This window comes from Arachis hypogaea, chromosome 4 (assembly GCF_003086295.3).
Source record: "Arachis hypogaea cultivar Tifrunner chromosome 4, arahy.Tifrunner.gnm2.J5K5, whole genome shotgun sequence".
In the NCBI taxonomy this organism is placed as follows: domain Eukaryota; kingdom Viridiplantae; phylum Streptophyta; class Magnoliopsida; order Fabales; family Fabaceae; genus Arachis; species Arachis hypogaea.
Window position 1 is genome coordinate 46926517 of NC_092039.1, and position 72089 is coordinate 46998605.

General features: G+C 39.7%; 2 non-coding genes across 2 annotated transcripts; both read left to right on the forward strand.

Annotated features, from left to right (window-relative positions):
- Window positions 1–16539: 16539 nt before the first annotated feature.
- On the forward strand, window positions 16540–16643 carry LOC112799357 (small nucleolar RNA R71). Its single transcript, XR_003200933.1, has one exon. It is a non-coding gene; the product is annotated as a small nucleolar RNA R71 (small nucleolar RNA).
- A 37104-nt stretch (window positions 16644–53747) lies between these two features.
- Window positions 53748–53851, forward strand: LOC112799419 (small nucleolar RNA R71). Its single transcript, XR_003201001.1, has one exon. It is a non-coding gene; the product is annotated as a small nucleolar RNA R71 (small nucleolar RNA).
- The last annotated feature ends 18238 nt before the right edge of the window (window positions 53852–72089 follow it).

Genomic DNA, 72089 nt, shown 5'->3' on the forward strand with positions numbered 1-72089 from the left:
TCTTGAATGCCGCCATCAATTCTAGCTTATACCACAAAGATTCTGGTTAAGAAATCCAAGAGATATCCACCCAATCTAAGGTAGAACGGAGGTGGTTGTCAGGCACACGTTCATAGGTGAGAATGATGATGAGTGTCATGGATCATCACATTCATCAAGTTGAGGAACAAGTGATATCTTAGAACAAGAATAAGCTGAATTGAATAGAAGAACAATAGTAATTGCGTTAATACTCGAGGTACAGCAGAGCTCCACACCTTAATCTATGGTGTGTAGAAACTCCACCGTTGAAAATACATAAGAACAAGGTCTAGGCATGGCCGAGAGGCCAGCCTCCTAAAGAGGGTTCAATCATAAAAACATGATCAAAAGATGTAAATACAATAGCAAAAGGTCCTACTTATAGAGAACTAGTAGCTAGGGTTTACAAAAATGAGTAAATGACATAAAAATCCACTTTTGGGCCCACTTGGTGTGTGCTTGGGCTGAGCATTGAAGTATTTTCGTGTAGAGACTTTTCTTGAAGTTAAACGCCAGCTTTTGTGCCAGTTTAGGCGTTTAACTCCCATTCTTGTGCCAGTTCCGGCGTTTTACGCCAGAATTCTTGAGCTGACTTGGAACGCCTGTTTGGGCCATCAAATCTCAAGCAAAGTATGAACTATTAAATATTGTTGGAAACCCCAGGATGTCTATTTTCCAAAGCAGTTAAGAGCGCACCAATTGGGTTTCTGTAGCTCCAGAAAATCCACTTCGAGTGCAGGGAGGTCAGAATCTAACAGCATCTGCAGTCCTTTTCAGCCTCTGAATCAGATTTTTGCTCAGGTCCCTCAATTTTAGCCAGAAAATACCTGAAATCACAGAAAACACACAAACTCATAGTAAAGTCCAGAAAAGTGAATTTTAACTAAAAACTAATAAAAATATAATAAAAACTAACTAAAACATACTAAAAATAATGCCAAAAAGCGTATAAATTATCTGCTCATCACAACACCAAACTTAAATTGTTGCTTGTCCCCAAGCAACTGAAAATCAAATAAGATAAAAAGAAGAGAATATGCAATGAATTCCAAAAACATCTATGAAGATTAGTATTAATTAGATGAGCGGGGCTTTTAGCTTTTTGCCTCTGAACAGTTTTGGCATCTCACTCTATCCTTTGAAATTCAGAATGATTGGCTTCTCTAGGAACTCAAAATCCAGATAGTGTTATTGATTCTCCTAGTTAAGTATGATGATTCTTGAACATAGCTACTTTACGAGTCTTGGCCGTGGCCCAAAGCACTTTGTCTTCCAGTATTACCACTGGATACATACATGCCATAGACACATAACTGGGTGAACCTTTTCAGATTGTGACTCAGCTTTGCTAGAGTCCCTAATTAGAGGTGTCCAAGGTTCTTAAGCACACTCTCTTTGCCTTGGATCACAACTTTATTATTTTTTTTCTTTTTCTTCTTTTTTATTTTTTTTTGAATTCAATGCTTTTTCTTGCTTCAAGAATCATTTTTATGATTTTTCAGATCCTCAGTAACATGTCTCCTTTTTCATCATTCTTTCAAGAGCCAATATTCATGAACAACAAATTCAAAAGACATATGCACTGTTCAAGCATACATTCAGAAGTCAAAGTATTGCCACCACATCAAAATAATTAATCTGTTATAAAATTCAAAATTCATGCAATTCTTCTCTTTTCCAATTAAGAACATTTTTCATTTAAGAAAGGTGAGGGATTCATAGGACATTCATAACTTTAAGGCATAGACACTAAGACACTAATGATCATAAGACACAAACATAGATAAACATAAGCATGAAAATTCGAAAAACAGGAAATTAAAGAACAAGGAGATTAAAGAACGGGTCCACCTTAGTGATGGCGGCTTGTTCTTCCTCTTGAAGATCTTATGGAGTGCTTGAGCTCCTCAATGTCTCTTCCTTGCCTTTGTTGCTTCTCTCTCATGACTCTTTGATCTTCTCTAATTTCATGGAGGAAAATGGAATGTTCTTGGTGCTCCACCCTTAGTTGTCCTATGTTGGAACTCAATTCTCCTAGGGAGGTGCTGATTTGCTCCCAATAGTTTTGTGGAGGAAAGTGCATCCCTTGAGGTATCTCAGGGATTTCATGGTGAGTGGGATCTCTTGTTTGCTCCATCCTCTTCTTAGTGATGGGCTTGTCTTCATCAATGAGGATGTCTCCCTCTATGTCAATTCTAACTGAATAATAGTGGTGACAAATGAGATGAGGGAAAGCTAACCTTGCCAAGGTAGAGGACTTGTCCGCCACCTTATAAAGTTCTTGGGATATAACCTCATGAACTTCTACTTCTTCTTCAATCATGATGCTATGAATCATGATAGCCCGGTCTATAGTAACTTCAGACCAGTTGCTAGTGGGAATGATTAAGCGTTGGATAAACTCCAACCATCCTCTAGCCACGGGCTTGAGGTCATGCCTTTTCAGTTGAACCGGCTTCCCTCTTGAATCTCTCTTCTATTGAGCACCCTCTTCACAAATGTCTATGAGGACTTGGTCCAACATTTGATCAAAGTTGACCCTTCTAGTGTAAGGGTGTTCATCTCCTTGCATCATGGGCAAGTTGAATGCCAACCTTACATTTTTCGGACTAAAATCCAAGCATTTCCCCCGAACCATTATAAGCCAATTCTTTGGGTCTGGGTTCGTACTTTGATCATGGTTCTTGGTGATCCATGCATTAGCATAGAACTCTTGAACTATTAAGATTCTGACTTGTTAAATGGGGTTGGTAAGAACTTCCCAACCTCTTCTTCGGATCTCACATCGGATCTCTGGATATTCACTCTTTTTGAGTTTAAAAGGGACCTCGGGGATCACCTTCTTCATGGCCACAACTTCATAGAAGTGGTCTTGATGCACCCTTGAGATGAATCTCTCCATCTCCCATGACTCGGAGGTGGAAGCTTTTGCCTTCTCTTTCCTCTTTCTAGAGGTTTCTCCAGCCTTAGATGCCATAAATGGTTATGGAAAAATAAAAAGCAATGCTTTTACCACACCAAACTTAGAAGGTTTGCTCGTCCTCGAGCAAAAGAAGAAAGAAGAGAGTAGAAGAAAAAGAAATAGAGGAGATGGAAGTGGCTTTGTGGTTCGGCCAAGGGGCAGAAGTAGTGTTTTGGTTGTGTGAAAATGAAGGAGTGAAGATGGGTTTATATAGGGGCGGAGAGAGGGGTTGTATGGTTCGGCCATTATGGGTGGGTTTGGGAGGGAAAGTGGTTTGAATTTGAATGGTGAGGTAGGTGGGGTTTTATGAAGGGTGGATGTGAGTGGTGAAGAAAATAGTGGGATATGATAGGTTATGGGTTTTTGGGGAAGAGGTGTTGAGGTGATTGGTGAATGGGTGAAGAGGAGAGAGAGTGGTGGGGTAGGTGGGGATCCTATGGGGTCCACAGATCCTGAGGTGTCAAGGAAAATTCATCCCTGCACCAAGTGGCGAGCAAAAATGCTCTCTCTGCCAATTCTAGCGTTAAAAATCGGGCTGGTGCCCATTTTTGGCATTTAACACCAGCTTCTTGCCCTTTCCTGGCGTTTAACGCCAGTCTGGTGCCCCTTTCTGGTGTTAAACGCCCAGAATGGTGCCAAACTGGGCGTTAATGGTGCCAGACTGGGCGTTAAACGCCCATTTGCTGCCCTTACTGGTGTTTAAACGCTAGCAGGTTTTCCTCCAGGGTGTGCTGTTTTTCTTTCTATTTTTGCTTTTTCAATTGATTTTGTGACTTCCCATAATCATCAACCTACAAAAAACATAAAATAACAAAGGAAATATAGATAAATATAACATTGGGCTGCCTCCCAACAAGCGCTTCTTTAATGTCAGTAGCTTGACAGTGGGCTCTCATGGAGCCTCACAGGCACTCAGAGCAATGTTGGAACCTCCCAACACCAAACTTAGAGTTTGAATATGGGGGTTCAACACCAAACTTAGAAGTTGGTTAAGGCCTCCCAACACCAAACTTAGAGTTTGACTGTAGGGACTCTGTTTGACTCTATTTTGAGAGAAGCTCTTCATGCTTCCTCTCGATGGTTACAGAGGGATATCCTTGAGCCTTAAACACAAAGGATTCTTCATTCACTTGAATGATCAATTCTCCTCTATCAACATCAATCACAGCCTTTGCTGTGGCTAGGAAGGGTCTGCCAAGGATTATGGATTCATCCATGCACTTCCCAGTATCTAGGACTATGAAATCAGCAGGGATGTAATGATCTTCAACTTTTACCAGAACATCCTCTACAAGTCCATAAGCTTGTTTTCTTGAATTGTCTGCCATCTCTAGTGAGATTCTTGCAGCTTGTACCTCAAAAATCCCTAGCTTCTCCATTACAGAGAGAGGCATGAGGCTTATGCTTGACCCTAGGTCACACAGAGCCTTCTTGAAGGTCATGGTGCCTACTGTACAAGGTATTGAGAACTTCCCAGGGTCCTGTCTCTTTTGAGGTAATCTCTACCTAGTCAAGTCATCCAGTTCTTTGGTGAGCAAAGGGGGTTCATCCTCCCAAGTCTCATTACCAAATAACTTGTCATTTAGCTTCATGATTGCTCCAAGGTACTTAGCAACTTGCTCTTCAGTGACATCTTCATCCTCTTCAGAGGAAGAATACTCATCAGAGCTCATGAATGGCAGAAGTAAATCCAATGGAATCTCTATGGTCTCAGTGTGAGCCTCAGATTCCCATGGTTCCTCATTAGGGAACTCATTGGAGGCTAGTGGACGTCCATTGAGGTCTTCCTCAGTGGCGATCACTGCCTCTTCCTCCTCTCCAAATTTGGCCATGTCTGGCCTTACACTCTCCTTTTGGATTTTCTTCTGTATTGCATGGAAGAGTACTAGGAGGGAGTTCAGTAACTTTCTTACTCAGTTGACCCACTTGTGCCTCCAAGTTCCTAATAGAGGATCTTGTTTCAGTCATGAAACTTTGAGTGGTTTTGATTAGATCAGAGACCATGGTTGCTAAGTCAGAGTGGCTCTGCTTAGAATTCTCTGTCTATTGCTGAGAAGATGATGGAAAAGGCTTGCTATTGCTAAACCTGTTTCTTCCACCATTATTGTTGTTGAAACCTTGTTGAGGTCTCTGTTGATCCTTCCATGAGAGAATTGGATGATTTCTCCATGAAGGATTATAGGTGTTTCCATAGGGTTCTCCCATGTAATTCACCTCTTCCATTGATGGGTTCTCAGGATCATAAGCTTCTTCTTCAGATGAAGCGTCCTTAGTACTGCCTGGTATTGACTTGTTGAGTCAATATTTTTTTCTGAGCCAGTATGGCATTCAGAGTATCAATATCAAGAACTCCTTTCTTCTGATTCGTCCCATTGTTCACAAGATTCCTTTCAGAAGTGTACATGAATTGGTTATTTGTAACCATTTCAATGAGTTATTGAGCTTCTGCAGGCGTCTTCTTCAGATGAAGAGATCCTCCAGCAGAGCTATCCAATGACATCTTGGACAGTTCAGACAGACCATCATAGAAGATACCTATGATGCTCCATTCAGAAAGCATGTCAGACGGACACTTTCTGATCAATTGTTTGTATCTTTCCAAGCTTCATAGAAGGATTCATCTTCCTTCTGTCTGAAGGTTTAGACTTCCACTCTAAGCTTACTCAATTTTTGAGGTGGAAAGAACTTTGCCAAGAAGGCATTGACTAGCTTTTCCCAAGAGTTCAGTCTTTCTTTAGGTTGTGAGTCCAACCATATCCTAGCTCTGTCTCTTACAGCAAAAGGGAATAGCATAAGTCTGTAGACCTCAGGGTTAACCCCATTGGTCTTAACAGTGTCACAGATTTGTAAGAATTCAGCTAAAAACTGATGAGGATCTTCCAATGGAAGTCCATGGAACTTGCAATTATGTTGCATTAGAGAAACTAATTGAGGCTTAAGCTCAAAGTTGTTTGCTCCAATGGCAGGGATAGAGATGCTTCTCCCATAAATGTCGGGAGTATGTGCAGTAAAGTCACCCAGCACCTTCCTTGCATTGTTGGCATTATTGTTGTTTTCAGCTGCCATGTCTTCTTCTTTGAAGATTTCTGTTAGGTCCTCTTAAGAGAGTTGTGCTTTAGCTTCTCTTAGCTTTCGCTTCAAGGTCCTTTCAGGTTCAGGGTCAGCCTCAACAAGAATGCTTTTGTCTTTGCTCCTACTCATATGAAAGAGAAGTGAACAAGAAAATATGGAATCCTCTATGTCACAGTATAGAGATTCCTTGAGGTGTCAGAGGAAAAGAAAAATAGAAGGAAGAGGTAGAAGAATTCGAACTTAGAAAGATAGAGTTCGAATTGTACATGTTAGTCCATAAATAGAAGGATGTGAGAAGAGGGGAAGAAATTTTCGAAAATAAATTTAAAAATATTTTAAAAACATTTTGAAAAATTGAAGAATGATTTTCAAAAAATATGATTGGGAAAGAGATAAAGTGATTTTTGAAAAAGATTTTGAAATTAGAAATTAAAAAGATATGATTGAAAACTTATTTTGAAAAAGATGTGATTAAAAAGATATTATTGAAAATATATAGTTTTAAAAAGATATGATTGAGAAGATATGATTGAAAAACAATTTAAAAAGATTTGATTTTTAAAATCAATGACTTGGCTAACAAGAAAAGATATGATTCAAACATTAAACCTTTCTCAACAGAAAAGGCAACATACTTGAAATGTTGAATCAAATCATTAATTGTCAGCAAGTATTTTTGAAATTGGAAAGAAATTGATTTTGAAAATATATGATTGAAAAGATATGATTTGAAAAAGATTTGATTTTGAAAAATTATGAAAACTTGAAAAATATTTGAATTGAAAACAAAATCTTCCCTCTTGTGCCATCTTGGCGTTAAACGCCCAAAATGGTGTACATTCTGGCGTTTAACGCCCAAAATGCTACCCTTTTGGGTGTTAAACGCCCAGCCAGGTACCCTGGCTGGCGTTTAAACGCCATTTTTCCTTCTTCACTGGCATTTTGAACGGCCAGCTTTTTCTGTGTAATTCCTCTGCTGAATATTCTGAATCTTCAATTCTCTATATTATTGACTTGAAAAGACACAAATTAAAAAATTTTTGGATTTTTAATGATAAGGAAAAATCAAAATGCAACTAAAATCAAATACACAATGCATGCAAGACACCAAACTTAGAAGTTTGTATACTACTGACACTAACAAATTAAGAATGCATATGAGAAACAACAAAACACACAAAACAAGAGAATTTAAAGATCAGAGCAAGTAAATCATCAAGAACAACTTGAAGATCACTGAAGACACATGATAAATGCAAGAAGAACAGAAACATGCAATTGACACCAAACTTAAAATAAGACACTAGAATCAAACAAGAAATATTTTTGGTTTTTATGATTTTGTAATTTTTTTTGGATTTTTCGAAAATTATATAGAAAAGAAAATAAAGAGATTCAAAATTTTTAATAAGAATTCCAAGAATCATGCAACGTTAGTCTAAAGCTCCGGTCCAGGAATTAGACATGGCTTCACAGCTAGCCAAGCTTTCAAAGAAAGCTCCGGTCCAAAACACTAGACATGGCCAATGGCTAGCCAAGCCTCAGCAGATCATTGCTCTCAACAGCAAAATTGATAGAAATCAACAAGCTCTTGTGATGATAAGTTGAAACCTCGGTCCAATAAGATTAGACATGGCTTCACAGCCAGCCAGACATCAACAGATCATCATGAAACTCTAGAATTCATTCTTAAAAACTTTGAAGAAAAATACCTAATCTAAGCAACAAGATGAGCCGTCAGTTGTCCAAACTCAAACAATCCCCAGCAGCGGCGCTAAAAACATGGTGCACGAAATTGTGATCATCAATGGCGCCATCAACATGGTACGCTCAATTGCAATCTTAACTCTTTATCACAACTTCGCACAACTAACCAGAAAGTGCATTGGGTCGTCCAAGTAATAAACCTTATGCGAGTAAGGGTCGATCCCACGGAGATTGTTGGTATGAAGCAAGCTATGGTCACCTTGTAAATCTCAGTTAGGCGAATTCAAATGGTTATAGATGATTTATGAATAAAGCATAAAATAAAGATAGAGATACTTATGTAATTCATTGGTGAGAATTTCAGATAAGCATATGGAGATGCTTTGTCCCTTCCGTCTCTCTGCTTTTCTATTGTCTTCATCCAATCCTTCTTACTCCTTTCCATGGCAAGCTGTATGTTGGGCATCACCGTTGTCAATGGCTACAGTCTCGTCCTCTCAGTGAAAATGTTCAATGATGCCAAGGCATCTTAGGCTAGTTTCACTAGCATTTTTCTGTTAGTTTTAGTTGTTTTATGCACTTTCTTGAGCTTAAAGTAACCAAGAATGGTTAAATGAATAACAAAGCAATGAACCATCCAAACAGTATGATTTTGATGCAAATTGCATGAGTTTTTAGTTATATTACTTGAATGCTATGCATGGAAGAATTCTCATGAAATTTTGCAAGACTTTGATGCAGTTGTTTGGATGATTTCAGGGAAGAAGAGGCTGGGCAAGGAAGCAACAAAATCAATAAAGGAAGCTTGAATATCACATGTGGAGTTTAAGTTCTAGTTTAAGCTTAAACTAGAACTTAAACTACCAAGCCATATAATGCTGGGAAGTGGCATTTAAGCTCCAGTTTAAGCTTAAACTGGAGCTTAAACGCCAAAATCATGAAGGCTGAGAAGAGCTGAAACTGGCGTTTAACCTCCAGTTTAACCTTAAACTGGAAGTTAAACGCCAGAAATGAGAAATGCACCAGGGAGCATTCCCACGTTTAAGCTCCAGTTTAACCTTAAAATAGAGCTCCCTAACCCAATGAAAGGGGTTTAGTGAGTCATAGCTCTGAATTCAATTACATAAAGTATGAAAACTAGCAAAATTATGATCCCCCAGTCCAAAAAAAATCCTTTCTAACTTAAATTCTATCCTATTTATACACTTTCTAAATTGAGCTTCTGTTGTGTTTCTTGGGCTTTGAGGCCTTTCCTTGATTTCCTTTTGCTTTGGGTTTATGATCCATAATCCTGATGAGGCTGCTGATCCAATTCTGTAACATTCATTGAGCAAACTTAGTGATAAACAAGTAATGACACATGACTCAACAAATTGAAATTCCAGACTCATCAATTCTTCAGGCCCAATCCCATAAACCATGATATTCAATTGGGTTTCATACCAGATTATGTTTAAGTCAATGTTTGTACTCAAATGCTAACTTAAACTGCAATATCTTTGGCCCAGAAACCCTTTCAAAAAGTGGCGTTTAAGTTGCAGTTTAAGCTTCAGTTTAAGGTTAAACTGAAGTTTAAACGTGGAAATGGAAGAAAACAAACACGGAGTGTGAAATGTCGAACACGTTTAAGCTTCAGTTTAAGGTTAAACTGAAGCTTAAACGTGGAAACGAAGAAAGCAACCCTGGAGGAGAAATTGGGTCGAACACGTTTAAGCTCCAGTTTAAGGTTAAACTGGAGCTTAAACGTGGAAATGCTTCCTGGAGGGTGAAATGTCGAACACGTTTAAGCTCCAGTTTAACCTTAAACTGGTGCTTAAACGTGGAAATGAGAAAGCAAACCCTGGAGTAGAAAAATAGTCGAACACGTTTAAGCTCCAGTTTAAGGTTAAACTGGAGCTTAAACGTGGGAATGCTCCCTGGTGCATTTCTCATTTCTGGCGTTTAACTTCTAGTTTAAGGTTAAACTGGAGGTTAAACGCCAGTTTCAGCTCTTCTCAGCCTTCATGATTTTGGCGTTTAAGCTCCAGTTTAAGCTTAAACTGGAGCTTAAACGCCACTTCCCAGCATTATATGGCTTGGTAGTTTAAGTTCTAGTTTAAGCTTAAACTGGAACTTAAACTCCACATGTGATATTCAAGCTTCCTTTATTGATTTTGTTGCTTCCTTGCCCAGCCTCTTCTTCCCTGAAATCATCCAAACAACTACATCAAAGTCTTGCAAAATTTCATGAGAATTCTTCCATGCATAGCATTCAAGTAATATAACTAAAAACTCATGGAATTTGCATCAAAATCATACTGTTTGGATGGTTCATTGCTTTGTTATTCATTTAACCATTCTTGGTTACTTTAAGCTCAAGAAAGTGCATAAAACAACTAAAACTAACAGAAAAATGCTAGTGAAACTAGCCTAAGATGCCTTCGCATCACAACACCAAACTTAATACTTGCTTGTCCCTAAACAAGTCCTGAGTTATTTGAGAAGAAAGTATGAAACAGAAAGCAATTATATTGGCTATATTAGCAAGCATTTGAAGTTCATCAGAAGGGTTTTATGCAGAAAGTTGCAGCATCACTTTTTCATTCTTATCAGGTAAGATTATCACTTTTTCATTGCATCCATCAAACACTGCTATGGCCTCTTGTTATTCTTATGTCCTTGGCACTTTTCCTTTCTTTGTTTTTCTTTTTCTTAGAGCTCCTTTGCTCCTTGTTTGCTCAGTGTTATGTGTTGCACAAGCCTTTGGCATTTTCTTTTTCTTATCAGTGCACTACACATATCCACTATAGGCATTTTAGCACATTTCTTCTTGAGATATTGGTGCCCAGCACCTCTTTGTGTGACTAAATGTTTTGTATTTAGGTTGCTCTTGATAATGGACTTTTGGTTGATAATCCCGGGTTAGTTAACCCAAGTTACCAAGTGTTGAAACACTCCTCAGAACCTATTCATCCAAGCATATCCTTAATACATAAACACCACAGGCATTTGTCTCAGAAGTTCAAACCATTGGTGCCTAGCTTATTTTCTCAATTTTTTTTCTTTTTGGTTGCCCTTTTTCAGTGGCTTTTTCTTCTTCTTTTTCTTTCTTTTTCATGGCCAAAGACATTTATTTATCAAGATCCATAGACAGTATTCAACTTCTACACAAAAATGATAATTCTACACTTAATTTCCAGTGAGCTGACTAAACAATCAAGCATGCATACCACCACTTAATTCTACTTGATTTGTCACTAATTGAGCCAAGTTACTTTTGTTCAAACTTTTCTTTTATTTTTGGAAACAGAACAAGCATGGCAAGCATTTGTTTAAGAAGGTGAAGTTATATCCAAACATCTAGGCATTCACTTTATTCAAAGCAGTAAACCAACAAACATATTAAAAACTTCACATTCCAGAAAGATTCAACAATTACAGTTTAAACCAGAACAAGCATGCTTTTGTTTGCCTTTTAAAGAGTGGTCAAGGAACAATACCACCTTGTGAAATTTCTTGTTTTCTCTTTGTTGCCAGGAAACAATTTGATTTCTCCTTCTTCTCCTAGTTGTTGCTTCATGTTCTTTCTAAGATTCTTGTTTCCTTTCCTGCAAAGAGTGATGAAGTTGCTTGCTTCTCAAGCACTTGAGTGATTAGCTCAATATGTATAGGCAAGTGTCTGAGTCTTAAGTTGGTGTGAACACCAAACTTAGTCTCCTACTTACTCCTCTGCTCTTTGAATCCTTGAATTCTCCTTGGAATGAAGTTGCTGCTAAGGATTTTTAAGCATTTCTGTGATTGCTTAGAATGGTTGTTCCTTTCATATAATTCAAAGGTTGTTGTGTTCAGTTGATCTGTATGGTGGAACACCAAACTTAGAGTCACACATTCCCCTTTGAATTATTGATCCCCGGATTCATTGTTTGGTGTGAAACACCAAACTTAATTCTTTGCAATGCACAGAAACTACTTCACTTTTTTATTGAAACAAATAAAAGAAACAGCAAAGTAGTATTACCTCAGGTTGGGTTGCCTCCCAACAAGCGCTTCTTTAACGTCATTAGCTTGACGGTCAGCTTCCTCAGTTGAGGTGATATTTAACCTTGTCCTTCTCCTCCACATCTCCCAAGTAATGTTTGAGTCTTTGACCATTCACAGTGAAGGTTCGTTGTGACTTTTCTTCCATGATTTCTACTTGTCCATATTGGGAGACCTTGGTGACCAGGAATGGTCCAGACCACCTTGATTTTAGCTTTCCTGGAAATAGCTTCAGCCTAAAATTGTAGAGCAATACTTTTTGTCCCTCTTCAAATTTCCTTGGGGCTATATTGCTGTCATGCTTCTTCTTTGCTCTTTCTTTGTAAATTTTGGCATTCTCATAAGCTTCAGCTCTGAATTCTTCCAACTCTTGAATTTGCAACATCCTTCTTTCTCCAGCAGCTTTGCTGTCCAAGTTCAAGAGTTTCAAAGCCCAGAATGCCTTGTGCTCCAACTCCAGTGGCAAATGGCAAGCTTTTCCATATACTAGTTGGTAAGGAGACATTCCAATTGGTGTTTTGAAAGCTGTCCTATATGCCCAAAGAGCATCATCTAGCTTAATCGACCAGTCCTTCCTTGAAGTTCCCACAGTCTTTTCCAGGATTCTTTTGAGTTCCCTATTAGATATTTCGGCTTGCCCACTTGTCTATGGATGGTATGGTGTGGCTACCTTGTGTTTGACTCCATATTTTAGAAGCAATGCCTCTAATGGTTTGTTGCAGAAGTGGCTTCCTCCATCACTGATGATTGCTCTTGGAACCCCAAAACGGCAAAAAATGTGTTTTCTGAGGAAGTTCATGACTACCTTATTATCATTGGTTGGAGTTGCTATTGCTTCAACCCATTTGGAGACATAGTCTACTGCCACAAGAATGTAATTATTTGAGTATGAGATGGGAAAGGGTCCCATGAAATCTATCCCCCATACATCAAACAATTCAAGTTCCAGAATGAATTGTTGTGGCATTTCATTTCTTCTTGGCAGGTTCCCCGCTTTCTGGCATTCATGGCAGTGCTTCACTAGTTCCTTTGCATCTTTGAAGATAGTGGGCCAATAAAAACCACACTGCAACACCTTAGCTGCTGTTCTTTCTCCTGCAAAATGTCCTCCATAAGTGGAGCCATGGCAGTCTCATAAGACTTCCCTTCCTTCTTCCTCTGATATGCATCTTCTAAGTATGCCATCCGAACATTTTTTGAACAAGTATGGTTCGTCCCAGATGAAGTATTTGGCATCATTTACCAATTTCTTCCTTTGATGCTTGTTAAATTCCAATGGCAAACTCCCAGTGGCCTTGAAGTTTGCTATGTCTGCAAACCAGGGTGCTTTGTGAATTACCATGAGTTGTTCATCAGGAAAGCACTCATTTATATGTGTGCTTTGTGTGCTTCCTTCTTCACATGGTATCCTTGATAAATGGTCTGCCACCTTGTTCTCTACACCCTTCTTGTCTTTGATTTCAATGTCAAATTCCTGCAACAAAAGAACCCATCTAATAAGTCTTGGTTTGGATTCTTGTTTAGCAAGTAAGTATTTTAAAGCTGAATGATCAGTGAAGACAATGACTTTAGATCCAATGAGATAGGATCTAAATTTGTCAAATGCAAAGACTATTGCCAAGAGTTCTTTTTCAGTGGTTGTCTAATTCCTTTGGTTATCATTCAAGACTTTACTGGCATAATAAATCACATGTACCAAATTGTCTTTCCTTTGTCCTAACACTGCCCCAATAGCAAGGTCTGATGCATCACACATCAGTTCGAAAGGTAAGTTCCAATCAGGTGGGGCAATGATAGGTGCAGAGGAAAGTTTTTGCTTCAAAAGTTCATAGGCTAGCATGCAATTTTTATCAAATACAAAGGGTGTATCAAAGACAAGCAAGTTACTCAAAGGTTTGGCTATTTTAGAAAAGTCTCTAATAAACCTTCTGTAAAAGCCAGCGTGTCCCAAAAAACTCCTAACTGCCTTGACATTACTTGGTGGAGGTAGTTTTTCAATGAGTTCCACCTTAGCTCTGTCCACCTCAATGCCTCTATTAGAGATTTTGTGGCCAAGGACTATTCCTTCTGTGACCATGAAATGACACTTTTCCCAGTTTAATACTAGGTTGGTCTCTTGGCATCTCTTAAGCACCAAGGCAAGGTGGTGTAGGCAGCTAGGAAAGGAATCTCCAAACACAGAAAAATCATCCATGAAAACCTCAATAAATTTTTCAATCATGTCCGAAAAGATGGACAGCATGCATCTTTGGAAAGTGGCGGGTGCATTGCACAATCCAAAGGGCATGCGTCTATAAGCAAAAACTCCATATGGACAAACAAATGATGTTTTCTCTTGATCTCTTGGATCAACTACTATCTGATTATAGCTTGAGTATCCATCCAGAAAGCAATAGTAAGCATGTCCTGCAAGCCTTTCAAGCATCTGATCCATGAATGGGAGTGGGAAATGATCTTTTCTGGTGGCTTCATTGAGCTTCCTGTAGTCTATGCACATCCTCCACCCAGTGACAGTTCTTGTGGGAATGAGTTCGTTCCTCTCATTTGGCACCACAGTTATGCCACCTTTCTTGGGAACTACATGGATGGGACTAACCCATGGGCTATCAGAAATGGGGTAGATTACCCCTGCCTGCCATAACTTCATGACCTCCTTTTGTACCACTTCTTTCATGACGGGATTCAATCTTCTCTGAGCTTGAATGGAGGGTCTAGCATCCTCTTCTAACAAGATTTTATGCATGCATATGGATGAACTTATCCCCTTCAAATCAGCTAGGGTCCATCCAATGGCATCTTGATGAGTTTGTAGCACCTTGATCAATTCTTCTTCCTGTTCTTGGCTCAGGGCAGAGCTAATGATAACAGGATGGCTCTCATCACTATCCAAGTATGCATACTTGAGATTAGGGGGCAATGTTTTGAGCTCAGGTTTTGGTGCTTCCTTCTCTTCTTTCACTCTCTCAGGCATGCTTGGCATGGTTGTTTCAGCAGCCTTGATGTCACTAACTTCAATATCCTTGGTGAACTCCTCCTCTGCCACTTCCTTTGTTGTTTCCTCAAAGGTTTCTTGTACTGCAATGTCCACTACATCCACCCTCATGCATTCCTTTAGTGATTCTGATGGATAGCTCATTGCCTTGAATACGTTAAACACCAATTGCTCATCATGTAGTCTAAGAGTGAGTTCACCCTTTTGGACATCTATGATGGCTCCAGCAGTAGCCAGGAAGGGTCTTCCCAGGATTATCGAAGCTTTGGCTTCTTCCTCCATATCTAACACCACAAAATCGGCAGGAAATATAAAATCTCCCACTTTCACCAACAAATCCTCAACTATCCCATGAGGGAATTTAAAAGTTCGATCTGCCAATTGGAGGGCCATCCTTGTTGGTTTGGCTTCCTCAATCTTCATTCTTCTCATCATTGTTAGAGACATCAAATTGATACTGGCCCCTAAGTCACACAAGGCCTTCTCCACCATGACTTCTCCTATGATGCAGGGGATTTGGAAACTGCCTGGATCCTTCAATTTCTGAGGCAATTTGTGTTGAATGATGGCACTGCATTCTTCAGTCAACAACACAGTTTCCTCATTTCTCCAGCTTCTCTTCTTGTTCATTAATTCCTTTAAGAATTTTGCATAGAGTGGCATTTGCTCTATTGCCTCAGCAAACGGAATGTTGATTTGAAGCTTCTTGAAAATCTCCAAGAATCTAGAGAATTGGCCATCCTTTTCACTTTTCATCAAATGTTGAGGATATGGTGCTTTGGGTGTATAAGGCTTCAGGACCTCTTTTTCTTTTTCTTTTGTTGCAGACGGTGTAAAAGATTGTCCCTGTTCCTTGGCTCTCACATTTTCCTTTGCTTCATCCTCTGTGGTTTCCTTTGAGATCTCCTTTAGCTTCTTTCCACTTCTGAGGGTTATGGCCTTACATTCTTCCCTTGCAATAGCCTTGGCAGCATGAGAAACGCTTGGCCCAGGGGTTTGCTTAGACAAATACCCAATTTGATTTTCTAGCTTCTGGATGGTAGCTCCTTGGTTTTGCAAGTTAGAATTTACTTCTTCCTTAAAGGCTTTCAATTCGGTTATGTCTTGACCCATGGTTGCAAGCATTCCTTCTATCCTGTTTAATTGATCTTGAAATTGTTGGTTCGGATTAGGTTGAGCAGGTTGATTATTTTGGCCATGATATGGTGGTTGGGAGTAAGTATTTTGTGTGGCTTGGTATGATCTTTTGTTGGAGTTTTGGTATGTGGAATTGTTATGTTGGTTGGGGTTGTAAGGTTTGTGGTTTTGTGATTGGGTTTGCTGGTTTCCCCACCCAAAGTTTGGGTGGTTTTTCCAGCCTGGGTTGTAAGTGTTGGAATGCGGATCATATGGTTGCCTTTGTTGATTTCCCACATAGTTGGCCTCTTCCCAATCACCTCCTTCAGTGCTTACTTCCTCTTGATCTTGTGTGTGTATTGCAGCCGCTTGATTTGTTTCTAATTTCCTGGTGAGCTCTGCTAGTTGCTTGGCAAACACCTTGTTTTGGGCTAGAATTGTATCAACATGGTTCAGCTCTATGACTCCCTTAGTGTTGTGTCTCTCTGAAGCATAGTAGTACTCATTCTCAGCCACTGTCTCAATCACTTCAATGGCTTCTTCCACAGTCTTTTTCCTGTTCAATGAACCTCCTGATGAATGGTCTACAGCCTTCCTTGATTCATAAGAAAGTCCATCATAGAAAATATGCAATTGCACCCAGTCATGGAACATGTCTGGTGGGCATTTCCTTGTCAAATCCTTGAACCTCTCCCATGCCTCGTAGAGAGTTTCACCATCTTGTTGTCTAAAAGTCTGAACCTCAGATCGAAGCCTATTGACCTTTTGTGGGGGGTAGAAATGTGCCAGAAACTTGCTTTCCACCTCATCCCAGGTTGTTAGGCTCCCCCTTGGGAATGATTCCAGCCACTTAGCTGCCTTGTCCCTAAGTGAAAATGGGAACAAGAGCAGTTTATAGGCATCTTCCTGGACTCCATTGGACTTCACAGTGTCGCAAATTCTCAGGAATTTTGTGAGATGTTGGTTTGGATCTTCATTAGCACTCCCACCAAATGAACAATGATCCTCCACCAGTGATATTAGCTGTGGTTTGAGTTCAAAATTGTTGGCCTGAATGGGTGGTTTCTGAATGCTGCTACCACAATTCCCAGAGGTTGGGTTTATGTATGAACCAAGAACCCTCCTCTCGGGAATGGCATTGTTTCCATCAGCTCTCTCATGGTTGTGAACTTCTCTATCCATGTTGAGATCTAGAGCTTCCTCAAAATTGTCCTCAGATTCTCCTTCAGATTCTTCTTCTCTCAGTACTCTCTTTCCTCTTGCTTCCCTTCTAAGTTTATGAAGGGTCCTCTCTAGTTCGGTATATGGAGGAGTTGATGTCTCTCCTCTCCTACCTATCATACAAGAACACAGCACAGGCAACAAACAAGTGAAATACTCTTGGTTAATGGAAGAGTATGGTTAGAGCAGTTGAGGAATTAATTCAAATAGTTAGTGGGTCAGTGAGTTAGTTGCTTGAATTTAAAGGCATAAAGAAAGAAAGCAAGTAACAGAGTGCAGAAATTAAAATTCAACAAGTAACTTGAACTGAATTAACAAAACAAGAAAAATGCTCAATCTAGTTAACTTCCAATTTGAGAATTGTCAATCGAAAACCAATCCCCGGCAACGGCGCCATAAACTTGATAACTACGATTTTAGGAAATTGCACGATCGGCAAAAATTCCTTCCGGCAAGTGCACCGGTTATCGTCAAGTAAAAACTCACAATAGAGTGAGGTCGAATCCCACAAGGATTGGTTGAATGAGCAATTCGGATTAGAAGTGTGTTCTAGTTGAGCGGAATCAAGATTTAGATGAGAATTGCGGAATGTTAAATTGCATGAATTAAAGAGCGAGAAGCTAAATTGCTGAAACTAAAAAGGGATGGGGTGATTGCATGAATTTAATTGCAGAATATAAAGAGAAAGTGGTAGATCAGAAATGGGGAATTCATTGGGTTTTAGGAGATATTGAGATCTCCGAATCAAAACATTTTTATCCCTTCCTCAACCAATGCATTCTTTGAATTTTGCTTGGCAATCTTATATGATTGGATCCCAATCCCTTGGCTCACCAATTCTCTCTAAAAACAAACAAATTCCCAATCCCTTGGTTTAAATGTTCATAAGAAGAGATGATGCTCGATCACTGATTATACCACACAGTTTCATGAACCACAATTTGGTAGGATTACATGTCACAATATCCATCCAAACCCCAATCCAATTCACTGTGAGAAAGCTTCTCTAGCATGAATCCTCCATTCCTTTCCCAAGGTTCCGAAGGATTCCAATTATGGATAGTTTCTTTCCCAAGACAACTAACCAATGGAATTAGATCGAGAAGCTTTCTAACAAAATTCAAGAGAAAAGGTTGAAGAAGAAGATAAAAACTATTATTGATTCATTGAATTACAATAGAGCTCCCTAACCCAATGAAAGGGGTTTAGTGAGTCATAGCTCTGAATTCAATTACAAAAACTATGAAAACTAGCAAAATTATGATCCCCCAGTCCAAAAAAAAAATCCTTTCTAACTTAAATTCTATCCTATTTATACACTTTCTAAATTGAGCTTCTGTTGTGTTTCTTGGGCTTTGAGGCCTTTCCTTGATTTCCTTTTGCTTTGGGTTTATGATCCATAATCTTGATGAGGCTGCTGATCTAATTCTGTAACATTCATTGAGCAAACTTAGTGATAAACAAGTAATGACACATGACTCAACAAATTGAAATTCCAGACTCATCAATTCTTCAGGCCCAATCCCATAAACCATGATATTCAATTGGGTTTCATACCAGATTATGTTTAAGTCAATGTTTGTGCTCAAATGCTAACTTAAACTGCAATATCTTTGGCCCAGAAACCCTTTCAAAAAGTGGCGTTTAAGTTGCAGTTTAAGCTTCAGTTTAAGGTTAAACTGAAGCTTAAACGTGGAAATGGAAGAAAACAAACACGGAGTGTGAAATGTCGAACACGTTTAAGCTTCAGTTTAAGGTTAAACTGAAGCTTAAACGTGGAAACGAAGAAAGTAACCCTGGAGGAGAAATTGGGTCGAACACGTTTAAGCTCCAGTTTAAGGTTAAACTGGAGCTTAAACGTGGAAATGCTTCCTGGAGGGTGAAATGTCGAACACGTTTAAGCTCTAGTTTAACCTTAAACTGGAGCTTAAACGTGGGAATGAAGAAAGCAACCCAGGAGTGTGAAATGTCGAACACGTTTAAGCTCCAGTTTAACCTTAAACTGGAGCTTAAACGTGGAAATGAGAAAGCAAACCCTGGAGTAGAAAAATAGTTGAACACGTTTAAGCTCCAGTTTAAGGTTAAACTGGAGCTTAAACGTGGGAATGCTCCCTGGTGCATTTCTCATTTCTGGCGTTTAACTTCCAGTTTCAGCCTTCATGATTTTGGCGTTTAAGCTCCAGTTTAAGCTTAAACTGGAGCTTAAACGCCACTTCCCAGCATTATATGGCTTGGTAGTTTAAGTTCTAGTTTAAGCTTAAACTGGAACTTAAACTCCACATGTGATATTCAAGCTTCCTTTATTGATTTTGTTGCTTCCTTGCCCAGCCTCTTCTTCCCTGAAATCATCCAAACAACTGCATCAAAGTCTTGCAAAATTTCATGAGAATTCTTCCATGCATAGCATTCAAGTAATATAACTAAAAACTCATGGAATTTGCATCAAAATCATACTGTTTGGATGGTTCATTGCTTTGTTATTCATTTAACCATTCTTGGTTACTTTAAGCTCAAGAAAGTGCATAAAACAACTAAAACTAACAGAAAAAATGCTAGTGAAACTAGCCTAAGATGCCTTGGCATCATTCAACGCGCTCTGTCACAACACGGCTATTCAGCTATCGGTTCTCGATCATGTCAGAATAGAATCTAGTGATTCTTTTGCGTCTGTCACTAACGCCCCACAATCGCGAAATTGAAGCTCGTCACAGTCATTCAATCCTCGAATCCTACTCAGAATACCACATACAAGGTTTAGACCTTCCGGATTCTCTTGAATGCCGCCATCAATTCTAGCTTATACCACGAAGATTCTGGTTAAGAAATCCAAGATATATCCACTCAATCTAAGGTAGACTGGAGGTGGTTGTCAGGCACACGTTCATAGGTGAGAATGATGATGAGTGTCACGGATCATCACATTCATCAAGTTGAGGAACAAGTGATATCCTAGAACAAGAATAAGCTGAATTGAATAGAAGAATAATAGTAATTGCATTAATACTCGAGGTACAGCAGAGCTCCACACCTTAATCTATGGTGTGTAGAAACTCCACCGTTGAAAATACATAAGAACAAGGTCTAGGCATGGCCGAGAGGCCAGCCTCCCAAAGAGGGTTCAATCATAAAAACATGATCAAAAGATGTAAATACAATAGCAAAAGGTCCTACTTATAGAGAACTAGTAGCTATGGTTTACAGAAATGAGTAAATGACATAAAAATCCACTTTCGGGCCCACTTGGTGTGTGCTTGGGCTGAGCATTGAAGTATTTTCGTGTGGAGACTTTTCTTGGATTTAAACGCCAGCTTTTGTGCCAGTTTGGGCGTTTAACTCCCATTTGCCAGTTCCGGCGTTTTACATCAGAATTCTTGAGCTGACTTGGAACGCCTGTTTGGGCCATCAAATCTCGGGCAAAGTATGGACTATTATACATTGCTGGAAAGCCCAGGATATCTAATTTCCAACGCAGTTAAGAGCGCGCCAATTGGGCTTTTGTAGCTCCAGGAAATCCACTTTGAGTGCAGGGAGGTCAGAATTCAACAGCATCTGCAGTCCTTTTCAGCCTCTGAATCAGATTTTTGCTCAGGTCCCTCAATTTCAGCCAGAAAATACCTGAAATCACAGAAAAACACACAAAATCATAGTAAAGTCCAAAAAAGTGAATTTTAACTAAAAACTAATAAAAATATAATAAAAACTAACTAAAACATACTAAAAACAATGCCAAAAAGCGCATAAATTATCCGCTCATCAGTCCGCTAGTTGCAGGGCCATTCTTGTTGGTTTGGCTTCCTCAATCCTTATTTTCCTCATCATTGCTAAGGACATCAGATTTATGCTAGCTCCCAGATCACATAAAGCCTTTTTCACTGTGATTTCCCCTATGATGCAAGGAATTTGGAAACTCCCATGATCCTTTAATTTCTGGGGCAATTTGTGCTGGATGATGGCACTGCATTCTTCAGTGAGTATCACAGTCTCATCGTTCTTCCAACTTCTATTCTTGGTCATCAGTTCCTTTAAGAACTTGGCATAGAGCGACATTTGCTCTATTGCTTCAGCAAAGGGTATGTTAATCTGTAGTTTCTTGAAGATTTCCAATAATCTTGAGAATTAGTCGTCCTCTCCCTTCTTCTTCAATTGCTGGGGGTATGGGGCTTTTGGAAAGTATGGCCTCAGCACTTTTCCCTCTTGATGTGACTTGGGAGTGGAAACTTGAATTTTCTCTTGCCCTTTTCTTTTTCATTCTTCCCTTGTGGTTTCTTATAGGTTTCCTTCAATTCCTTCCCATTTATGAGGGTGATTGCCTGAAAATCCTCCCTTGGAGTTGAATTAATGTTGTTGTGAATGTTGTGGCTAGGGGCTTGCTTGAATAAGTAGCCAATTTGTGTTTCAAGTTTCTTGATGGCAGCATCTTGATTCTGCATATTGGATCGCATTTCTTCCCGAGATGTTTTACTATCTTGAACTTCTTTACATATGTCTTCAAGTAGAGTCTCAATTCTAGAAAGTCTATCTTCGGTTGGTGATGGTGGGTTGAGGTTAGGTGGTTGAGAAGGATGATTAGGTGGGTGTTGATAGGATCTCTGTGAGGGATGTTGGCGAGTCGCATTATTGTTGGGATTGTGGTTATGGCGTCTCTAGTCTTGGCCTTGGTCTTGTTGGTTTCCCCACCCAAAATTAGGGTGGTTTTTCCAACCAGAATTGTAAGTTTTGGAGTATGGGTCATGGGTCTGTCTGGGTGAGTTTTCAACATAATTGGCTTGTTCCCAGTCACCTTCTTCTCCTGCATCCACTCCTTCTTGAGCTGGTGATAAAGTGATGACTGCTGCAACTTGGTTCTCTTCCACCTTCTTGGTAAGATTAGCTAACTGCTTAGTGATCATCTTATTTTAAGCCAACAGTGCATCCATGTGGTTCAGCTCCATCACTCCTCGAGTGTTGCTCCTTTCAGAAGCATAGAAGTAGTCATTCTCAGCAACAGTCTCAATGACATCTATAGCTTCTTCAATGGTTTTCTTCTTGTTTAGAGATCCCCCAGATGAATGGTCCACGGCTTTCTTTGATTCGTAAGAAAGACCTTCATAGAAAATGTGCAGTTGAACCCATTCATTGAACATGTCTGGTGGGAACCTTCTTGTTAAGTCCTTAAACCTCTCCCATGCCTCAGAGAGAGTTTCACCATCTTGTTACCTGAAGGTTTGTACCTCAGCTCTCAATCTGATGATTCTTTGAGGAGGGTAGAATCTTGCCAAAAATTTGTTCACCACATCTTCCCAATTTGTCAAACTCTCCTTTGAAAAAGATTCCAGCCATTTAGATGCTTTGTCCCTGAGTGAAAAAGGGAACAAAAGTAGTCTATAGATATCCGGATGAACACCATTAGACTTCACAGTGTCACATATTCTTAGGAAGGTGGTTAGATGTTGATTGGGGTCTTCTTGGGCACTTCCTCTAAATTAGCAATTGTTCTGAACAAGGGTGATGAGCTGGGGTTTTAATTCAAAGTTATTGGCATGTATGGTTGGCTTTTGGATGCTACTTCCACAATTTCCTAGGTTTGGATTGATGTAAGAGCCTAGAACTCTTCTTTCTTTCCCAACATGATTCACATGGCCTTCTCTGGCATGGTTGTAAGCTTCTTCTTCATGGTTGTTTTCCAAGTTCTCCTCCATGTTTGTTTCAAAGTACTCTTCCTCTTCCTCATCACCAACAACTCTTTTTCCTCTTGCTTCCCTCCTTAATCTAAGGAAGGTCCCTCTGGTTCGGAATCAAAGGAAGTTGAAGCTCCGCTTCTTCTCCCTGTCATACGACAAACAGAGCACACAGCAAGAAATAAAATGAAGAGATTATTCTTGTTAGAGTGGATGTTAGTGTGAGTGGTGCAAATTATCAAACACTTAGTGGGTTAGTGAGTAGAATCATAAATAATAACAAAGAAAAAGAAAACAAAGAGGGGAGAGGGATGAGGAAGAAAATAATTGAAACTAAAGGTAAATGACTAGGTAAAATAAACAATCAAAAGAAAATGCTCAATCTAGTGAAATTCCAACTTAATCATTGTCGATACAAAATCAATCCCTGAGAATGGTGCCATAAACTTGATGCATGAAAACTTGTCTCTCAACAAATTTCCCTTCGGTAAGTATACCGAATTATCGTCAAGTAAAAACTCACAATAGAGTGAGGTCGAATCCCACAGGGATTGATTGGTCAAGCAACTTTAGTTGGAAAGATGTGCTAGTTGAGCTAAACAGAAATTTGGTTGAGAGTTGCAGAAAATTAAATGGCGGGAAAGTAAAGTGCAGAAAGTAAAGTGCAGAATCTTAAATGGGGATTTGGGGAATTAAGCATGAAGATAAATGGCAGAATGTAAAGAGAATGGGTAAGATCAGAAATGGGGGATTCATTGGGCTTAGGAGATGTTGCATTCTCCAGATCAAGTTCATTCGCATCTCTTCCTTAATCAATGCATTCATTGATCTCCTTGGCAATCTTAGGTGATTAGATCTCAATTTCTTGGCAACCCAATCTCTCTAAGCTTGAACAATTGCCCAATTCCTTGATTTAATTGCTCATGGGAAGAGATGAAGTATGGTCACTGATTATACCACATGTATTTCCAAATCAAAGTGTTGGGAGGATTACATGTCACTATATCCGTCCAAACCCCAATTTGGTCCAACATGAGAAAGAATTTCTAGCATGATCTCCTCATCCCTTTTCCAATGATCAGAGGAGATCTAATTATGGAGAGTTTCTTTTCCAAGACAACTAACCAATTGAATTAAGATCGAAAGCTTTCAAGTAAATCAAGAGAAAAGAAAGAGGAAGAAGAATGAAAACTATAATTGATCCATCAAATTACAACAGAGCTCCCTAACTTAATGAATAGGGGTTTAGTTGTTCATAGCTCTGAAAAATGGAAAATGGTAGAAAAATAGTACATTCTTAACAAAACTAGAAAATGCAGAAAAGTAAATATACAGAGTGTAGTTCTCCAAAAATGCCAAGCTCCCTTCTAGTTCAAAACTACTCCTATATATACTACTCTTCTTGATCTTCTAGTTAGTTCTTCAAGTCTTGGATATGGGCCTTTGATCTTGAGTTAAAGCAGTTACAATCTTCAGTGGGCTCAGCTTTGCTTGCAGAAAAGTGTGAGTTAGGCATGGACGTTAGTTAGGACGTTAGTGGTGTTAATGTTAAGTGAAAATGTGGGTCCGAGAACGTTAGTGACGATCACCTTTTTCATTAACGTTCCAACCCAAAATGATCTATGTTAACTTCAACATTAGTGGCACTAACGTGACCACTAACATTGCCTCTTTGTCCTTCGCAAACGTTATTAGCACTCACCTTTTCCAATAACATTGCTTTTTGCCCCATTTCCCTACGTTAGAGTTCATGTTAGTATAACTAACGTGACCCTTAACGTGGGCATGCCTAAGCTTCAAGAGCATTAGTGACACTTACCTTTGTCACTAATGCTTGATACGTAAAAATTAGAATTCACGTACAACCGGCAAGTATACCGGGTCGTATCAAGTAGTAAGACTCACTAAGAGTGAGGTCGATCCCACGAGGATTGGTAGATTAAGCAACTTTAGTTAAATGGTAGATTTAGTCAAGCAAACATAGTTTTGATTTCATGAGCATTTTGATTTTTAAACATAATTGCAAGAATTTAAATGGCAAAGAATGTAAAGAACTAGAATAAAGAAATGAAGTGCAAGTAAATGACGGAAACTTAAATTGCAAGAAACTTAAATAACATCAAAGGTAAATGGCAAGAAGTAGATGAACAGAATGTAAATAACAAGAGTAGTAAATAGACAGAATGTAGAAAGGGATTGGGAATTGGGTAATCAAATAGCTAGAGCAAGAGAAATGAGAGTTAATGATAGAGAGGATCATTAGGGATTAGAGATGTTAGTTTTCATGAATTGATGTTAGTCAAATCCTTCTCAATCATGGGTATAGATCCATGGCAAATGGGTGATTGAATCCCAATCTCTTGGTGATTCAATCTCTCTCAACATAGCCAATTGCCACTCTCGTGATCTAATTGTTCATGAGAAGAGATGAAGATCAATTTTAATCCAGCCACACAATTTCCAAAATCTCAACCAAGGAGAGTTACATCTCACATACTAACCAAGGTATGTTGATTGAGGAAATCATGAGAGGATGAACTCTAAACTGAATTATGTGGCTCATTCATCAAATTCACCACATAATTCATATAGATTAACCCCTCTCTCGATGGTGGTTGAATCTTTGAAGAACAAGAGTTCCCTCTTTAGATCAACCACTAAAATTGAGAAAGAGAAGATGGGTTCACCAATTCATTCCAACCAACAGAGCTCCTCCCCCTAATGAAAGGGGTTTAGTGAATCATAGCTCCAATTTCAACAACAATTGCCATCAATCAAAGTTAAACTAAATTGCAAAGAAAGATGAAGAAGAAGAGGTAAATGCTTGAAGATTAAGAAAATCAAGAAGAGAAGTTCCAAGATGAACCAAGAGTAGCTCTCAGGGTCCTCTCCCGGAAGTACCAAAAGAGTGTCAAATACAAGTGCTAAAATGTGTAAAAATGACTAAGTGTAAAAAGTAAAGTAAGAGTGTAAAAATCCAAAAGTTCTTTACAAGTACATCAATCTCTTCTATTTATACTACTCCCAAAACTTCTTCAGAGATCTCCAATTTGGGTTAGCAATGTGGGCTTTCTCATTGTTGAATTCTTGGCTCAATTGGAAGTGTTGCTAGACTTGGAAAGGAAGAGTTCATTCATCATGTTTCTGGCCCATTGGCTTGGCGTTATTGGCACTAACTCTAGGCATAATGCACGTTGGCAACGTGCATGCCAATTTCCTGGTAGTGAAGTATGAGACTTGGGCGTTGCTAGCCCAAGTTGTTGCCAACAACTTGCTTTTCCTCTTCTTGGCTCTACTTTCATGCTAAATGTAGCCCAGAATTTGAGTGTCAACCTCCAGCCTCAATATGGACTATTATACATCATTGGAAAGCTCTTGATGTCTATTTTCTAATGCCACTGGAATCACCTCAATTGGACTTTCCTAGCTCAAGTTATGGTTCCTCAAAGAAGGTAAGGTCAAGCTGCCAAATTGTTGCCAAGTTGTTGCCAATAACGCACCTTAAACCCCAAGTTGGCAACGTGCTCGTGCCTTACTCTCCCAAGGCAAGGGCTTGGGGCTGGCGTTGTTGCAAAACACGCCCCCTATCTAGCACGTTGGCAACGTGCTCGAGCCACACTCCAAGGCTAATCTCTAGCCTTCTTGAATTTCACTTCATGTTCTTGTTTTTAGGGCCTAAAGATGACTCTGGTTTGGCTTCAATTTTGTGCTCCACTATAGACTATTATATATGGTTGGAAAGCTCTGAATGTCAGCTTTCCAATGCATTTGGAAGCACTCAATTTGGATCTCTGTAGCTCAAGATATCTTCCATTGAAGAGGACATGGTCAGGCTGCCTTGTTGGAGTTGTTGTGAATAACGCCCATTCATTTCCAAGTTGGCAACGTGCACCACAATTTCTTCACCATTCTGGCGTTGTTGCCAAACACTCCTTCCCTTTAGCACGTTGGCAACGTGCTCGAGCCTTTCCAAGGCTCTAAACAATGCTTCCTGGCGTTGGCAACGTCCATGGCAAGGCTTGTGGGCGTTGGCAACGTGGTTGGTGCGCCTTGTGGGCGTTGGAACCTGGTTGGTGCGCCTTGTGGGCGTTGGCAACCTGGTTGGTGCCTCTCCCTGGCGTTGGCAACTTGAATGGCACTCCTTTCTTCATTTTGGGCGTTGGCAACTTGGTTGGGCGTTGCCAACTTGGTGAGCAAGCCAGAAACAATACTTTCCATGTTTGAGGCTCTAAATGAAGCCAACATTTGAACCTTCAAATGAACTCCAATTTCATATTGTGATATATGGTTGAAAAGCTCTTGATGTCTACTTTCCAATGCCACTGATTTCACCTCAATTGGAGTTTTCTAGCTCAAGATATACGTTCTTGAAGAGAGCATCCTCAAGCTGCCTGGGCGTTGTTGCCCAAGTTGTTGGCAAACACGCCAGCAACAACGCCAGGCTCTTCTTCAACTTGGCTTGGGCGTTGCCAACTTGGTGTTGGCGTTGGCAACGTGCTACTCTTCCCCTGGTGGCTTCCCCTGATGGCTCCTGGCGTTGCCAACTTGCTGCTCAAGTTGGCAACTTGCAATGCTTCATTTCCTTGCTCTTGGGGCTTGAGTTTCCCTCTGATTTGAGCTTCCATTCCTCACCACATTATGGACTATTATATATCGTTGGAAAGCTCTTGATGTCAGCTTCTCAACGCAATTGGAATCATGCCAATTGGATCCTTGTGGTTCAAGATATTCATCCTTGAAGAGGGGGAGGTCAAGCTGCCAACTCTGCTGGACACACACTAGCAAGTTGCCAACTTGATTTCCAAGTTGCCAACTTGCTTGTTCTTCCTTTCTCCAATATTTTCTTGCTCCATTGTCTTCTTGCTTCATCACCTAACATAAACCAAAGAACTTTCCTCAAAGTTTTGCCATCTTATGCAATAATTTTCAAGGGAATCATTCACATCAACTTGTATATAAACTCCTTGATTTATTTGCATGAATTATGCCAAATTTCACTTAATTCTTGGTTCATGGATGCATGGAGAAAAACTCACAAAATTGCTCATTTATTTCAAAGAAAGTGAATGAACCTAAGCTAAAACTAACTAAACTAACTAGTTAAAATGGCAAATATGCGAATGCATCACAACACCAAACTTAAACCTTGCTTGTCCTCAAGCAAGAAAAGAATCATGCAATAGAGATTGACAATCCAAGGTTAGAAGAATAGCAAGTTAATGTTCATGGCAAGCTAGTTTTCTATGCATGCTACAATCACAAAAGGAATGTAAATGATTGATGTTTCTATCTAGCTCACTTTATGAAATCTTTTTCTTATAATTCTTCCTTGAAACAAGCTTTTGATTTTTCTTATTAGCTTCTCCTTTTGGGTGCTTTGCCCCATGAGTTAATAACAAAGCTACGATTCTAAATGCTTTGTTTTCAAGTATTACCACTTGATACATAAGCACCACAAGCATTTAATTAGAGGACTTCATTAGGCTCATTTTTTCTTTTCTTTTCTTGACTCTCTAATCATTGATGCTCAGAACCTTGAGCTTTGAGGGAGTGCTTTTGCACTTGAGCCTAGCCTTGACTTCTAAGTGTTTTGTTTTCAAGCATTTTACTTGATACATAAACACCACAAGTACATAACAATGAAATTGTCATTGGTACTCAGAGCCTTCAGCTTTCTCATTCTTTCCCTTTTTCTTTTCTTGCCTTAATTGCATTTGCTTCTTCAAGGTTTTCATGATTTTCAAAAGATTTCACAAAAAGTCCTAGATGAAAACTTCAATTAAATAAAATCTAATGTACTTGAGCAACAATCAATCCTACTAGCTTTCCAATATTTGTATGCACATGCTAAGTTCTTCTTTCATGCCTTGTTTGTTTATGATCATGATGCTTTATTGCTTTTGAATTCACAAAACTCAAGTTGGTAGTCATAATGCCACAGCAGCATATTGCAATTTAGAAATCAAACTATGCCCATTCATATCTCACATGTATACAGAGAAGGTAATAAGACAATCATGCAATTTAAAGTGCTGGAAACAAATGAGAAAAAGAATGAACTTTACAACCTTGTAATTTATCTTCTCTATTGTTGTCCTTTTCCTCCTTTTCTTTCCCTTCCCACACCAAACTTAGAATGATTGCTTGTCCTCAAGCAACAATTAAAACCGTGGCTATGGGGCTAAGATAGATCATGAATGTCTTACACAATGAAACATTAGTAGCACATGTGTTTCAAGCAAACAAAATTAAAGATAACAATTAAGGCACAAGAGACAGAGACATTTTGATTGCAAACTTAAGAAGGTGAGCACAATACATTGCATAAAAGATAAGTGGCACACCAAACTTAGTGTGACACTTTCACTTGGAATTAATGCAAGTATCCAGTACAGATTAGAAACAAATTTTTGTTGCATAGCAACACCAAACTTAGAATGCAATCATATGTCAATTTATTTGAATTAAAGCTAAGCAAATGAAACTGTTGTATGTTAAATACAATCATCAAGCTAAGAATCTATCATGAATAAGGATCTCTTGGTAATGTATTAACAAAAACAGTTAATAAGCAAACTAAATGAAAGCGTTTAAAGATAGAAAAATAACTAAAGTAAGTAGAATGCAAAAGTGTTAAATCAAAAGAGAAAACTAAAACTGCAGAGGCATTATGATTATGCAGACAAGTAGTGTTGCTTGAATAAATTGCATAGAAAATAAATGGCACACCAAACTTAGAATCTTGGTGTGTCACTTTCATTTTTGATTTGATGCAATCATCCAAAAAGATTGAAAAACAATTTTTTGCAAGACAACACCAAACTTAAAATGTAACCATATGCCAATTTATTGAATTTAAATAAAACAAAGAACAAAAACAAAGCAGAGAAGAGAAATTATACCTATGGTTGACATGTTGTTCACTTTCTTCCTCTTCTTCCAGTTTGTTAATAGGAATGACCTTAAGGGGGGAGAAGATTCAGCTAGTGTCCCCTGTCTTGGCCTCTCCTCAGCAAACTTTCTTTTGTTAATGGCTTGATTGAGCTTGCTTGCTGGATTATGGGGAGGATTGCTTGTGGTTGACCCTTTTTTCTTCATGAATATTGTCCTTGGTAGCTTGGTCGCAATCCTCTTCTTGGTGCTTTTGTTAATTGCCTTCACTTCCTTGAATCCAAGTCTTGGTGGTTGTGTGATTGTTGGAGTCTTCTTTTCATCAAAAGCCTTTTGTATTGGTGGTTCCATGAGCCCTTCCTTCATGTGATTTTCTGCTTCACTTGAGTGTGAATTCTCTGGAATGACTTCCTCACGTTCATGCTCCTCCACTCCTTTCTTTGCACCCAACATTTGCTTTAATAGCTCTATCATGGAGGAGGTTTGTTGATCTTCCCAACATTTCTTCATCTCCTCTTCATACCTTTCAATCATGGTTTCAAGTGTTGAGGCGTTTTGGTCCAGGGAAGTTTGTGAGAGTTGTGAGTCTTCATGTTCTCTTGTCATCTCAAGTGCAATTTCAGGTTCAACCACCTCTACCTCATTTTTCATTGAAATTTCTCTTGACACAGAGGCTTCCTCATCTTGCTTTTCCACTTCCTCACCCACAAATTTGTCTTCATCCGTACTGTTTGATGGTTCTAAGTTTCTCTTTGTTTGCTCTAAGGACCCATTTATCTGCTCGAGGATGGTTTCTTCCCAAGATGGGGATTTTGTGTAAAATTCCACTAATTTTCTCTGTATTTCAATGCCTTCAAGGTATTCCTCATCTGTTAATTCAAGAGATGAAGGTTGAGAGTAATTTTGGTGACGTGAATGTGTTGTGGTGAAGTTGTGTTGAGGGGTGTGGAATAAGTTGTGTGATTGATGGGATGAATGGTATGGATTTTGGAGGAAACTTTGTGTTGAGGCATAATCAAGTGGTGAAGAATTTTGATATGAAAAATTTGGAGGTGAGGTTGGATAATTAAGAGGTGCTGGCTCATGATGGATGGGATACGAAACATTGAATTCTCCTTGGTTTTGTCCTTCCCAATCACAATTTGGATAGTTGTCCCATTCATAGGAGTATGAATCATTTTGTGTTCTTGTGAAGCATCCCATTTGGTTTGATTGCTCAAACCCCATCATTCCTTGGTCTTGATTTTCCCAACCACAATTAGTATGGTAACTTGAATCATTTTGTGGTGGTGGAAAATACCCCATGTAACTTTCTTGATCATTATGTGACCTTGGGGCATATCCCATTTGGGTTGATTGCTCATGATCCATCATTTCTTGTTGATATTCCCATCCACCATAAGGATAATGATATGAATCATTTTGTGGTGGTGGTTGGTATCCCATATGATTCTCTTGCTCATCTTGTGTCTCTGAAGCAAATCTCCATGGATTGGAGTGCTCAGAATTTGTATTTTCTTGGTGATATTCCCAGCCACCATTAGAGATTGGTGGTGGTGGGTGATATCCCAGAAAGTTTGTTTGGTCAAAAGATGAGGTAAACTCCATTTAAGTTTTGTTAAACACAATCACCAAAGCAATTGAAATTCATATCTCAGATGAGAATCTCTTAGTGAGGCAATAACACAAACACTTAGTGTCAAGAAGAAAACAAAAAGATTAAAAGAACTGTACAAAGCAAAAACAAAGAAAATGCTTAATCTAAACTACCATTCACTTAATCATTGTCAATCTTTTCCAATCCCCGGCAACGGCGCCAAAAACTTGATACGTAAAAATTAGAATTCACGTACAACCGGCAAGTATACCGGGTCGTATCAAGTAGTAAGACTCACTAAGAGTGAGGTCGATCCCACGAGGATTGGTAGATTAAGCAACTTTAGTTAAATGGTAGATTTAGTCAAGCAAACATAGTTTTGATTTCATGAGCATTTTGATTTTTAAACATAATTGCAAGAATTTAAATGGCAAAGAATGTAAAGAACTAGAATAAAGAAATGAAGTGCAAGTAAATGACGGAAACTTAAATTGCAAGAAACTTAAATAACATCAAAGGTAAATGGCAAGAAGTAGATGAACAGAATGTAAATAACAAGAGTAGTAAATAGACAGAATGTAGAAAGGGATTGGGAATTGGGTAATCAAATAGCTAGAGCAAGAGAAATGAGAGTTAATGATAGAGAGGATCATTAGGGATTAGAGATGTTAGTTTTCATGAATTGATGTTAGTCAAATCCTTCTCAATCATGGGTATAGATCCATGGCAAATGGGTGATTGAATCCCAATCTCTTGGTGATTCAATCTCTCTCAACATAGCCAATTGCCACTCTCGTGATCTAATTGTTCATGAGAAGAGATGAAGATCAATTTTAATCCAGCCACACAATTTCCAAAATCTCAACCAAGGAGAGTTACATCTCACATACTAACCAAGGTATGTTGATTGAGGAAATCATGAGAGGATGAACTCTAAACTGAATTATGTGGCTCATTCATCAAATTCACCACATAATTCATATAGATTAACCCCTCTCTCGATGGTGGTTGAATCTTTGAAGAACAAGAGTTCCCTCTTTAGATCAACCACTAAAATTGAGAAAGAGAAGATGGGTTCACCAATTCATTCCAACCAACAGAGCTCCTCCCCCTAATGAAAGGGGTTTAGTGAATCATAGCTCCAATTTCAACAACAATTTCCATCAATCAAAGTTAAACTAAATTGCAAAGAAAGATGAAGAAGAAGAGGTAAATGCTTGAAGATTAAGAAAATCAAGAAGAGAAGTTCCAAGATGAACCAAGAGTAGCTCTCAGGGTCCTCTCCCGGAAGTACCAAAAGAGTGTCAAATACAAGTGCTAAAATGTGTAAAAATGACTAAGTGTAAAAAGTAAAGTAAGAGTGTAAAAATCCAAAAGTTCTTTACAAGTACATCAATCTCTTCTATTTATACTACTCCCAAAACTTCTTCAGAGATCTCCAATTTGGGTTAGCAATGTGGGCTTTCTCATTGTTGAATTCTTGGCTCAATTGGAAGTGTTGCTAGACTTGGAAAGGAAGAGTTCATTCATCATGTTTCTGGCCCATTGGCTTGGCGTTATTGGCACTAACTCTAGGCATAATGCACGTTGGCAACGTGCATGCCAATTTCCTGGTAGTGAAGTATGAGACTTGGGCGTTGCTAGCCCAAGTTGTTGCCAACAACTTGCTTTTCCTCTTCTTGGCTCTACTTTCATGCTAAATGTAGCCCAGAATTTGAGTGTCAACCTCCAGCCTCAATATGGACTATTATACATCATTGGAAAGCTCTTGATGTCTATTTTCTAATGCCACTGGAATCACCTCAATTGGACTTTCCTAGCTCAAGTTATGGTTCCTCAAAGAAGGTAAGGTCAAGCTGCCAAATTGTTGCCAAGTTGTTGCCAATAACGCACCTTAAACCCCAAGTTGGCAACGTGCTCGTGCCTTACTCTCCCAAGGCAAGGGCTTGGGGCTGGCGTTGTTGCAAAACACGCCCCCTATCTAGCACGTTGGCAACGTGCTCGAGCCACACTCCAAGGCTAATCTCTAGCCTTCTTGAATTTCACTTCATGTTCTTGTTTTTAGGGCCTAAAGATGACTCTGGTTTGGCTTCAATTTTGTGCTCCACTATAGACTATTATATATGGTTGGAAAGCTCTGAATGTCAGCTTTCCAATGCATTTGGAAGCACTCAATTTGGATCTCTGTAGCTCAAGATATCTTCCATTGAAGAGGACATGGTCAGGCTGCCTTGTTGGAGTTGTTGTGAATAACGCCCATTCATTTCCAAGTTGGCAACGTGCACCACAATTTCTTCACCATTCTGGCGTTGTTGCCAAACACTCCTTCCCTTTAGCACGTTGGCAACGTGCTCGAGCCTTTCCAAGGCTCTAAACAATGCTTCCTGGCGTTGGCAACGTCCATGGCAAGGCTTGTGGGCGTTGGCAACGTGGTTGGTGCGCCTTGTGGGCGTTGGAACCTGGTTGGTGCGCCTTGTGGGCGTTGGCAACCTGGTTGGTGCCTCTCCCTGGCATTGGCAACTTGAATGGCACTCCTTTCTTCATTTTGGGCGTTGGCAACTTGGTTGGGCGTTGCCAACTTGGTGAGCAAGCCAGAAACAATACTTTCCATGTTTGAGGCTCTAAATGAAGCCAACATTTGAACCTTCAAATGAACTCCAATTTCATATTGTGATATATGGTTGAAAAGCTCTTGATGTCTACTTTCCAATGCCACTGATTTCACTTCAATTGGAGTTTTCTAGCTCAAGATATACGTTCTTGAAGAGAGCATCCTCAAGCTGCCTGGGCGTTGTTGCCCAAGTTGTTGGCAAACACGCCAGCAACAACGCCAGGCTCTTCTTCAACTTGGCTTGGGCATTGCCAACTTGGTGTTGGCGTTGGCAACGTGCTACTCTTCCCCTGGTGGCTTCCCGTGATGGCTCCTGGCGTTGCCAACTTGCTGCTCAAGTTGGCAACTTGCAATGCTTCATTTCCTTGCTCTTGGGGCTTGAGTTTCCCTCTGATTTGAGCTTCCATTCCTCGCCACATTATGGACTATTATATATCGTTGGAAAGCTCTTGATGTCAGCTTCTCAACGCAATTGGAATCATGCCAATTGGATCCTTGTGGTTCAAGATATTCATCCTTGAAGAGGGGGAGGTCAAGCTGCCAACTCTGCTGGACACACACTAGCAAGTTGCCAACTTGATTTCCAAGTTGCCAACTTGCTTGTTCTTCCTTTCTCCAATATTTTCTTGCTCCATTGTCTTCTTGCTTCATCACCTAACATAAACCAAAGAACTTTCCTCAAAGTTTTGCCATCTTATGCAATAATTTTCAAGGGAATCATTCACATCAACTTGTATATAAACTCCTTGATTTATTTGCATGAATTATGCCAAATTTCACTTAATTCTTGGTTCATGGATGCATGGAGAAAAACTCACAAAATTGCTCATTTATTTCAAAGAAAGTGAATGAACCTAAGCTAAAACTAACTAAACTAACTAGTTAAAATGGCAAATATGCGAATGCATCAATGCTCCAAACGCCCCTCCTTCCCATGTTAGAGTTCACGTTAATTGGATTAACGTGGTCACTAACGTGGTGGTGATTGCCATCTCCAACGTTAGTGACTAAGGTGAGTGTCACTAACATTGGCTTATGATGCTTAGCTCCACATTACTCTTCACGTTAGTGGTCTTAACGTGACAACTAACGTGGGCACTCTTGGCTTAATCCAACGTTAGTGACAAAGGTGAGTGTCACTAATGTTGGCGATTGCTTCCTCCTCCCACGTTAGAGTTCACGTTAATTAGATTAACGTGACTCTTAACGTGGCTTAATTGTGCCTTTTTGGAACGTTAGTGGCATTCACTTTTACCACTAACGTTGGAGCTCCTATTCCTCCTCTACGTTAGCTACCACGTTAATATAGTTAACTTGGCAACTAACGTGGGCTATGATGGCTTCAAAGGCATTATTGGCGATCACTTTTTCCATTAACGCTACAAGCTTGTCCCCATTCCACGTTAGTGGTCACGTTAATTAGATTAACGTGGCTGCTAACGTGGCTCCTTCTTGCTTCCTTTGTCCTAAAATCAAGCAATTAAAGTGCATCAATGCTCTATTACAAGTCATGAGATTATGCATCATCAATTATATCATTCAATTCCTGCCTAATTCTCATGAAATCTTGTAAAGTTCACAATGTTTGCTTGAATCAATATTTAAGTGTATTTTCATCCAAAACTTGCTTATTTACGAAGAAAATGCATGAAACTACCCTAAAATAGTAAAGAAAAGGTCATTGAAACTAGCCAAGATGCCCTGGCATCAATATGAAAAAAAACAAAGAAAAAAGGGTATCCACGAGCAAGTGTGCTAGAATCGTCCGCGTCAATGGTATTTCTGCACCCTTGGGCTAAAAACCCGAGAGTTATGCAAAATTTATGCCAACATTGTGCCACACGCAAGACTCCTATCACGTGTGCTCGTCAATTGACGCGTACGCGTCTCTTGCTGTTTCACAAATCCACTCGTAAGCGTGGGTGATGCGTACGTGTCGATTGCGCAATTGCAACTTGTAGTACTTGGAACCCGAGATTTATGCGAACACTGTGCGAAACCTGTGCTGGGAGCACAACTTGCGCGTGGAGCACGCTTACGCGTTTTTCTTCATTCTGACCACCCACGCGTACGCGTCAGTTGACGCGTACGTGTTGATTGTCCTATAGCCAACTCTTGGTACATGCATCCGAGAGTTGTGCGAGTTTCATACTACCTTCGTGCCGCACGCACAACAGCTTCCACGCGTGTGCGTCTCAGGAAACGACCACGTCCTTTACCTCTATGCTGCCCATGCGTACGCGTGGGTGATGCTTGCGCGTTCTTGCTCCTCCTACTCATCCACGCGTACGCGTGGATTGTGCGCACGCGTCACTTTCACGACACAGCTGATAACACAGCGCGCCCTGTTTTCATTTCTTTCTTCATTCTTCTTCTTCCATTCCCTCTTCATTTCTTCCTCACTCCCTCTTTCCACCGTTTCTCCGCCACTCCCACCGGCGGCATCCTCCACCGGTGACCACCACCTATGACGGTCCCACTTTCTCTTTCCTCTCCTTCTCCAATCTTTCTTCTCCCCTTCCCACTTGCACTTCACCTCACATTCTTCCCCTACTCAAGGTTTTCTACCCCCACCTTCTTTTCTTTGCTTTTGTTCCCATTTTTTCTCTCTTATTAGTTGCATTTCATTACTCTTTTCCATTCTTACTTGCTTTTTATTTATTTCAATTTTGCTTTTTGCTTGCTTTCTTTTTCTATTTTCCATGGGTGTTGAAGTTGGACTTATTTCTTGCATTGATGGGTTATCTTGCTTTGTTTTGACTTCTTTATGATTATGTGGTGACGCTTTGATGTTTGATGTTGTATTTTGGATGTTAAATCTTTGCATTTGTTCAATGTGCTTAGTGTTTGCGTATTGCACACCAAGCGTTTGTTGAAAAGCACCTGTGAGACTTTTAGTTCGTTTGGACACTATGCTTTCAATTTTGTGCTTTCCCCCGCTACACTTGATTTCTTATTGTGCATTGAGCTTATTGCAACTCATCTTTACCATTCACATGCTCATGCCCATGACTTGTTTCCTTATGTCATATTGTAAGAATTTTGTTTCCACCCTCTCTAACTCTACTTTAGTTCCTCTTGCATGCTTTATTGTCTTTAGTTTGATTAGGTGATTGATTTTCTTGTGTTTAATATCCTTCTTGCATACGGTACTTTGTGTTGCCACTGATACTTGAGCTTTTTCTTCTCATGCCTTACTTGCATGCCTTTCTCGCTCTTGCATCTCTTACTAGTAACTTGCCCAAATTTGCATTGTTGTCTTGCTCACCTGTTGCAGCTGTCATGTCTTCAAGACTCTCTAATGTTCTATGGCATTACGTCTCACTAGCATGTTTTATGGCTTTGTTTCTTCTTCGAGTTTAATGTTTCTCTTTTCATTTCCTTTTCAAGATGGCCATCAAAAAGAAGAAAGGAAGAGCTCCGAACAAACTGCCTACCAAGAAGGCACCTCGAAGGACAACTACGAAGGTGCTTCCCGCACCAAAAGTCAAGCCCCTCCCTAAAGGAAGAAGGGAATCATTGATATTGATGAGCTAGAGAAGGACAATCCTTCAAGGGATCCCACTAGGTTTTCCAATCGCTATTGTGAGCTCATGCCCCTCGCTATTATTGAAAGAAGTTATCATTCTGAACATGTCCTCGTTCCTCCGGAGCATCTTGTTCAGTGTATCCTACCCCGCCTTGAGTGGCGGCAATGGGGATTTCTGATGCGGAGACCACAAGAAGCCAACCTCTTTTGGGTGGTGGAGTTCTACTCCAATTACCACTCTCCTTCTCTTCACACTGTTTTTGTGCACTAGAAGCAAGTCCCAGTCTCGGAGGGAGCTATTCAATGGGTACTTAATGTCTTACCAGTGGCGGATGAGGTAGACAGTTACCAAGAGGTCCTATTCCAGCGTGATGACTTTAGTTTTGATTTTGATTCGGATGCTATCCGCTGGGTTATTGCCAGACCGGAGTCATTTTAGACCCGAGGGAACCTTAGATTCCAGCCTAAGAGCATTGATGCGTGTTATCTCACTGTAGAGGCTCGAGCATGGGCCCAGATTTTATCTCACTACGTGTTTCCAAGCACTCATGAGTCATTGATCACCGTGGACCTTGCCCTACTAGTTTGGTTCATACTTACTGAGCGGCCGGTCAATCTCCCTGTCCTCATCCGACAAGCCATGGGTCGTTTCCATGCCAAGGGTAACCTACGTTTTCTGCCTTGGTGACGGAGTTAGTTGCTGCTGCTGGTATTGATTCCGGCAGAAGATGACGTCGACCTAACCGGAAAATATCTCAAGCCTCCTACGGACACCCCAGGCCTTGACATAGCTACCCCCACGGCCAACCCTAACACTTCATCCGCACCACAACCACCATCCCACCAACTACTTGTAGCTCTCCATATAAAGATGGACCGATATGAACGGCGCAACTGATAAACCACTATTTTATGGTTTATATTGTATTTAATTGAGTGGTTTTATCAAGCATTTCACCCACTTATTCATAGGATTTGCATGATTTTACAATTCTTTCCTAGTTTAGTTCTATGATTGAAAACATGTTTCTTTGGTCTTAATTTAGCTAATCTTAATCCTCTCCTATTACCATTCGATGTCTTGATCTGTGTGTTAAGTGTTTCAGGCTTCATAGGCCAGGAATGGCTTAGAGAATAAAGAGGAAGCGTGCAAAAATGGAAGAAACACAAGGAATTGAGGAGATGACCAGCGAGAAGTCACGCGGTCACATGGCTCACGCGACCGCGCGAAATGGAAGAAATCAGAGTGACGCGTTCGCGTGCCTGACGCGACCGCGCGGATTGGAAGCTGCACAAACGATGCGAATGCGTGGACGACGCGCACGCGTGATACAAAAAACGCTGAGTGACGCGATCGCGTAGACGACATGGACGCGTGACGTGCGCGATCTGCAGAATTACAAAAGTCGCTGGCAGAGATTCTGGGCCACATTTCAACCCAGTTTTCGGCCCAGAAACACAGATTAAAGTCAGGAAACATGCAAAGACTCAACATGCTTTTCATAATTCATTCATAACACAATTTTCATAATTTTAGATGTAGTTTTTAGAGAGAGAGGTTCTCTCCTCTCTCTTAGGATTTAGGATTAGGATTTCTATTAGGATTAGAATTTTTTCTTCATACCAGGTTCAATAATTTATGTTTCTTTTCTATTTTTGTTTACTCTAAAGCTTTTATTTGTATCTGATTTGTGTTGCCCAATTGGCTTATGAACTTTTCATGTTAGGATTGATTTTCTTATTTAATACACATTATTGAGATGTTTTCAGATATATGATTTTAATTTAGCTTTCTACATTCTTGGCTTTGGTTGACTAATTGGTAACTCTTAAGTTGTCAAACTCATTGTTGACTGAAAATTGGAATTTTTCAAGAATTAATTCGAGTTCCAATAACTCTAGCCTTTCCCAAGGAAAGACTAGGACCTGAGGAATCAAAATTAATTCATCACTTAACTTACCTTCATAGTTAGAGGTTAACAAAGTGGGAGAAAAATCCAATTCTCATCACAATTGATAAGGATAACTAGGATAGGACTTCTAATTTCTCATATATTGCCAAGATTATTTTATAGTTACTTATTTATTTTACTTGTCATTTGACATACTTCTTTCCTACTTTTAAAACCCCCAATTTACAAAACTCATAACCAATAATAAGAATACCTCCCTGCAATTCCTTGAGAAGACGACCCGAGGTTTGAATATTTCGGTTATCAATTTATTTAGGGGTTTGTTAATTGTGACAACCAAAACGTTTGTAAGAAAGGTTGATTGCTTAGTTTAGTAACTATACTTACAACGAGAGTTTACTATAACTTCTAAACCGTCAATCTTCAGTTCTTCAAAATGGCGCCGTTGCCGGGGAATTGCAAACGTGTGCCTTATTATTGGTTATTGTAAATATTTTTTAAAAAAAATTCTATACTTCAAAACATTTTCTTTTTATTAAATTTTTGTTTTTATTTTCTATTACTACCATGAACTCTCACCCCTTTGGCTATGAGTCTGGTTAAAACTATGTTGCAGGAAGAGGAAGCTATAACAGGAATATGCATCAAGGTCAAAGCAATCAAAGATGGATAGAGCCAAGAGGATCTGATAAACCCTTTAGGCAACAACACCTTCCAAGATATCATGGACGAAGACCATTCTATAATACATACAAAGATGATAGATATGGTGGACCCCCTTGTAGTTACTAACAAGCCCCATCATACGCCAGTGAACCACCTCCTCAACATAGCTTTGAACCACCACACTCACAAGCTCCTTTCCACCATTCACCTCCATATGACCCCAATCCTTATTCACCACACCAACCACCATATGAACCATACCCAGAACCACCACCTCAATATACACCATATCCATATCCTTATTGTTCATACCCTGGGTCAAGCTGCCCGACCCGGGATGTTTAGCGACAAGCCGACCGACCTCTTCAGGTCAGACTATCCGACCTCTTCTCAAAGGGCTCGGCCAAATGCCCGACCTCTTCTCAAAGGGCTCGGCCAAATGCCCGACCTCTTCTCAAAGGGCTCGGCCAAATGCCCGACCTCTTCTCAAAGAGCTCGGCCAACTCGCCAAAAGGAGCCCAAAACAGGCCCAAAACGAAGGAACACGGCCCAATCTAAAGGCAGCCAAAGCCCAGAAAGATAAAGGCGGTTCCCTTGAAGATAAGATGACCTCACTTAAAGATAAGATAAAGATAAGATAAGATAACTAACTTATCTTATCAACAGGAGGCCACATCTCACCATTATAAATACACTGGAACACCCAGGTATAACTCATACTCTGATTCTACTCAATACCTGCTTAATACCCTTGCTAACTTAAGCATCGGAGTCCCTTGCAGGTACCCCCCACCCTCCGGGGACGAAGGATCAGCACCACCACCAAGTCCAACAAGTCGGACACGGCGGCTCCAGCCACCATCAACAAGTCGGACACAACAGCTCCGACCAGTACAGAAGATCTCATCCGAGATCGACCTACAGTTTCAGGTAACCCTCGGAACATTGGCGCCGTTGCCGGGGAACCTGGAAGTCATCCCCACACCAAAGAGGTCGGACAAAGGTCCCCCTCACACCAAAGAGGTCGGACAAGTTGAAGGAAGAGGTCGGACGAGTTAAATGTCCACCTCACAACAAAGTAGTCGGACAAGTTAAAAGTCCACCTCACAACAAAGAGGTCGGACAAGTTGAAGGTCCACCTCACACCAAAGAGGTCGGACGAGTTGAAGGCCCACCTCAGACCGAAGAGGTCGGACAAAGGTCCACCTCACATCAAAGAGACCGAACAAGTTGAATGTCTACCTCACACAAAAGAAGTCGGACAACTTGAAGGAAGAGGTCGGACGAGTTAAACGTCCACCTCACACCGAAGAAGTCGAACGAGCTGAACTTCCGTCTCACACCCCTGAGAGACATGTTCATATGATAAATGAAGGATTCGCAGGAGGAAGGATCTCTAAATCGTCTTGCAAAAGACACCTCAAAGAGGTATCTTAAGGAAGGAAGAGAGGTTTGGAAAGGACAACGGAATGCGAACAAGCCTTCCGAGATTCTTGGGACAACCACCCATTCTCACCAGACCTTGGGAAAATGAAGAACTCATATTATACCTCACAGTGGGAAGTCGGGCAATAGCCTCAGCACTAGTCAGAGAAGACGAAAGTGGGAAACAACCAATTTACTTCATCAGCAAAGCTCTACAAGGGGCCGAACTAAACTATCAAAAGATAGAAAAAGTTCGCCTACTCCCTCGTACTCACCTCTCAACAAACTCCACCCATACTTTCAAGCTCACACTATCAGAGTTCGGACCAACCAGCCATAAAAGGCATCCTATAGAAAACAAACTTAGCTGGAAGAATCCTATAGAGGATAGCTCGGATAATTCGGGGGACCCTGGACAAAACCATAGAACATCTCGGACAATCCAGGGGACCCTGGACAAAAACAGAAAACGGCTCGGACAAATCGGGGAAAATGAAGTCCGATACATAGAATGCCCGAGCTGATGTACTTTCATAACCAGGTAACACCAACAGCTCGGACAATTCGGGGAATATGAAGTCCGACACATACCTCGGGAGCAGAATGCCCGAGCTGATGCATTTTCAAAACTAGCCAACCAAGGGGCAATAACAAAAGCTTCATCCAGGCTACATTACAAGACCACAACAAATCGATCTCAAAGGCGGTATAAGGAATGTACTCAGGGTCAGCCACAGTAACACGCATTAAAACTATGAAATCCAGCTAATCAGACATGCTGTCCGAGATCTTAGTATACATCTCAAAGACATAGGTCAACTATGGGGTTACTACCAAACAACTCGGGCAACAACTCGAACAATAACAGCAAAATATCAGGTGTCAGATACAACAGTAAAAGGGAAACCCCAGGACTCACACGAAGGTCCAGGGGCACCCTTTGAAGGCAACAACGGAGCAAAAACTCAAATACAAAGTCAAAGCTTTACATCAAAAAGCATGCCAACTTTCACATTGCCCCACCAGAGGAGCTCATCAGTGTAACATAACCTTGGCCGTTCGCAAAGAGGGGACTCGACCTCCTCGGACTATTTCCCCAAGGATTGGGACAAGTCAAGTTCCTCATTGTAGGGGTGTTCATAAAATGGATTGAGGTAGAGCCCCTAGCTAGTGCCACTGCTCAAAGAAGTCAGAAATTCTTGTACAGAAACATTATTACAAGCACCAATTCACATCCGTAGAACACCCACAAGCCAATGGACAAGCAGAAGCTGCAAATAAAGTCATCTTGGCCGGGTTAAAACGAAGACTCCAAGAGGCCAAAGGGGCATGGGCCGAGAAACTCCCCCAGGTACTATGGGCATATCGGACAACCCCACACTCTACAACGGGAGAATCCCCATTCCGACCAGCTTACGGGATGGAGGCAATGATTCCTATCGAAATAGATGAAGGGTCGCCCAGAGTCATCTTCTACAACGAAGGAGGCAACCCACAGGCACAAAGGGAAGAACTCGACCTCCTCCCCGAGGTCCGAGAAAGAGCCCGAATCCGAGAAGAAGCCTTAAAACGGCGAACGGCCCTCAGATACAATCAAAAGGTAATAAAGCGAAGTTTCTCCATTCACGACCTGATTCTAATCCGAAATGACATCGGAACACAAAAGTCGGGAGAAGGAAAGCTAGCCGCGAATTGGAAAGGGCCCTACAAGGTAACAGAAGTCTTAGGGACGGGCTATTACAAAGTATCCGACCTAGAAGGCAATGAGCTGCCCAGGGCCTGGCACGCCTGTAATCTAAGACGGTACTACAGCTAGAAAAAACTTAACCCAAGGTGTACTCTTTTTGCCTACAAGGGTTTTTTAATGAGACACCCGGTTAAGTAAGACACCCGACCTAGTCAAGGGTAAACATTCTGTAAATATTCCCTCTTTTAATACTAATCAAAATTTTCTATTTTTTCCTCATGATGAAACAAATCCTAGAAAAGTACCCCGCCAAGGCGCATTAATTTATGCTCGGCAAAACGCGAAAAATCATTTGCCAAAAGGCCACACAAGGTCGGCAAAGATAAAGCGACGAGGTTCAAATTAATGTGAGAAGTTATAAAGTAATCCCTGAAAGAGATCTGACAAAAGGTCCAAGAAAGAGGATTACAAAAATAACTTGGAGAAGGGACTGACGTAAAGAAGTCGTCCCATAAACAAAAAGTTATAAAAAGTAATCCCTGAAAGAGACCTGACAAAGGTCCAAGAAAGAGGGTTACGAAATAACTTAGAAGAGATCGACATAAAGAAGTCGGTCTCCTACAACGGACAAGTTATAAAAGTAATCCCTGAAAGAGATCTGACAAAAGGTCCAAGAAAGAGGGTTACAAAAATAACTTGGAGAAGGGACTGACGTAAAGAAGTCGTCCCATAAACAAAAAGTTATAAAAAGTAAATCCCTGAAAGAGATCTGACAAAGGTCCAATAAAGAGGATTACTAGAAATAACTTAGAAAGCGACCGACATGAAGAAGTCGGCCCAAAGCTACAGCTTGGAACAATAAGAAAAAGTCGGACCAACAAAAGCTACAGCTTGGACCGACAAGAAGAAGTCGGACCAACGAAAACCACAGCTTGGACCGACAAGAAGTCGGACCGACGAAAGCTACAGCTCGTCGACACGAGAAATTGGACCAACGAAAAGCGTGCGCTAAAAGGGACATAGCTTTGCCCAAAAAGCCACGGCTCCATGACAAGGCTATCAAAATTGTTCAGACCAACTAAAAAGGTTCTACCAAAGAACACTAAAAAGTCGTCGGACAAGTTAGCCCCAAGGACCACCTCAACCAAGCAGAAAGTGGACAAAACCGGCAGTGATCAAAAGAGGTCGGACAACAAAATACCGACACTCTACAAAGATCCACAAAGGGGACAAAGACATCTCGCAACAGCCAAAGGAATGCCAAGAATGCTTTGATAAAAGGTACGAAGTCTTGAAAAAAGACACTACTTAAAAGGCAAAAGCACAAATCAAAACGGCGCTAAAAAGTCATCCAAACAGACTATAAAAGGTTTCCCATCAGGAACTATACCTAAAAAGTTGTTGGATTATGACTAAAAAGCCCGAACAGCAAAGACAAACAAGTCGGAAGAAGGCTGAAAAGTCCCCTCAACAAAGTAAAAGGGGCAATACTAGACTCACACAAGGAGAAACTACTCAAAAGATCGACCAAAGTCAAGATGCTTGAGCACGACTTCCCCGAAGAGATCGAAACTCTGAAAGCACGGTCTCACGGAAAAGTCCGAACTCAAGCAGGGGCAAAGTCATACAGGTCGACATCAGCTAAAGAAGAGGCGCAAGTACAACTTCAAAAAAAGAACAAGCCAAAAGGTTGGGAAACAACTTAAGGCTCAAATGCGCTTAGCCAAAAAGGATACAACTCCACTCAAAGAAGGCACAATCTCAAACAGGGCTACGAACATCATCCAAGACTAAAAAAAAAAGGTTCTATATAAAGAACACTAAAAAGTCATTGGACAAATCACTAAAAGTCTGGATATCAAGTCGCAAGGACAACTTCGCCAAAGCAGAGGGTTGTCAACACAAACTTAAAGCAAGGCGTGATCCAGAAGGCAAGGGTAGAAAACTCACGCTACCACTCAAAAGAGGTTGGACTGAGAAGTACCAAAAATCTACAAAGATTGCAAAGCAATGAAGAAACAAGTCAGACAGATGCTTGAGCATGACTTCCAAAGAGATCGAAGCTCTGAAAAGCATGATCTCATGGAAAGATCGAACTCAAGCAGGGGCACTGTTCATACCCTGGGTCAAGCTGCCCGACCCGGGATGTTTAGCGACAAGCCGACCGACCTCTTCAGGTCAGACTATCCGACCTCTTCTCAAAGGGCTCGGCCAAATGCCCGACCTCTTCTCAAAGGGCTCGGCCAAATGCCCGACCTCTTCTCAAAGGGCTCGGCCAAATGCCCGACCTCTTCTCAAAGAGCTCGGCCAACTCGCCAAAAGGAGCCCAAAGCAGGCCCAAAACGAAGGAACACGGCCCAATCTAAAGGCAGCCAAAGCCCAGAAAGATAAAGGCGGTTCCCTTGAAGATAAGATGACCTCACTTAAAGATAAGATAAAGATAAGATAAGATAACTAACTTATCTTATCAACAGGAGGCCACATCTCACCATTATAAATACACTGGAACACCCAGGTATAATTCATACTCTGATTCTACTCAATACCTGCTTAATACCCTTGCTAACTTAAGCATCGGAGTCCCTTGCAGGTACCCCCCACCCTCCGGGGACGAAGGATCAGCACCACCACCAAGTCCAACAAGTCGGACACGGCGGCTCCAGCCACCATCAACAAGTCGGACACAACAGCTCCGACCAGTACAGAAGATCTCATCCGAGATCGACCTACAGTTTCAGGTAACCCTCGGAACACTTATCAAGAGGAACCACCTCCGTGTTATGAACCTTTTCTTCCAACAAATGAACCCTCCTATCCACCCTAAACCTCCATGGAGAAAGCATTTGCCGATCTAAACTCTGCTATACAAGCTCTCGCCGCCCAAATCGGACCTCCAAATACCCCCAATATTCAACCCTCAAGCTCCAATACACTTCCATCTCAACCACATAATGATCCACCCATCCCATCACCATAATCCATGGAAGAGCACCAACATCCCTCAATCCAAGAGCAACATGATCCCACTGATACTATTAACATGGAACAAGAGAGAGAGGATCATCTTTGCTAATCCATACTTCATAAGGAGCTAGAGGAGGCACTAAAGGTGATGGTAGTAGAGACCCTTGAAGTTGACAGCACGATTGAAGAACCAGTGACAGAAGACAACAAGGAGGATTTTGTACTCGAAGGTGAAGAAATAGTTGAACAGGAAATCATCAAGGATGAATACGATTTCATACTTAAACTCCTGGATCAAGCAATAAATCGATTACCTTTCCGATGTTCGGACATTCAAGGAACCCCCATGGCTTCATGTGGAAAATCTACTGAAGAACGTAGCATGAAGGAGAAGTTAGGCACTCCGGTGGATAGTGAGCAGCACGATTTGGTATTGGAACAAGTGGAGGAAGCTAGAATTATTAAAGAAAAAGAGGAGGCAGTAATTGAAAACTTAGGAGATGCTGAACCTCCATGGGAAAGTCAAGTTATAGAGCCTCCTTCAAGGACATTTGAAACTGATGTTGAGGAGGGTGTACAACCTCCAAGGCATCTCATGGTTGAAGACTTTGAAGGGGATGATCAAGAGATGGATTCAATCATTGATGAATTCTTATCTACATTTCAATCATCTTCCATTGGACTTGATATGGAGTTTAAAGAAGAAGAAGCACAACCTCCCATGCCCTTGGTAAACAATGAATAAGAGATTGAATTGGAAGAAAGCCACCAAGAGAAAGAGGTTGAAATTGAAGAAGCTTACAAAGAGGTGGAAGTTGTCAGAGAAGAGCACAAAGGAGTGGAGCTTGCAAGTTCATTAGAAACTCCTCCCCCTACGTTGGCATCATCCTTCACAACATTCAAGTGGGTAAAATTCATATCCCTTAGCTTTCTAATTCTACTTGAATATGGGCTACTGGAGACGGATGGTCAACTTATAACTCTTTATGGCATTAAGAGTAAGAGGAAGATGGTCAGTGGTAAGAATTGTCCTGCAAGGTTCATTATGGTTGGAAGCTTTAAGTTTAAACGCAAAGGTTTGTATAAAGCTCAATTGAATGGGTCTAGGAAATTGTTTGGATGCTTCAGTAAGAATTCTAAAGCTGAGCCACCCGGGTGGAACAATGATGATCAACTTGAAGACGGGTGTAGAAATAAGATTTGGGATCCGGGAATATATGAGGATCAATTTTGGGAGCTCAAAGCTTGTAAAGAACTCCATCAAAGCTTGAGGAATTTACTTAGTATGGATAGAGCTTATTGGAAGACCAAGCATTGGTGGAAGTTTCAGGATGAGTTCAAGTACAAGCCGCTATAACAAGGAGCTCGCCAAATGTCCAACTTAAGGACTTTAACTAAAAGTGCTAGGTGGGAGACAACCCACCATGGTATGATCGTTCCCTTTTCAGTTTTAGTTCTAGTCTGTTTTGTTTGTTTTTGAGTCTTGATTGAACTTGGAATCATGCATACTTGCATAGCATTCATATTAAGCATTGCATTCTGCATACTACATTATAAAAAAAAATTTGCACGCGACGCGACAGCATCGCTGACGCGTCCGCGTCGCAGGTGCTTTAGGGAGAAATGAAAAGTGAGCAGAAAGTCATGCGAGAGCTGATACTAGCATAAACTTGATATGCTACGATTTAGGAAATTGCACAATCGGCAAAAATTCCTTCTGGCAAGTGCACCGGTTATCGTCAAGTAAAAACTCACAATAGAGTGAGGTCGAATCCCACAAGGATTGGTTGAATGAGCAATTCGAATTAAAAGTATGTTCTAGTTGAGCGGAATCAAGATTTAGATGAGCGGAATGTAAAATTTGCATGAATTAAAGAGCAAGAAGCTAAATTGCTGAAATTAAAAAGGGACGGGGGTGATTGCATGAATTGAAATTGCAGAATGTAAATAGAAAGGGATAGATCAGAGAGAGAGGTTCATTGGGGTCAGGAGATATTGAAATCTCCGAATCAAAACATTTTCATCTCTTCCTCAACCAATGCATTCATTGAATCTTGCTTGGCAATCTTATATGATTGGATCCCAATTCCTTGGCTCACCAATTCTCTCTAAAAACAAACAAATTCCCAATCCCTTGGTTTAAATGTTCATAAGAAGAGATGATGCTCGATCACTGATTATACCACACAGTTTCATGAACCATAATTTGGTAGGATTACATGTCACAATATCCATCCAAACCCCAATCCAATTCACTGTGAGAAAGCTTCTCTAGCATGAATCCTCCATTCCTTTCCCAAGGTTCCGAAGGATTCCAATTATGGATAGTTTCTTTCCCAAGACAACTACCCAATGGAATTAGATCGAGAAGCTTTCTAACAAAATTCAAGAGAAAAGATTGAAGAAGAAGATAAAACTATTATTGATTCATTGAATTACAATAGAGCTCCCTAACCCAATGAAAGGGGTTTAGTGAATCATAGCTCTGAATTCAATTACAAAAGTATGAAAATTCCAAAGTGTCAAAAAGTGCTAACTAACTTCAATTCTATCCTATTTATACACTTTCTAAATTGAGCTTCTGTTGTGTTTCTTGGGCTTTGAGGCCTTTCCTTGATTTCCTTTTGCTTTGGGTTTATGGTCCATAATCCTGATGAGGCTGTGATCCAATTCTGTAACATTCATTGAGCAAACTTAGTGATAAATAAGTAATGACACAATGCTCAACAAATTGAAGTTCCAGACTCATCAATTCTTCAGGCCCAATCCCATAAACCATGATATTCAATTGGGTTTCATACCATAATACGTTTAAGTTAATGTTTGTGCTCAAATGCTAACTTAAACTTTAATATATTTGGCCCAGAAACCCTTTCAAAACGTGGCGTTTAAGTTGAAGTTTAAGTTTCAGTTTAAGGTTAAACGGAAACTTAAACGTGGAAATGGAAGAAAGCAACCCAGGAGGGTAATTAATCGAACACGTTTAAGCTTCAGTTTAAGGTTAAACTGAAGCTTAAACGTGGAAATGAAGATTGCAACCCCTGGAGGCAATTCTGGTCGAACACGTTTAAGCTCCAGTTTAAGGTTAAACTGGAGCTTAAACGTGGAAATGAGAAGGCAACCCTGGAGTAGCAAAAACGCCGAACACGTTTAAGCTCCAGTTTAACCTTAAACTGGAGCTTAATCGTGGGAATGAAGAAGGTAGCCCAGGAGTGTGAATGTCGAACACGTTTAAGCTCCAGTTTGAGGTCAAACTGGAGCTTAAACGTGGAAATGGCTTCCTGGTGCATAATATGGTTCGAACACGTTTAACCTCCAGTTTAAGGTTAAACTGGAGGTTAAACGTGGAAATGCTTCCTTGGTGCCATTCTCATTCTGGCGTTTAACCTTCAGTTTAAGGTTAAACTGGAGGTTAAACGCCAGTTTCCTCTTTTCTCAACTTTCATGATTCTGGCGTTTAACCTTCAGTTTAACCTTAAACTGAAGGTTAAACGCCACTTTCAGCTTTGGTGCATTTCTTATTCTGGCGTTTAACTTCCAGTTTAAGGTTAAACTGGAGGTTAAACGCCACTTTCAGCATTATATGGCTTGGTAGTTTAAGTTCCAGTTTAAGCTTAAACTGGAACTTAAACTCCACATGTGATCTTCAAGCTTCCTTTATTGATTTTGTTGCTTCCTTGCCTAGCCTCTTCTTCCCTGAAATCATCCACACAATTGCATTAAAGTCTTGCAAAATTTCATGAGAAATCTTCCATTCATAGCATTCAAGTAATATAACTAAAAACTCATGGAATTTGCATCAAAATTACACTGTTTGGATGATTCATTACTTTGTTGTTCATTTAACCATTCTTGGTTACTTTAAGCTCAAAAAAATGCATAAAACAACTAAAACTATCAGAAAAATGCTAGTGAAACTAGCCTAAGATGCCTTGGCATCACAACACCAAACTTAATACTTGCTTGTCCCTAAGCAAGTCCTGAGTTATTTGAGAAAAAAGGATGAAACAAAAAGCAATTACATTGGCTATATTAGCAAGCATTTGAAGTTCATTAGAAGGGTTTTATGCAGAAAGTTGCAGTATCACTTTTTCATTCTTATCAGGTAGGATTATCACTTTTTCATTGCATCCATTAAACACTGCTATGGCCTCTTGTTATTCTTATGTCTTTGGCACTTTTCCCTTCTTTGTTTTTCTTTTTCTTAGAGCTCCTTTGCTCCTTGTTTGCTCAGTGTCATGTGTTGCACAAGCCTTTGGCATTTTCTTTTTCTTATCAGTGCATTACACATATCCACTACAGGCATTTTAGTTCACATTTCTTCTTGAGACATTGGTGCCCAGCACCTCTTTGTGTGACTAAATGTTTTGTATTTAGGTTGCTCTTGATAATGGATTTTTGTTCGATAATCCCGGGTTAGTTAACCCAAGTTACCAAGTGTTGAAACACTCCTCAGAACCTATTCATCCAAGCATATCCTTAATACATAAACACCACAGGCATTTGTCTCAGAAGTTCAAACCATTGGTGCCTAGCTTATTTTCTCAATTTTTTTGCTTTTTGGTTGCCCCTTTTCAGTGGCTTTTTCTTCTTCTTTTTCTTTCTTTTTCATGGCCAAAGACATTTATTTATCAAAATCCATAGACAGTACTCAACTTCTACAAAAATGATAATTCTACACTCAATTTCTAGTGATCTGACTAAACAATCAAGCATGCATACCACCACTTAATTCTACTTAATTTGTCACTAATTGAGCCAAGTTACCTTTGTTCAAACTTTTCTTTTATTTTTGGAAACAGAACAAGCATGGCAAGCATTTGTTTAAGAAGGTGAAGTTATATCCAAACATCTAGGCATTCACTTTATTCAAAGCAATAAACAAACAATCATACTAGAAACTTCATATTCCAGAAAGATTCAACAATTACAGTTTAAACCAGAACAAGCATGCTTTTGTTTGCCTTTTAAAGAATGTTCAAGAAACAATACCACCTTGTGAAGTTTCTTGTTTTTCTCTTTGTTGCCAGGAAACAATTTGATTTCTCCTTCTTCTCCTAGTTGTTGCTTCATGTTCTTTCTAAGATCCTTGTTTCTTTTCCTGCAAAGAGTGATGAAGTTGCTTGCTTCTCAAGCACTTGAGTTGTTAGCTCAATTATGTATGGGCCAGTGTCTGAGTCTTAAGTTGGTGTGTGAACACCAAACTTAGTCTCCTACTTACTCCTCTGCTCTTTGAATTCTTGAATTCTCCTTGGAATGAAGTTGCTGCTAAGGATTTTAAGCATTTCTGTGATTGCTTAGAATGGTTGTTCCTTTCATATAATTCAAAGGTTGTTGTGTGCAGTTGATTTGTATGGTGGAACACCAAACTTAGAGTCACACATTCCCCCTTGAATTATTGATCCACGAATTCATTGTTTGGTGTGAAACACCAAACTTAATTCTTTGCAATGCACAGAAACTACTTCACCTTTTTATTGAAACAAATAAAAGAAACAGCAAAAGAGTATTACCTCAGGTTGGGTTGCCTCCCAACAAGCGCTTCTTTAACGTCACTAGCTTGACGGTTGTCCCTTGTTAGGGTGGATTGTAGTGCTTGATGTCTTCTCCTCTCACTATGAAAACGTCCCCATTTGATTCCTTTATGATTTCCAAATGTTCCATAGAAAGAACTTTCCTGATTGTGAACACTTGAGGGAGCTGGGCAGGAATGGTTTTGAGGCCAGGTGGGATTGGCAGATAATGACTTGATATCACTTCATCTCCCGGAGAGAAACCTTCAGTGGGAATTTTCTTGTTTCTCCACCCTCTTGGCACTTTCTTTACAATTCTTCCCTCTCTCTTGAGGATTTCTTCATTGACCCTTATGCCAGGAGGTTCCTTCTTATCTGTTTCTTTTGATTCTTGTGGCTTTAACTCTTGCAAATCTTGTTTGCCTTCCAAGGACTGTTTTAGAGTTTCAACTGCTGGATTGCTTTCCTCCAAACACAGATGGCTACTATCATCCTTAGGCTTTTCATATTCTGGTTCAGGCTCAGATGCAGGTTTGAAAACATGGAAAATGAGCTGTTCATCATGTATTCTCAAAATTAGCTCTCCTTGTTCTATATCTATGAGCGCTCTAGCAGTGGCTAGAAATGGTCTTCCCATAATGATAGGGTGTAGGTAGCTTTCCTCCATGTCCAAAATGACAAAGTCTGTGGGGAAGAAATAATTTCCCACTTTCACCAGCACATTCTCAACTACCCCTTCAGCTTGCTTTTGAGTTTTGTCAGCCAGTTGTATGATTACATCAGTGGACCTCACCTCATTCAGTTGTAGCCTCTTCATAAGAGTCAGAGGCATCACATTTATGCTAGCTCCTAGATCACAGAATCCTCTGTCAATTTTTGTTTCTCCTATGATGCAGGGGATATGAAAACTTCCTGGGTCTGTTTTCTTAGAGACTATGTCCTTCTTGATGAGTGCACTGTATTCTTTGTTCATGATTACAGTTTGTCCTCCCTTCAAAACTCTTTTCTTGCTCAGCAATTCCTTCAAATACTTGATATGTGTAGGCATCTGCTGGAGGATCTCAAGAAAGGGAATATTGATATGGAGAGACTTAAATGTCTCTAAAAACCTTGAATATGTTTTCCCTTTTTCACCTCCTCCTAACCTCTGAGGAAATGGTGCTCTTGGTTGGTAAGTTTCCAGCATGCCTTCCTTTTGCATTTCCTTGGCTTGCTCAGTTTCACTTTCCTGCTTAGCTCCTTCCACACCTTCTTTCAAGATTTCTGACTCCTTTTCTGAGGGTCTGATTCCTTCTTCTTCTGAGACTTCCTTCAATATGGTGATAGCCTTGCATTCTTCCCATCTCATTTCCTTTTGTTCCCCTTTAGGATTCTTTTCTGTGTCACTAGGGAACACTGCAGTTGACTTGGGGGCCTGTTGAGATAGTTCTCCTACTCGAGCCTCCATCCACTTGAGTTTTTCACCATGGTTCCTTAAGGTCGATCTCACATCATCCCTAAAGCTTTTCAACTCACTTATGTCCTGACCCATGTTTACTAACCTTCCTTCTATCCTGTTTAATTGATCTTGAAATTGTTGGTTTGGATTAGGTTGGGCAGGTTGATTATTTTGGCCATGATATGGTGGTTGGGAGTAAGTGTTTTGTGTGGTTTGGTATGATCTTTGGTTGGAGTTTTGATATGTGGAATTGTTATGTTGGTTGTGGTTGTAAGGTTTGTGGTTTTGTGGTTGGGTTTGCTGGTTTCCCCACCCAAAGTTTGGGTGGTTTTTCCATCCTGGGTTGTAAGTGTTGGAATGTGGATCATATGGTTGCCTTTGTTGATTTCCCACATAGTTGGCTTCTTCCCAATCACCTCCTTCAATGCTTACTTCCTCTTGATCTTGTGTGTGTAGTGCAGCCACTTGCTTTGTGTCTAATTTCCTGGTGAGCTCTGCTAGTTGCTTGGCAAACACCTTGTTTTGGGCTAGAATTGTATCAACATGGTTCAGCTCCATGACTCCCTTAGTGTTGTGCCTCTCTGAAGCATAGTAGTATTCATTCTCAGCCACTGTCTCAATCACTTCAATGGCTTCTTCCACAGTCTTTTTCCTGTTCAATGAACCTCCTGATGAATGGTCTACAGCCTTCCTTGATTCATAAGAAAGTCCATCATAGAAAATATACAATTGCACCCAGTCAGGGAACATGTCTGGTGGGCATTTCCTTGTCAATTCTTTGAACCTCTCCCATGCCTCGTAGAGTGTCTCACCATCTTGTTGTCTAAAAGTCTGAACCTCAGATCGAAGCCTATTGACCTTTTGTGGAGGGTAGAAACGTGCCAGAAACTTGCTTTCCACCTCATCCCAGGTTGTTAGGCTCCCCCTTGGGAATGATTCCAGCCACTTAGCTGCCTTGTCCCTAAGTGAAAATGGGAACAAGAGCAGTTTATAGGCATCTTCCTGGACTCCATTGGATTTCACAGTGTCGCAAATTCTCAGGAATTTTGTGAGATGTTGGTTTGGGTCTTCATTAGCACTTCCACCAAATGAACAATGATCCTCCACCAATGATATTAGCTGTGGTTTGAGTTCAAAATTGTTGGCCTGAATGGGTGGTTTCTGGATGCTGCTACCACAATTCCCAGAAGTTGGGTTTATGTATGAACCAAGAACCCTCCTCTCAGGAATGGCATTGTTAGAGCTTCCTCAAAGTTGTCCTCAGACTCTCCTTCAGATTCTTCTTCTCTCAGTACTCTCTTCCCTCTTGCTTCCCTTCTAAGTCTATGAAGGGTCCTCACTGGTTCGGTATATGGAGGAGTTGTTGTCTCTCCTCTCCTACCTGTCATACAAGAACACACCACAAGCAACAAACAAGTTGAATACTCTTGGTTAATGGAAGAGTATGGTTAGAGCAGTTGAGGAATTAATTCAAATAGTTAGTGGGTCAGTGAGTTAGTTGCTTGAAATGAAAGGCATAAGAAAAAAAAAGCAAATAACAGAGTGCAGAAATTAAATTCAACAAGTAACTTGGACTAAATTAACAAAACAAGAAAAATGCTCAATCTAGTTAACTTCCAATTTGAGAATTGTCAATCGAAAACCAATCCCCGGCAACGGCGCCATAAACTTGATACTAGCATAAACTTGATATGCTACGATTTAGGAAATTGCACAATCGGCAAAAATTCCTTCCGGCAAGTGCACCGGTTATCGTCAAGTAAAAACTCACAATAGAGTGAGGTCGAATCCCACAAGGATTGGTTGAATGAGCAATTCGAATTAAAAGTATGTTCTAGTTGAGCGAAATCAAGATTTAGATGAGCGGAATGTAAAATTTGCATGAATTAAAGAGCAAGAAGCTAAATTGCTGAAATTAAAAAGGGACGGGGGTGATTGCATGAATTGAAATTGCAGAATGTAAATAGAAAGGGATAGATCAGAGAGAGAGGTTCATTGGGGTCAGGAGATATTGAAATCTCCGAATCAAAACATTTTCATCTCTTCCTCAACCAATGCATTCATTGAATCTTGCTTGGCAATCTTATATGATTGGATCCCAATTCCTTGGCTCACCAATTCTCTCTAAAAACAAACAAATTCCCAATCCCTTGGTTTAAATGTTCATAAGAAGAGATGATGCTCGATCACTGATTATACCACACAGTTTCATGAACCACAATTTGGTAGGATTACATGTCACAATATCCATCCAAACCCCAATCCAATTCACTGTGAGAAAGCTTCTCTAGCATGAATCCTCCATTCCTTTCCCAAGGTTCCAAAGGATTCCAATTATGGATAGTTTCTTTCCCAAGACAACTACCCAATGGAATTAGATCGAGAAGCTTTCTAACAAAATTCAAGAGAAAAGATTGAAGAAGAAGATAAAACTATTATTGATTCATTGAATTACAATAGAGCTCCCTAACCCAATGAAAGGGGTTTAGTGAATCATAGCTCTGAATTCAATTACAAAAGTATGAAAATTCCAAAGTGTCAAAAAGTGCTAACTAACTTCAATTCTATCCTATTTATACACTTTCTAAATTGAGCTTCTGTTGTGTTTCTTGGGCTTTGAGGCCTTTCCTTGATTTCCTTTTGCTTTGGGTTTATGGTCCATAATCCTGATGAGGCTGTGATCCAATTCTATAACATTCATTGAGCAAACTTAGTGATAAACAAGTAATGACACAATGCTCAACAAATTGAAGTTCCAAACTCATCAATTCTTCAGGCCCAATCCCATAAACCATGATATTCAATTGGGTTTCATACCATAATACGTTTAAGTTAATGTTTGTGCTCAAATGCTAACTTAAACTTCAATATATTTGGCCCAGAAACCCTTTCAAAACGTGGCGTTTAAGTTGAAGTTTAAGTTTCAGTTTAAGGTTAAACGGAAACTTAAACGTGGAAATGGAAGAAAGCAACCCAGGAGGGTAATTAATCGAACACGTTTAAGCTTCAGTTTAAGGTTAAACTGAAGCTTAAACGTGGAAATGAAGATTGCAACCCCTGGAGGCAATTCTGGTCGAACACGTTTAAGCTCCAGTTTAAGGTTAAACTGGAGCTTAAACGTGGAAATGAGAAGGCAACCCTGGAGTAGCAAAAACGCCGAACACGTTTAAGCTCCAGTTTAACCTTAAACTGGAGCTTAAACGTGGGAATGAACAAGGTAGCCCAGGAGTGTGAATGTCGAACACGTTTAAGCTCCAGTTTGAGGTCAAACTGGAGCTTAAACGTGGAAATGGCTTCCTGGTGCATAATATGGTTCGAACACGTTTAACCTCCAGTTTAAGGTTAAACTGGAGGTTAAACATGGAAATGCTTCCTTGGTGCCATTCTCATTCTGGCGTTTAACCTTCAGTTTAAGGTTAAACTGGAGGTTAAACGCCAGTTTCCTCTTTTCTCAGCTTTCATGATTCTGGCGTTTAACCTTCAGTTTAACCTTAAACTGAAGGTTAAACGCCATTTTCAGCTTTGGTGCATTTCTTATTCTGGCGTTTAACTTCCAGTTTAAGGTTAAACTGGAGGTTAAACGCCACTTTCAGCATTATATGGCTTGGTAGTTTAAGTTCCAGTTTAAGCTTAAACTGGAACTTAAACTCCACATGTGATCTTCAAGCTTCCTTTATTGATTTTGTTGCTTCCTTGCCTAGCCTCTTCTTCCCTGAAATCATCCACACAATTGCATCAAAGTCTTGCAAAATTTCATGAGAAATCTTCCATTCATAGCATTCAAGTAATATAACTAAAAACTCATGGAATTTGCATCAAAATTACACTGTTTGGATGATTCATTACTTTGTTGTTCATTTAACCATTCTTGGTTACTTTAAGCTCAAGAAAATGCATAAAACAACTAAAACTAATAGAAAAATGCTAGTGAAACTAGCCTAAGATGCCTTGGCCTCAAGAGCGTGGCTGGAGGCGTGCCTTTGGCACAAATTTGACCCACGCGACCGCGTCGCTGACGCGTCCGGGTCATGTGGGAAAATGCCTCCCACACGTCCGTGTCACCCACGCGAATGCGTGCCCTGTAAATCGACGTAAAAAGGGTGTATGGCCGAAAGTTAAGTTAGATCATGGCTGGACTAGTGCTAGAAGCACAAGCCTTACCACGCGGACGCATGGCTGACGCGTCTGCGTCAGATCCCTATAATGGCCACTCACGTGATCGCATCGACCACGCGACCGCGTCACCCTGAAATTTGGCAATAATGAATTTTGAACAGAGAGTTGTGCGAACGCGAGGTTGCCCTCGCGCCAGTAGCACAAAATGTGTCACGCGTCCGCGTGACCGACGCGACCGCGTCGATTAATTTAAGCGCAAGACGCGCGACCGCGTCCCCCACGCGTCCGCGTCGCTTGCGCCGCACAACTTATCCAGAGCAGCCAAATATCTTATCTTTTCTTCCTTATATCTAATTCTTTTCTTCCCTTCTTATTTCTTTTCTTCTTTCTTCTTCCTATTCTTACTTTATTCTTCTCATCCCTCTTCACTTCCATTTAATTTATTTGCATAGTTTCATTCATTGCATTATTTTCATTGGTGTTAGAAATTTATTTATTTCACTTGTGGATTATTCAAAGAATTGTTTGACAATTATATAATTTTTTTAAAAGGTTGCTTGCATGTTCAACTGAATACTTTCAATAACGTATTTACCATGCATGCTATGTGTTTGTGAAAAAGCCGGTATGGCATCATGCACTACTTTTATGTTATCCTACTACTCTAATGCCTGTTTTTCACAAAACCTTTTCCACTTTTATTTTTAATTATAAGTGTCAATACAAACGTGATTGTCAGTTTGTTACGAGTAATAATACATTTTTAATCTTTGATGCTTGATCTATGCAACTCATGCCCTTGCCGGCATGCTAATAAACATCTTGCATCCAATACTCTCCATCCCTTGCTATATTTCCATTGATGAACTGATCACATGGAATCGCGACCATGTCTTTCATTCACTATTTTCCTTACTTGGCATGATTATCACTCGTACCACCCTCCTCTTTGCTCTATCCCTTTGACTTCATGTCCTTTTCTCTTCCCCCTTTTTCAGGCTGGCCACCAGAACGGGTAAAGAGAACGCCTCTATAACGAGCAACAGCTGAGGAACCACAACCCCCTCCACATGCACATCTTTGCATGCACTGAGGACGGTGCAATCTTTGAGTGTGGGGAGGTCGATACCGAACTCCACGAGTAAGTTAGTCCCTTCTTAACACCAATTTTTGTTTTTCATTGTTGCATTTGCATGTTTGATTGCATGTTTGTTTGATTTTGTGCATATTTTACCACTTGGTTGAAGTAATATTTTCTTTTTCAAGAAACTTTTTATAGTGTTTCACTAATTTAAATTAAAAACTTTTTGGAAAAAAAACTTGTATGAAGAAATATTATTTTGGAACATAGTTTAGAGCTCGAACACACAAAACCAGTGAGATTTTGAGCCTATTTGATTGGTTGCATTTTATCAACCAATATATTTTATTTTTGTGTGTTATTCTCTCTAAAATTGTAATCTTTATCTTGCTTAATTCTATATTTCCATTGTTTGATGTATGAATGCACTTATATGATTGAGGCCTTGTTTCACTAAGCTTACATACCCATATGGCCTTACCCTTCCATTATCCTTTGCAAACCAATTTGAGCCTATTCTACCCATTTGTTCTTTATTTTAGCTCATTACTAACTCTAAGAGGAAAACAATAATGTCCTTAATTTGAATCCTTAGTTAGCTTAGACTAGTAAAAGTGCCCATGATTTAAGTGTGGGGAAAGTGGGTTTGGAAACGTTTGGTTTGAGAATTGAGTATGTTAGACTTTGTGTGAAAATGTGGAAAATGTTAAGAACATATTTATGCATTCAAAACTTTAATCATATGCATTGAGAAGAATAAAAGAAAAAATAATAATAAAAAAAGTGAAAAAGAAAAGAAAAAAAAGAGCAAATAATAAAGGGGACAAAAATGCCCCAAGGTAAGTGTTGGTATCAATACATATGTACTGTACGCAAATTTAGGATGCATGAATATGTGGAAAACACAGTTAATGGGAAGTTAGGTTTTGTATTTTAATTAAATGGATTGTCTTAAGTTAGGTGGAAAGTTTATGTTAATTAAGGATTCAGATTTTAGTCCACTTGGCCAAATACAATCTTACCATGACCCTAACCCCGTTACAACCCTTAAAAAGACCTCTTGATTTGTATATTGGTGCATTAAATTTTTGTTGATTGTTAGATGAAGAGCGAGCTATAGAAAGCAAGATTGGTAGAGAATTGAGAGAATTGACCCTAGACACTTAAGAGTTAGAATGATATACACTACCAGTAAGGGTTCAGTGCTTAATTCTATGTTCCCTGCTTTCATGAGTTATCTTCTTCTTGCAAGTTATTTGTATTGTATTTTGTGATTTGAATTAGTGAAATCCAGTTCATATCTATTCTTGAAGGATTTATTTACTTTTTCACCAAGTAGGTAGAGTCATTTTAGCATGTAGTTGCATTCACATTCATAGGTTGCATTGCATGAGTCCTGCTTTTCCCTACTCATTTATTTAGTCTCCTTGAGTTTAGAATGAGAACATGCTAATGTTTAAGTGTGGGGAGGTTGATAAACCACTATTTTATGGTTTATACTGTATTTAATTGAGTGATTTTATCAAGCTTTTCACCCACTTATTCATAGGATTTGCATGATTTTACAATTCATTCCTAGTTTAGTTCTATGATTGAAAACATGTTTCTTTGGTCTTAATTTAGCTAATCTTAATCCTCTCCTGTTACCATTCAATGCCTTGATCTGTGTGTTAAGTGTTTCAGGCTTCATAGGGCAGGAATGGCTTCGAGAATAAAGAGGAAGCGTGCAAAAATAGAAGAAACACAAGGAATTGAGGAGATGACCAGCGAGAAGTCACGCGGTCGCGTGGCTCACACGACCGCGCGAAATGGAAGAAATCAGAGTGACGCGTTCGCGTGCCTGACGCGACCGCGCGGATTGGAAGCTGCACGAACGACGCGAATACGTGGACGACGCGCACGCGTGATACGAAAAACGCTGAGTGATACGATCGCGTGGACGACGCGGACGCGTGACGTGCACGATCTGTAGAATTACAAAAGTCACTGGCAGAGATTCTGGGCCACATTTCAACCCAGTTTTTAGCCGAGAAACACAGATTAATGTCAGGAAACATGCAGAGACTCAACATGCTTTTCATAATTCATTCATAACACACTTTTCATAATTTTAGATGTAGTTTTTAGAGAGAGAGGTTCTCTCCTCTCTCTTAGGATTTAGGATTAGGATTTCTAGTAGGATTAAGATTGTTTCTTCATACTAGGTTCAATAATTCATGTTTCTCTTCTATTTTCGTTTACTCTAAAGCTTTTATTTGTATCTGATTTGTGTTTCCCAATTGGCTTATGAACTTTTCATGTTCGGATTGATTTTCTTATTTAATACACATTATTGAGATGTTTTCAGATATATGATTTTAATTTAGCTTTCTACATTCTTGGCTTTGATTGACTAATTGGTAACTCTTGAGTTGTCAAACTCATTGTTGACTGAAAATTGGAATTCTTCAAGAATTAATTCGAGTTCCAATAACTTTAGCCTTTCCCAAGGAAAGACTAGGACCTGAGGAATCAAAATTAATTCATCACTTAACTTACCTTCATAGTTAGAGGTTAACAAAGTGGGAGAAAAATCCAATTCTCATCACAATTGATAAGGATAACTAGCATAGGACTTCTAATTTCTCATATCTTGCAAAGAGTTTATTTTATAGTTACTTATTTATTTTACTTGTCGTTTAACATACTTCTTTCTTACTTTCAAAACCCCCAATTTACAAAACTCATAACCAATAATAAGAACACCTCCCTGCAATTCCTTGAGAAGACGACCCGAGGTTTGAATACTTCGGTTATCAATTTATTTAGGGTTTTGTTACTTGTGACAACCAAAATGTTTGTAAGAAAGGTTGATTGCTTGGTTTAGTAACTATACTTACAACGAGAGTTTACTATAATTTCTAAACCGTCAATCTTCAGTTCTTCAGCAACCAACGCAGATTTGCTTATGTGAAGAAGCTTTTAAGTTTTGTGACCACTGAGAAACCATTATTTTGTGGTTTATCTTGTGCTAAATTGTGTGGTATTTATCAAATCTCTACATGCTTATTCATATAATTTGCATGGTTTTACAAATCCTTCCCAATGTTGTTCTATAATTGAAAACCTGCTTCCCAAGCCCTTGTGTATTTTTTATTCCTCTTTTTACCATTCGATATCGTGATCCGTGTGTTAAGTGTTTTCAGGATTTATAGGGTAGGAATGGGTTAGAGGATGGAAAGGAAGCTTGCAAAAATAGAAGGAACACAAGAAAATAAAGGAGCTGACCAGTGAGGACCAGCGCGCACGTGTATTTGACGTGCACGCGCAAATTTGGTGCATTCCCTATGAACACAGACACGTACTTATCGTGGACGTGCGAAACGCATAGAGGATCATCGGCATGCACGCATACTTGACGCGTACGCATGACATGCGCGACGTGCAGTAAATACAGAAAAAGCTGGGGGCAATTTTGGGCTGCGTTTGGACCCAGTTTTCAGACCAGAAACACAGACTAGAGCCAGGGGACAGCAGAGACTCAAGGGAGATTCCCACATTCACTCATTCAATAGTTTTTGCTTTTAGTTTTGAATCCTAGAGAGAAAAACGACTACTTTCTCTAGGGTTCTTCATATTCATATATTCCAGTTTTATGCTTTTGAGTTAGATATTACAAAGACTTACTACCTGTGTGAAGTCTTTATTATCCTAGTTTGTTTTCTATTCCCTTACTCTTTTTAATTTCCCATATATCCTGTTCAGAGTTACAAATGGATATCCTCTATTTTGGAATTAATTAATGCAAGGATACTTTTCTATTTAACTTTTTTATTTCTTGATTATTTTCAATTGAGTTTAATTGCCATGTCTTCTTTCTACTCCCTTCACATGAATGCGAAATTGGCATCCATGTCAATGGAATAGACTTTTAACTTGGAGACCCTTGAGTTGGAAGACTCAAGAGTTAAATAGTGATTGGAAATTTTTGGCTGGCTCTCTAGTCACTAACGCTAATCCTTCCCAAGGGAGAGTATTAGGACTTGTGAATTGGGGTTAGCTTAACTACTTGACCTTCCTTCATTCGTTGAGGGTTAACTAAGTAAAAACAACAACCTATCATTATTTATCTTAGGAAATCCAACAAGGATAGAACTTCCAATTAATCTTCTCCAAGCCAAGGCCTTTATTTCAATTACATAAAATCTCTTGTTAATTTATAATTAATTATTTGCCTATTCCCCAAACTCCAAATTTCTGAAAAACCCCCTAATCAATAATTCGCACTCTTTTAGCAACTCGTTGGGAGACGACCTGGGAACTCTACTCCCAGTATTTATTTCTAAATTTTGTGACAACCCTTTTAAATTGATACGCGGAACTCTTATTGATTAAGAACTGTACTCGCAATGTTAATTTCTGAATTAAATTCTTAATCGGTAATTTTCCGTACGTCAACCCCACCTATGGAGGAACCGGAGATCTTTACATCCACTTTGCACTTAAGTGAAGATAGCAATTATGAAAGGGATAGTGGAAGTTTCAAGCCCGATTGCCCCTTGCGCGTTTCCAATGGCATAAAGGACCGTGCTAATTCTAAAGTGTAGTGAGGACGTCCGACCGATCTCTGTAGGTAACACCCAAATAAACTTTGATTTTCTTTTGTTAATTAGGATAGATTGCATGATTAGTTTTGCTTTTGAACACCTTTTGCATGATAGTTGTCTCTTGATTAGGACTACTTGGTTAGGGTGATGACGTCTTTTCCAAGGAACTGTGTTTTTTAGAGCACCCTACCAATTTGAAAAATTTCTTGTGATAATCTCGCTTGAATAATGTAACTTGAAATATGGTTTTTGAGCTAAGAACACAAACATGTGAGTCTTGAGCCAATTGCATGGTTACATCATATAACCACTTATTTCCATTCTTATGTGCATTATTCTCCTTCTCTGAGTGTATGAATGCATGTGGTTACATATGCATGTGTGTGATTTAGCCACTTATCCAAATAGCCTTACCTTACAACAACCATTTTTAGCCAACTTTGAGCCTACGATTAACCCACTTGTTCTTTAATTTTAGCACATTACAAGCCTAAAGCGGAAAACCATAAATTTTCTTATTTGAATCTTTGATTAGCTTAAGCTAGCGAGTGTGTGTCACTCAAGTGTGGGGAAACTTCGGACATTGGTTGAGGTAAGAGTATGTTTTTTTTTGTTAAAAATATTGGGAATTGGGTACATACTTATACATTAATTAAATGTGCAGAGACTATATGCATTGATACATTTGTATATAAGGACACAAAAAAGAAAAAGAGAAAAACAAAGGAAAAAATAAATATGGCAAGGAAAAGAAAGAAAAAAAATAAATAAATAAAAAAATAAAAGAAAAAAAGAAAGAAATAAAAAGGGGACAAAATGCCCCAAAGTAAGGTTCAATAACAATCAATGCATATGTGTAGTGATTGATGACACATCATTTTCTACATGTTTTACTAGCAATTTTTATCTGTTTTTACTTGGTTTTCATACATTTCTATGCAATAAGTAAGTGCTTGGATGAGAAATTCATGCTTGTCCTGATTCAATCAAACATTGTTGATTTTATGCATTTTCATGAGATTTTTGCAAGATTTAGTTGATAATATAAGTGATACAAGATTTGATGATTATGCCAAGGCTTTGATGTATCTGTTTGGTTGATGACAGGTAAAAAAATGAAAGGAAAAAACAATGAAGGAAGAAGTGCAGGAGAATGCTACGTTCATTTTATGAACGCTACGTTCACAAGTGACGCGCACGCGTACAAGGCACTTATGTGCAGGATAACACTTTTGGAGATCCACGCGTATGCACGCATGGCGCGCACGCTTGGAAGGAGGATCAGCGTTCATCAACAATGAATGCTACGTTCACTTCGAATGAGCGCCTATGATACTTTTGAAAATTTGATTTGAAATTTAGCCAACGACGCGTACGCGTGCAAGACGCGTACGCGTGGATGTGATTTTTGGGAACAAGCACGCACAGGCATGGGTTGAGCGGCAGCGTAGATTTGACATTTTGCAATCCATGCGTACGCATGGTTGACACGTACGCGTGGAAGGAGCATTCATTTCGCGAACGCTACGTTCTCAAAGTGAACGTTGCAAGGGATGCGTATGCATGGATGACGCGTACGCGTCGATGAGCCAAAGCACCAGGGACGCGCAAGCGTATACCACACGTACGCGTGGGTGTAAAAGCGCTCCGTTCTCCAAATGAACGCTACGCTCACCTGGAAGTGCATTTCTGCTCAAATTAGCTTCATTCCAAGCCTATTTGAACTACAAGCAAGCAAGCCCACTCTGATCACTCAATGAAGACTACAAGGATCATCTAGAATAGGAATTTCATTTAATTATAATTTGTTTTGAATTTCATTTCAATTTGTAATTTAGGAAGGCCTATATAAAGGCATCAGTTTCATTAGAAAAGGAGGAGCATTGGAGTACAGTAGGAGTAGGAGTAGGAGTAGGAGTAGGAGTAGGAGTAGGAGTAAGAGTAGGAGTAGAATAGAAGGCTCTTGTAAACACTTTTATTTTTTTGCACTTTTACATTTCAGTATTGAATTTAAATTTAGTTTATGCAATTTCAATTCTACAATTCTCTTTTGCCACTTTCCTTTCTACCACTTTTATATTGCTGTTTCTATTGAGCTTGATTTACCTTCCTGCAATTTACATTTTTCTGCTAATGTTCTTAGAGCTATGATGCATTGAACCCCAATCATTAGGAGGAGGAGCTCTGTTATGATTCACATGATTTAGTGAATTTCTTCTTCTCAATTCAATTTAATAGCTATTGGATATCCTCTGTTTTAATTGATGATTCATTCACTTCGGAAGGGGAATTGAATCTGTGAATGCTTGTGTGAGCCTCGGAAGGGGAATCATGAGCATTAGAACTGAGGCTCTATCCTTCACTACTCTCTTGATCAACACCATTTGGGAGGAATTGAGATCATGAGAGTTAGTGTGGCTTATGGATGAGAGACATGCACTTAACCTCTTCTCATGACAATTAGATCAAGGAATTGGCAAGATTGATTGTGATTAGAGAGATTGAATTGCTAATGAATTGGGATCCAATCAATTTCAATCCGCCATAGATCTATTCATATGATTGAGAAAGGAGTTGAGACCATTTGAGTCATTGTCGATTATGATATCTCCAACCCCTAGTGAATTTCTCTTTCTGTCACTTATTCTTGCTATGATTTACTACTTTCATTAATTTCCCTGCACCCAATCCCTTTACATTTGATGCGATTTACATTTTGCACTTTACAATTCCTGCAATTTACATTCGGCTAGTTCAATCTCACTCAATTCATTAGTGTTATCTTAACTAAATTTATCACCTAACCAAAGTTGCTTGATCTATCAAGCCCTATAGGATCGACTTCACTTCTGTGAGTTTTACTACTTGATACGACCCGATACACTTACCGGTGAGTTTGTGTGGAATTCTAATTTTCACCCATCAGTGATCAAAAGCGAATGCATGAGTATCTGAAAAAGTGGAGAATGGGTAGTTAGGTTAGCACTTAATTGTATGGGTTGTTATATAGGTTAAGTGAGAAGCTTAAGTTAATCAAAGATTCAAATTCGAGTCCACTTAACAATATATATATAACCCTACATTGACCCTAGCCCCATTACAAACTAAGAAAAGACCTCATGATATATGTATACATGCATAGAATAATTGTTGATTGTTAGAGAAAGAACATATTTTGAAAAGCATGAAGAAGAGGAGAATTGAGTGGCCAACCCTACACACCGAGCGAATAGAGTGCAAACACTTCCGGTGAGGGTTTGAGTCTCAATTCCTTGTTCCCGGCTTTCATGAGCGTTCTTCATGCAAGTTATACGCACTTCACTTTGATGTTTGGAATTGGTAGAGTCCATGTATTGCTTTATCATTTTGCCCTATGTGCTTGCATATGTTCTTGGAAGACTGATTTATTCTTGACCAAGTGGAAGGTAACATTCATTTTAGTTGCATTCATATAGATAGATTGCTTCTCATAGATCACATTCTCTTGTGATTCTTTGGTCTTTTGCTTTCATTTATCATTAGGACATGCTTGGTTTAAGTGTGGGGAGGTTGATAAACCCTTTTTTAGGGTTTATCTTGTATGGAATTTAAGGGTTTTATTGATATTCTTTCACACTTATTCATACATAATGCATGGTTTTCTGTTTCCTTTCTAATTTTGCTTCATGATTGAAAACATGCTTCTTTGGCCTCAATTATGCCATATTTTAATCCCCTTCTATTACCATTCAATGCCGTGATCTGTGTGTTAAGTGATTTCAGAAGTTACAGGGCAAGAATGGCCTAGAAGAGAGGAAGAAAGCATGCATAACTGAAAGGAACTTGGAAATTGGAGGTTTGGAGCTTTAGAATCGATGCGCACGCTGGAGCACGAAATTGTGATCATCAACAATGGTGCCAATAGACTTGGTGCTCTCAAACGTGAATCGCACTTTGTCACAACTCTACACAACTAACCAGCAAGTGCCTTGGGTCGTCCAAGTGATACCTTACGTGAGTAAAGGTCGATCCCACGTAGATTGTCGGCTTGAAGCAAGCTATGGTTACCTTGTAAATCTCAGTCAGGCAGATTAAAATGGGTTATGGAATTTTACTAATTAAAAAGATAAATAAAACATAAAGCAAAGATAGAGATACTTATGTAAATCATTGGTGGAAATTTCAGATAAGTGTATGGAGATGCTTTGTCTCTTTTGAATCTTTGCTTTCCTACTGTCTTCATCCAATCCTTCATACTCCTTTCCATGGCAAGCTGTATGTTCGGGTTTCACCAGTGTCAATGGCTACCTCCCGTCCTCTCAGTGAAAATGGTTCAAATACGCAGTCACCGCACGGCTAATCATCTGTCGGTTCTCGATCATGTTGGAATAGAATCTCGTGATCCTTTTGCGTCTGTCACTACGCCCAACACTCCCGAGTTTGAAGCTTGACACAGTCATTCCTTCCCAGATCCTACTTGGAATACCATAGACAAGATTTAGACTTTCTGGATCTCAAGAATGGCCGCCAATAATTCTAGCTTATACCATAAAGACTCCAATCTTTCAGAATGGAAGCTAAGAGATACACGCTCAATCTTAAGTAGAATGGAAGTGGTTGTCAGCCACACGTTCATAGGTGAGAATGATGATGAGTGTCACGGATCATCACATTCATCAGGTTGAAGTGCGAGTGAGTATCTTAGAACAAGAATAAGTAAGAATTGAATAGAAGAACAATAGTAATTACATTAATACTCGAGGAACAGCAGAGCTCCACACCTTAATCTATGGTGTATAGAAACTCCACCGTTGAAAATACATAAGTGAAAATAAGGTAGGCATGGCCAAATGGCCAGCCTCCCAGAATGTGAACAATGGTTCTCAATATTCCAAGATGAAAATACAATAGTAAGAGGTCCTATTTATAATGAAACTAGCTACTAGAGTTTACATAAATAGGTAAATGGTGCAAAAATCCACTTCCGGGCCCACTTGGTGTGTGCTTGGGCTGAGCATTGAGCTTTTACACATGTAGAGACTTCTCTTGAAGTTAAACACCAGCTTTGGTGCCAATTTGGGCGTTTAACTCCAACTTTTATGCCAGCTCTGGCGTTTTGACTTCAGAATAAGGTAGAGAATGGGCGTTTGAACGCCAGTTTATGTCGTCAAAACTCAGGCAAAGTATGGACTATTATATATTGCTGGAAAGCCCTTGATGTCTACTTTCCAACGCAATTGAGAGAGCGCCATTTGGGGTTCTGAAGCTCCAAAAAATCTACTCCGAGTGTAGGGATGTCAGAATCCAATAGCATGAGCAGTCCTTTGTCAGCCTCTGAATCTGATTTTTGCTCAAGTCCCTTGATGCCAGGGCATCCAGGCTAGTTTCACTGACCATTTCTTTACTGTTTTAGGGTAGTTTCATGCATTTTCTTAGTGAATAAGGCAAGTTTTGGATGAAAATACACTCACACCTTGATTCAAGCAACTATTGTGAACTTTGCATGATTTCATGAGAATTTTGCTAGAATTTCATGATAAATTGATGATGCCTGATGCATGAAAACTTGTCTCTCAACAAATTTTCCTTCGGCAAGTATACTGAATTGTCGTCAAGTAACAACTCACAAAAGAGTGAGGTCGAATCCCACAGAGACTAACGGATTAAGCAATCAATGGTTAATTGATTATCCTAGTTAGACGAATCATATTGGAGTGATAAGTAACAAGAAAATGTAAATGGCATAAAAGTAAAGAAAGAAATAAAGTGCAGAAAAGTAAAATGGCAAGAAAAGTAAATGTAAGAACTAAAAATAAAATGAACATTGGGATCAAGAGATATTGCAATCCTCCGGATCAAGTTCATTCTCATCTCTTCCTCAATCAATGCATTCATTGATCTCCTTGGAAATCTTAGGTGATTGGATCCCAATTCCTTGACAATCCAATCTCTCTAAGCTTGAACAATTTCCCAATTCCTTGATTTAATTGCTCATGGGAAGAGATGAAGTTTGGTCACTGATTATACCACACACATTCATAGATCAAAGTATTGGTAGGATTAAATGTCACAATATCCATCCAACCCCCAACCTAATCCAATGTGAGAGAGCATTTCTAGCATGATTTCCTCATTCCTCTTCCAAGGTTTCGAGGAAATCCAAGTATGAGCAATTTTTCTTCCAAGACAATTACCCAAATGGATGAAGATCGAAAGCTCTCTAGTAAAATCAAGAGAAAAGAAAGAAGAAGAAGAATAAGAACTACAATTGATCCATTGAATCACAATAGAGCTCTCTAACCCAATGAAAAGAGTTAGTTGATCATTGCTCTACCAAAATAGAAAAAAAGGAAGTGCAGAAAAGTAAAGATGAAGATTAAAACTAACATTGAAACTTCCAAATTCATAAATGAAAAGTACAAAGAAAAAGAAAGAGAAGGAAAAGTGTGTAAGGGGAGGGAGTCCGAGGACCCCTCTTCAATCCCCAATCTCCAGCCTATCTTGAATGTACAAACTAAGGCCTTTATATAGACTCTCCTAAATTACAAAATGAAATTAAAAGCAAATTACAATTAAATGAAAATTCCTATTCTAGATGCTTCTTGTGGCCTTGATTCGTTGACACTTGTGGGCTTGCTTCATTGAGGTTGGGTGGTCCTTGAAAGAGAAGTGAATCAAGTTGAGGTCCAGGTGCTAAAGTTAGTGCTACCATTAGCCACACTAACGCTACAAGTATGGCATTAGTGCCAAAGTTATTGTGGCTAACATTGCACTTGTTACCAATTGGTGTTTTTGGGGCATAAAAGATGCCTCTTGTTTGTGCTCCAATTTCATGCCCACTATAGACTATTATATATCTTTGGAAAGCTCTAAATGGCAGCTTTCTAACGCAACTGAAATCATGTCAATTGGACCTCTGTACCTCAAGTTATGCTCCCTTGAACTGGCCATGGTCGCTGGCATAGTCGCTAGCGTTATTGGAAAACATGAGTCACAATAACACTAGCGATCAGGGGCTTAATATTGCCAGGTTCTGGAGCTCAAAGTTAATGTTCACCCCATACTATTATATATTGTTGGAAAGCCCTGGATGTCTACTTTCCAAAGTATTTGGAAGCGCATCATTTTGAGCTCTACATCTCGAGTTACACTTCTTGGAAAGTGAAGAGGTCAGCTAGCCTTACTACAGGTTGATACTATGTCCATCTTTGCACTTTCGGGGCAGGTTTTCTCCCTCAAATTCAGTGTCCACCATGTAGTGCCATATATGCTTGGAAAGCTCTGGAATCCGACTTTCCAATGCTTTTGAAATCACCTCATTTGGAGCTTTGTGGCTCAAGTTATTTTTGTTTGACGAAGGCATGGTCAGGCTGCCAGGTGAGACTTTTGCCCACGTTAACTACCACGTTAATGTAATTAACGTGGCCGTTAACGTGGATCTTTTTGCTTCAAAAAAGTTAGTGGAGATCACCTTTTCCACTAACGTTGGCATCTCCCTTTCCTTCCACGTTAACTACCACGTTAATGTAGTTAACGTGGCCATTAACGTGGGTCTTTTTGCTTCGTAAACGTTAGTGGCACTCACTTTTTCGACTAATGTTGGCGTTTCCCTTTCCTTCCACATTAGTTCCCACATTAATGTAACTAACGTGGAAGCTAACGTAGGCCTTCTTTGCTTCGCAAACGTTAGTGGCATTCACTTTTATCACTAACGTTCCATGCTCTCCTTCTTCAAAGTTAATGCCACTAACTTTCTCACTAACATTGGGGCTTCTCTTTTCTTCCATGTTAACGGCCACATTAGTGGCACTAATGTAGCCACTAACGTGGCTCTTCTCTGCTTCTTGTTACCTAAAATTAATCAAACAAAGTGCATCAAAGTCTTGCTCTTAATCATGGGATCATACATCATCCAATTTATCATTCAATTCATGCATAATTCTCATGAAATCATTCAAAATTCACAATGTTTGCTTGAATCATGGTATGATTGCATTTTCACCCAAATACTTGCTTATTTCCTAAGAAAATGCATGAAACCATCCTAAAGCATACAAAAAATGGCTAGTAAAACTAGCCAAGATGTCCTGGCATCACAACACCAAACTTAAATCTTGCTTGTCCCCAGCAAGAAAAGAACTATGCACAAAGAATTCTCTTAATTGGAATGTATTGAAGAATTGCATATGATGCCTTAGTGGGTGAAGTGAATAAGTGATAGTGGGGTGAACTCTAATTTGTATGCTTATGCAAGGATTCCAGTGCTCATTAGTCCTCACATTTTGGAAGTCTTAGATCTTAGGACTTTCATTCAAATAATATTATGGAAGTCTCTTTATAGATTGTCACCTTGAAGCAGTACTTATTTTCGAGCATTTTTCTTTCTTTTTGGGATTTGGCCTCGACTCTAGGTGTCATGTATCAAAGCTGCTTTTTAAGATAAGCTTTCAATCAATACTCCCAAACCAGTTGGTCTAAGGTATTAGGTGTTGAAGCACCCCTTAGGATTTACTTGCTCAAGCCTCTTTCTTTGATACAAATCTACCACAAGCATTTAACTAGGACAATAACTCTTTGAGTTCTTGTTTCTTTATTTTTCTTCCTAGTAATTGATGCTCAGAGCCTTGGGCTTGTTCTTTGTTTTTTTTTCTTTTGTTTTCTTTTGTTACTGCTTCTTGGATCAATAGATGTTTGAGAAATTCCATAATACTTCTCTAAACTTCATTTCCTGTCTATGAGCTCCCATGCAAGTTTTCACAAACATGCAGCCTCAATACACAATCATACAATCAGAACCTCCACTCCTCTTAATCTTTTGCCTGCCCCATGATTTATAAAATTCTTCAACATTTTCCTTTCAAAAGAATGATTTCTTTGTTGCATTCTTAAAGATATTGGGTGCAAGTAAAATTCAAGATGACAATCATGATATCATAGCAACATGTTACAAATTAAATATCAAATTATGCTTATTCACAAGGAGTAATCACACATGCATACAAAGAAAATAGAAGATAATCATGCAATTTAAAGTGCTGGAAATAAGTAAGAGGAGAAAAGAACTTTACCACCTTGTAGTTTATCTTCATTATTGTTGCCCTTTTCCTCCTATTCTTTCCCTTTCCACACCAAACTTAGAATGCTTGCTTATACTCAAGTAACAATTAAAACAGTGGTGATAGAGTCTATGATGGATCATGAATGTCTTAGAATGAAGTGTGAGTATGCATGTGTTTCAGCAAGCCAGATTAAGGATACAATAAAGGCACAAGAGATACAAACAGAGACATTTTGATTGCATTAATAAGTGGTGTGCTTGGTACCTTGC